Source organism: Emys orbicularis, chromosome 6 (assembly GCF_028017835.1).
Source record: "Emys orbicularis isolate rEmyOrb1 chromosome 6, rEmyOrb1.hap1, whole genome shotgun sequence".
Classification (NCBI taxonomy): domain Eukaryota; kingdom Metazoa; phylum Chordata; order Testudines; family Emydidae; genus Emys; species Emys orbicularis.
The window spans coordinates 84,714,277-84,782,801 of record NC_088688.1 but is presented as its reverse complement, the minus strand read 5'-3'; the positions used below and the strand labels follow the sequence as shown (position 1 = coordinate 84,782,801).

At 40.7% G+C, this 68,525-nt stretch overlaps 1 protein-coding gene across 1 annotated transcript; it reads right to left on the bottom strand.

The window, feature by feature from the left end:
• Positions 1-24,011: 24,011 nt before the first annotated feature.
• Positions 24,012-59,037, bottom strand: SEMA4D (semaphorin 4D). Its single transcript, XM_065406581.1, has 14 exons — positions 58,944-59,037; positions 51,075-51,220; positions 48,508-48,570; positions 46,685-46,783; positions 44,725-44,818; positions 43,529-43,642; positions 42,255-42,406; positions 39,762-39,937; positions 39,511-39,667; positions 37,709-37,931; positions 34,554-34,669; positions 26,793-26,965; positions 26,384-26,427; positions 24,012-24,934 (listed from the first exon to the last, which is right to left on the bottom strand). The coding sequence occupies exons 1-14, from the start codon at positions 59,035-59,037 to the stop codon at positions 24,012-24,014; spliced, it is 2,574 nt and encodes an 857-aa protein (XP_065262653.1).
• Positions 59,038-68,525: the final 9,488 nt, after the last annotated feature.

The following is a 68,525-nucleotide window of genomic DNA, read 5'->3' as shown; positions in this document are numbered from 1 at the left end:
AAGATTAACCTTTCTTACTTCACAGGCAGCCAAGCCTAGGCTGGCATCTCACAGTGAAAACTCAGGCCAAAAAACTAAATGTGAACTATCAAAAGTGCCCCTGCATGCTTTCACAAGCAGTGCTAACATGGGTGGACAGTATTTCAAGTATGGTCCTTCTCAACCTAAAAATCACATGGCCTCTCCCTGAGGTAGGGAGAGGGGGGATTTAAATCTGTTTTAGGCAAGTATATGGGACTTTGATCCTCGGGATCAGATGCTGAGATAAATCTATTCGTTGACAGCTGGAAACTGAACTTAAGTATGGACTTTACACCAGCCAGTAGAATAACTACCATGTTAAATAAAACCCAGAAGGGTTTTATTGTAGGTATATTAAATGTCCAAGCAAAAAAGCCAAGTGGCTGGAGTGCACTGTGCTTAGCATGTTACGAATCTTCCTTTTTTTGATGAATCCTAACATGAAATGCTTCCTTAGGGCAACCAACTTATTCCAGTTCCATGATGTCATAAAACATGACCTTTGAAACACATTCTGCTCCTCACTGCACTATCCAGATTGAAAGTGGATGTGGGGCGCTCTCTCACACAAGATGTAGTATTGTACTTTTAATTCAGAAGGTAGGCCTCACGCATGTCTGTGTGTAAATTCGAAATATTGCTCTTCAGTTAGGCGTCCAAGTCCAGTCCTTCTGAGCACCGCCAGTCTCAGGGCAGAATAGTCATGTCTACTGTACTGAGACTGCCTTAATCAAATTCTTCATATTAGGCATCCAGTCCTTTGCCCAAAGAAAGGAAATGGCATTGGCTAAGTCTTCACTGGGGCGGATGTCCATGTCCTGCTTCCCACCCTGGAGGCGCATGGCTATGAAAATCCCATTGTAATGGATCTGTGGACTCTAGATAAATTTCCAGGCTGTGCCAAAACTGAGTTACTTTCTTCAGGCAATAAGGTCCACAGAGCTGGCCCACCCTACAGCCAATTTCTATCTCAATTCTGAAGGATCCACTTAACATTCAAGGACTTAAATTTTACTTAATGAGGACACGCCCACCATACTTTGCTTGGAGAAATTGTTGTTTTTCCTCAAAGTATATTTAACAATCTGTGACTTAAAGTAGATTTGAAGTTATCCTGGTTATGGAAGTGCTTTTCAGGTATGGGGTATTCCCCTGCTGCCAGGTCTGGTCCCCAAGCTCCAGGCAGGCTGAAGTACCATTGTAAAAGATCTGTAGAGCTTGTTGCTCAAAGAAAGGAATTCTTCAGCTAAGTGTGGAAAAGTTTTATTTCGTATACATTCAGGGTTATGGAGAGAATACAATACTTTTTAAATGACCATTCCCAGCACAATCAAGTCAAAGCTTTTATATAAAAAGTGAGGCGTTTCTGTGCAATGCTAACAGTGGAAATTTTGAGGAAAAGAGAAGAACAATGAAACATCTCAAACTTTTTATTGATCCTTTGCAGAAAGATAAAACTTATTTTAAAACAAAACAGGACAAGTAGGTCCCCAAAATTTGACTGGCTACCTCAATGTTAAGTCTGCAAATGTTTACTAGGAATAATAAACAATCCTGGTATCACATTAGCCCTTTATCAATTGCTGAATATTTGTTTAGAGATGTTTAGCATAAATCAGACTTGATCTTCCACAGTACCAAATATTATTCATATTTTGTAGCTCATTGTGTGCTGTGCTTTACATTATGCTAACTATATTGAGTCCAGTAAATATTTATTTACTGTACCTTATAACTAGTCAAGTTGTTTGGTACAGGAAAACTTGTATAATTAACAGAAATTTAACTTTTCAAAACAACCTTAGTTTTCAATTTAAAGTCTCTCTAATTCATGAAAAGTATTAATGTCTATGATGAAATCACAGTAGTTTCTCTTTAAAATACTATTGTAGCTTTGCTGCCTACTTATGCAAACAAGGAAAGTGAATTTGCCCAGCCCAAAAAGGAATGTTCTTTAAAATGCCAGAATGGACTTTCAAGGTAAACCTTATTCTCCCCTGTTACTTTTCTGAAAAACATTTAAAATAAGTGATCCAAATCCTTGTTACATCCCCACTGCTTTAATACATTCACATGTTATAAGAGCATCACAATCAAAGTTACCTCATCTGCTTAAAACAGGATTTAGGGGTTTCATTACAATGTTTGCGCACCACAAGTCTCAGTAGGAACACACTCTGTTCCTCAATAACTAGCAGAAAAAGAACTAATATCAGGTTGTTCAAAGTGGGTAGGGGAGTTGTCTTGGTAGTAGATAAAATGTTCAGTGCAATGAGGAAATCCTGCTTTACCTACATTTTCAGAAGATTCTCCTGAACAGCAAGCCCCACTGCCAACTGCTGAATCCTTTTTCAAATATGCTGGTTAGAGTACTGGAAGCCTCATTTTGCAGACATTTCCCTAACTGTGTCTGTCCATTAGGGGGTGTCTTTCTTCTTGCAACTCTCCTAAATGAACAAGACAGTTTCATTTTACTTTAGAAAACTAAATTAATATTTTCATATTAAACAAGCTGGTTTTATTTAAAGCCAGCCCTCTGAGCTAGCAGTAGATCTATCAAGCTGAATTGCCATACCCTTAAGGGTATGTTATCTCTTAATGCCTGAACCTACTCTTTCCTCAACCTCAAGACCAGAAGTATTGGACCAGATTCTTGGTTGCATATAGCCACTTCATCAGACTAGTGGTGCAGAGGGGCAATAAAAGTCAGCTTAAGGGACATATATGCACAGTCTTTGGTGTCGGGGGTAAAAGGGATCAGTCAGGAAGCATCTCTGTGGCTCCAGCTTTCCTCAGGAGCCATAACAGCCCCTTGGGCATTACTTACAATAAGCCCCTGGTCTGTACACTTTAATTAGAGAAAGGAATAGATGTAAAAGTAGTGGAAAGCCACTTGAGATCCCCACCTTGGTCCTTAATCAAGGAAAGTTGGGCCTACTGGTAGTACCATCCATTTCATAAAGTCAAAGGGGAGGAAGAAAGAAAATGTGCTCACACTTCACTGATTTGTCTTGGTCCTAAGGTGGACTTTGAGTTGATGACAACATATCCAGGTATGATTCAAGTGGATGGAGACAGTTTGGTGTCATCTATAGGAGCCTGGGCTTAGTTTCCAGCATCAACCCCTAAGGTACTAGATCTTAAAACACCAGAGGAAGGCAATTTTTGTCTAGAAGTAACTGAATGACAAGCAGGCACTACTATACATGGACTACAAATGGAATCCTATCCTGTTCTGTCCAGTATAGTGGCAAGTCAAAAATAAGGATTTTCAGGCTCATCCCACTCGCTCACTAAAGTAGCATAGCACATGACAACATGCATGTCAAGAAACTTACCCAGGTCGTCTTCCAGTTTTGCATCATTGCATGATGTTCACTGACTGCACTTTTCCAGCTGTCGTATTCCTTTACCCATCCAGCCTGACCAGTACTATCTGAAAATTGTAAGTAATGAAACAAGCTATGTGAATAGGCTGTGATCAAATACATGAGCATCTGCCATTGCCTTCAGGGGCAGCTTTGAAAAACATTTAGTTAACATTAGTGGATAGATTCTGGAGAGAATGATGGTTGGGCAGCTGGTGCTCTCTCAATCCCCAGAATCAGTAGGCACCTGAACACAGGGCTAGATTTTCAAAAATGCTGAGACTACAACAGCTCCTATTGAAAATTGGGCTCCTTTATCTACAGATGGCTTTAGGAGCCTAATGGTAAGCACCTACTTTTGAAAACTAGGATCTGACTATGGAATCCCTTCTACAATAACAGCTGAAGTGGATACTAAATTTACTTAGAAATTAGAGAGGGTTTTTTAATAGTGACAGTCTTCAAGAGTGTATAGGGTCTTTATGGGTGAGCTAATTTTAAAGCTGTCCTCCCTGCATCAGGGCCAGGATGAGCAGTGCATACCCACTGCACCAGCCTACCTTTTTCTTCCACTGTGATAAGCACTTTTGATGTTTTATTTCCAGCTTTTGAGAGGACTGAACAATGGTATTCTGAGTTTTCTGCTACAGCATCTTTCACCCAGCTTAGAATGTGCACTCTGCCATCAGCCAATGCATGAGATTGCTCACTGACACACACTTCTACTTTCTGTCCATTCTTCTTCCAGACGAAACGTGCGTCACTGGGACCTGTGAAAATGTTAGTTTAATTACTGAAGAAACTACTTGTAAAAAATGAAAAGTGTCAAATGTAGATTAAAGTGTGATGAAACATTAACTTGAAACCCTGAAATTGTGATGACTAGACAGTGTCAGAATCTGGATTTTAGAATATAAATAGCTAAAAATAAGGACTGTTCTGAGGGTTCTGTTTGTTCCTATGCTTTTTGAGTGCAGTGTGGTCAGAAGATTGGGGACAATGAGCCAGAGTTGATAAGGTAAGAATAAAAGCTTAGCACTCAAACAGAAGAGATTCTCAGGGAATTAAGTGGGAAAGAAACGCCTGGATTCTGACATTCTCACAAGTCGAAGCCACCCCTGGAAGAAGTAACATGATTATAGACTGGACAGTGAGGGAACCTAGGTAATCCCAGGTGCAAGAGGTGCAGCATTAGTTTTCTTGAAATGAAGACCAATACCAAGTACAACTTAGTAGCAGAAAAAAGGCCAGGGACTCAGAGCAGTTGAAGATACTGTGTGTAATGAAGAAAACAAAATTAGAGGAGACATCACAAATGACAGCAGGGTCATTAAAGGAAGTGAAAGAACTTGACATCTTTTAGGGTAAGAGGAGTAGAGGGCAAATAGCTGTCTAGCCTTTTTGCCTAATCACCAATATTCATACCATCAGTGAGGAACAGAATGCAACCAAGCCAAAGATTGACAGTTTTCTTGGTTGCTGTTTGGGATAAAGTAAAATGGTGGCTATCAAAGAAAAACAAATGTAATTCTGCTTAGCGTGTACAGTTAGGAATTTAGCTGAGACAGCTATAGCCCCAATAAAGAGGGTTGTATGCCGCCTTCTTCTTTCCATATCTAACAACTTCAGAATAATGGTAATGGATTTTTTTTTTAAAAAAAAGCAAGTCCTGTTGTGCCCATGTGACCTATAATCAAACACCCTTAGAGAAGAATAGATGAGGGAATATAACAGTAGTGAGGCAGGTGGTCTTAGGCTTCTTTTTGTTGCCAAGGACAACAAAGGGAGGAGACACCATACTAGAGAGACTTACCTACAGTGCCAAGGGGTGGATTAACTGACCACTGGCATTACCTGTATAATGAGTTGATTTGGATTAGTGATTGTCACATAAGAGGGACACTGACCTAGGTTCAAACAGGCAGACCATATTAGGTAGGCTTTGCATAGAAAATGGGGAACTTTCACATTAGCGTTCTACCACCACACCCAATGCAGTAGGCACTGTACATGTACAAAAAAACCTTAGTTCCTACCTCAAAAAGCTTATCTTGGGTTTCAATAGACAAAGTGGAGTGGTCTGGAAGTGAAAGGAATAAGAAAAGCTTACTGTATACTAAAGTACCTTACACGAATGTAAAACAAGGAAGTGGTAGTAGTGAGGATGAATGATGGAGATTATGATCTACTTAAAACTTGGTAGGACAATTCTGTAAAAGCAAGATAAAAGGGAAGCGATAGGAGATGGGCACAATATATTTAATAGTACTTAGGCCATTGAGATACCAGCTGACAATCAAGAGTGGGGAGATGAAATTATTTAGGGAAAATATACAATGAACTGAAAATACCCAACCCTCAGCATCTGCCACAGCCCAGGTGTGCAGGAAAACAATGAAAATGAAAGTTTCCTGGACTACTTGCAGGACACTAGTATTTTAGCTTCCCCAGTATCTGTAGGGTAACTGTACACTCAATTTTTAAAAAAAATTTTTTTTTAAGTAGAGCTGACAAGGTCAAGATTTAAAAAAAACAAAGACCACATCAATCCTGCTTCTGTGACTAATAATTAAAAGGACTGTTGGGACTAATGCCCACAAGAAACTTGAATTCAGTATAGTAGTGAATGGGGCAAAGAGAGATTTTCTCACTGTTCTTTCTGCTGGTCCCAGATGTGTTGTCAAAGTCCAAGGATATTTTGATTTCAGAAAATCAAATTAAATTTTTAAGTCCAAGATCCTGATTCTTCAAAGCCTTACGTAGTTTCTTACTGATTTTTCTAGGCAAAAAAGAGAGTGATTTATTGGTCTAGGTGCCATGCATACCTCTGGCATTGTATTAATAGTAATGTTGCAAGAGATTGCATTCTTCTTGCAAATAAAGAGTAACAAGTTAATGTAGCTTTTACTACCCCTGGAAATGGAGAAGGGAAAACTGATCCACCGCAAATACAGAAGATCAGTTTAAAAAGAAAAGTTGATTCCAACTAAAAGATTACAAGGCATAAAATGGACTTTTGCAAATGTCAAGATAAAAAACTCTTGGAGAGGGAAAGTCCATTGATACAGTGGAAGGGGTAAATTTAGTAATGACTTAAACAGATGAGGAAATTAGTTGCTTTTCCAAAATGTATTAAAAAGAGACATTGAAATTTGACCAATTGAAAGTCTAGAAATACTTGTTAAGAAGAGCAAGCTAGAGAATACTGTGGAAGTTTAAACAGAGAACAGGCTATTAGGTAATTGGTTTACTAGTATAAAACATTTCATTTTATAACATGTCCTATAAGAATTCATGTGACCTTCTCTATTCTTATCTTCCCACACAGCTGGCATTGTATCATATATATTACTGATCAACTAAATTTAATCATTTGTTGCTTTTGGCAGTGACCTAACCCAGAAAGGGGAAAGCAAAATACTAAGCTAATAATTTGCCTGGTTCGCTATTCAAGCTTTTCAACAGTTGCAATATGCATTTTCTTTTAAATGAGCTAGTGTAAAACTGTTCGGTGTACTCAAGTATCACAACGGGTAAGAATGTAGTGTATGACAAGCCATCCTAGATAATACTAGCTAACTCTTCTCAAGACCTTGCAAATATACCAGTGTCTGGATAAGTATATATTTCCATGCAAAAGTAATTGTACTACAGAAGATCAAGATGACAGGCACTAGAAACAACATAAATGACATACACAAGATGACGAAGCAACTTATTCCCTCTCCCTCAAACTCCTAATTTGATTAAAAACACAGATCTTCACTCATCCTCTTTGGAAGAGATGGTCCAGTGATTAGGGCCCTAACTTGGGACTTGAGCTATCCAAGTTCAGTTTCCTGCTCTATCAGACTTCCTGTGTGACTCTGGACAAGTCACTCTCTCTGTGCCTCTGTTCCTGATCTGTAAAATGGCTAAAATACTTCCCCATCTCACAGGGGTGTTGTGAGGACAAATATGTTAAAGATTGGCAGGTGCCCAGACACCACATAAGCATTTAAGAGTGTAATTTTCAAACAACAAATGGATTTATAGTAGCTCAGTTACTAACTTTACCAAGTTTGATTTGAGCTACTTATTATCTTGACCTCCTAGAATGTCCCTTTTTCCTAGAGTAGTGGGTGGGCCATATCATGAAACAGCACGATCAATGCAAACAACCATTTCCTGCAAGCTTATTTTCAATTAATTAGAAATGCAAGTCAGTGTGATTTCATGCTATTTCCCATTTATATTGAAGTGCCTGCTCTGCTTTCATTACCAAAAACAATCTCTGTTCTTAAAAATCATAATGGTTTTGGAAAGGCTTCAGAAGCTTAAAAAAAAAAAAAAAAAAAAAAAGCTGTAGTTTCCCAAAAGAAACAAAGTTGGGTTTGGCAATCCCTTCAGAAACTTCCTTGTTCTGGTTATCTCACAAGGAGCGTGATCCTGGGTCAGCACTCTGGGGAGTCACTGAACAAGTGACTACCTTGCTGTCTTCCCACAAACATTCATCATATGCACAGTCAACAGTACTGGGATTTCCCACACACACTGCAAATTTTTTGCACGTCAAACTTTTACAACAAACCAGGATGCAAACAACATGTTTGTGTCCTTTTTGATCTACTTAGGAAAGAAATCTTTACTGGCCTTTCTGCACATTTCACGGTAGTTCAGTCCTGATTCTCTAATCTAATCACTTCTTCCAATGTAGTACTTAGTTTCATTTGCTCAGCTTCCCAGAAGCATGCAAAAGGTTAAAAAACAATTGCTATGAAACCCAGAAGTTTTGGAGATCAAGTACTATATTATGATTTGCATAAATCTTGATTCAAACACCTATTATGTGTAACTTAGCTTTAACCCTCCAGAATTTCCTCTGGGATACATTATTTCTATAAGTGATATTTAATGGATTCAATGAAACAAATGTCTGCTAAAGTTTCTTGCAGATATGTGCTGGTGAATCCAATACAAAGGACTATGCTTCTTTTTAAATTAGGTGATGATACAAGATGATAGAAGCATTGATACTGCTGAGAAATAGTTGGCAATCAGGTGCCAGAACTAGAAAATTTATAGTTTCCTTTGTATTTATGAATTGGATATAACACAGATTAAATACAAGAGAATTGCTCACTGAGTGACCATAGAATTTCATATCTTGGGGTCTTCAAACATATTTAAACAAATACTTACATTCAGTTGTTATCCTCTCTTTGTGAGTGCTTGAGAGATTAAAAAAAGTTATAAAATGAAAGAAAAGGATCAAATTAATTCATAATAATAGGAGTGCAATACCCATCAGAAGCCATTCTGCATGTGTAACCATCGATATAGTAAAACCAACCTTAGGAAATGGACTTTTCAGGGGTGTCCTCTCAAAGCCATTGTTTCAAGCAAAGTTACTAGTTACTGAAAGCCATCAACACTTGACAACTATTTGGAGATTTACTTGAAAGGAATAAAATTAATGGTCTGTCATATATTCACATAGAAAAAAAACCCACCCACCATTCTCCCAACAAGCACGCGTCTTGAGACTGAACTATTCTTTTCCTCTAGAAAGCTCCTCCTGGTCAGTATGGAGTCATTGTCTGGGTAGTGAAAGGAAGCTTGCATTACCTGTGTTATGCTTGTGTGCATATATACAAGGCTTCATTTTCCAGGGCTGCCACCCAAGTACATTTCATGCAAAGCCAACATTTTCAGACTTAACACCTTTGAAAATCAGAAATGTAAAGTGAACAGGAGTTGGGGGAACATCAATGGGAGCTGAAGATCCTCATTACCTCCAATTCAGGTCACTTTTTAGGTGCCTATTTAGGGATTTAGGTGCCTAACTTTAGTCACTGAAATTTGAAATGTTCTAAATTCCCTTAAAAAATTACAATCTTAAAAAGCAGAGTAAAAAACTCTCCAAAGTATGAAGAATACAGCTGCAGATGTTCTACTGACAACATGCAAGAATAGCCTTAGAATACTATGGGCTGTTCCAATTAGTAAATTGATAGTAGAATTTAAGGGTTCACTGTATATATACCGAATCCTGAAAGAGAGTGCAGTCTGCTTCCAAAAAACCTCTGAGATACTAATTTAAACAGAGCTCATCGGAATGAGTGGTTTCTTTGACACGAGAAGCAGCAGTAGGAGAAAGAAAGATTGCCTGAAGGAGAATATTGGAAAATCCTGGCTCCTGTGGTCAAATGGCTGCCATGCAAAAGAGGGGAAGAAAGTGAGTGTCCACCACTTAATGAGCCACTTAAAGATGCATAATGCAGAAGCCAAGAAATGCTGTCACACTGCCACTACACCGTTTAATATAATATTTTTCCGTAGTCATGCTATTCCTGGAGCTAAAATGATGAAGCTTAGATCAGGTCTCCCTGAAGGTCACTCTAAGATTATCAAGGATGGAAATTAAATAGGAAAGGAATGTGGCTAGTAATCATGTAAAAGCAAAGCAAAGAGTGAGCTGTTAGCAAGAATAAACAGCTTAGAGCTGTACCTAGCTAATCTCTAAAAGTCACCAGTGAATTGATATCCAATGAACTTTACTGATTAATCAGCACTGGCTGCAAGGGAATTCACCTCAGAATAGAAGGGCTTTTGTACTAGCCTAATGAAAATATACCCTGGCATCTCAGGTGTGTGCTAAAGCAGGATATCAAGGACCACTCTTTGTACTGATGGTTGGAATGATGAAAGAAAGGCACTATAGAGAGAGCCAATAGAAAAGGGTGTCATTAATGAATGGTGTACAGGTATGGACATTGCTGTCCTAAAACAGAATATACAGATAGAAGACATGTGGCTGGCAGCCATGGAGCTGGTTCAGAAAAGCCATACAGGAACAGTGATATTTCTTAATCTCAAAAATGAGAGACATCTGGAGTAACAGCTGGTGTCTGGTCTGCAGGTTTGGTTTGAACTGGACATATTGTAATGCAATAAAAAAATTAATGCATCAGGACCATTTAGGAATCCCTCATCCAAAACTAGGATTAGGTTTTAACAAACTGTATAATCTGGTTGCAGAAAAAATGATCAGGAGCCACAGGTCAAAAGTGAAAGGCAAGGTTAGTCCTTCCAAAGCAGTGAACAGAAGAAGAGAGCATGCTTCAGGTGGAGCAATTCCTGTTACATTAGAAAGGCAACTACCAATACTATACTTTGAACAGTAGGTGAATGAAAACTGGGTCGTAGGCTGAATGATTCTCTATTTGGAAACTGTGTAAGGGCTAGGTGGGAAGAAGAACTCTTGAGTCACAGGCTAGCTGATAATGAACTGGCAAAACTGAAGCAGACATAAGAACTGTGATTCAGCAACCCCTTGTGAACAAGTAGTAAGAAAACAGGGCAGTTGCAGACGGAGAGGAAGTTTCTTGACATTAACAGATTGCAACAAGTCCAGAGATATGACCTAAAGTGTGGTCTGCTGTTGTGCTTTCCGGATAATGACAAGGAAGATGTTTGTATGGAGGTAGAAGCTCCTTAGCTTTCTAGAAGAGAAAGTGGATTAGCTTGAATAGAAGCTAAAGTTACAAAGAGAAACATGGGAAAACAGATCTCTCCAACTCCTGGACAGAGGGTTCATTATGTATCATAAGTTACTGTTTGTTTCAATTAGCAACCAATTCATATCTAAAGAACACAACCTGCTGCTTGCACAAAACTGGACTGTTTGTTAAATTACTGCTAAATTTACCGAATAGCAACACTGAAAATGTGTTGATGTCAGCCTTATGGAAAAGATTAAACAGGTTGCACATGAAATGCTGCACGTGTAAGCTAAAAAAAAATAGGTCTCTTGTGGGGAAAAATATCCAGTCACCACTACACAATACACATATATGAATATAAGACCAAGCATCTAACCTGAAGACGGTAAAAAATGCAAAGAGAGCAAACCAGAGGACCGCTGACTTGTCTACAAGGCTGGAAAAGTCAGTCCACTTACGACCTATTGCTTCCAGTGTGCCAATAGTATGTGTTTAGGTATCAGCTAGGTGGGTCCAGGAAGGGTCTCACAAAAGGAAACCTACATAGTTGCCTGTAAAAGATAATACATGTTAGAAAGTGGAACACTAGGGATTAGTGGGATTACATCGTTTCCAGACTGTGGGTTTTCTAATTTAAACTACTCTAACAGTTTGGTAGCCTCTTGCATCTAGTAGCAGGGATAAGATGTTCATTTTTTAGTTTAGAGGTAAGGCAAAATAAAGTTCAGCTCCCCAGACAGTTTACGGAGAGCATCTACATAGTCACTGTCTGGGGGCAATTAGGGAAGAAAAGCATGTACCAAAAAACCCTCTAACTGTGGTGCTCTAAAGTGAAGAAGGGAATATGTCCCATAATTTTACCTTAATCTTTTGGAGGAGAGGGGACATGGTGTGAAGGCGGCTGGAGAAGGGCAGAAATTGAGTTGGATCCTTGCTGAGGGGGGAGGAGGTACATAAACCCTATATACAGCAGGTGAGTGATTTCAACAGGAACAGTAAAAGTTAATAGGATTTACTCAGGGTCCAGATAATGGAAATACCAGCAATCTGAGAGGCAAGAATTTTTCATTAAAAGAGCTGATCCTAGGTGGAGGCAGAAAATTAGGTCTTCATTCATATACATGATCCAACACTAAGCAAGGACACCTAATCACCCCTTCTAAGAGAGAGAACATGGAAGCTGGCAAAATATATTCTCTTTATAGTCCTCAAATGTTCTTAATATAATGCCTCATTGCTGCAACATGGGTCCAGACATATCACTGATCAGTAATGCATTTTACAATCTAGGACTGTGAAATCCAAATTCTTATGGGTGCCAAGGGCTTAGCAATAAATCTTGGCTTGCTAGTCTGGTCTAAGGCACTACAGAACCTATGAGATACATGTTAGGCATGGGGGAGGAGATCAAAGAATGGTTTAAGAACTTTATCTGTATTACAAAAGAAGAGAGAGGCTAAGATATGAAGTTTAGTAAAACCAATCTCCCAATATTCAGAACAAGCTATCTACAAAGAACCCCTCTCTCTTCTGAGAGTCTTAGAGTCCACTACAAGAATCTACAGACCATATTTGGGTCAAAAACATGCCACAAGATCACTCGAAGTGCAGACTTTACAAGCTAAAATCAGTATATCTGGATGCTTATGTCTTATTGTTTGTCACAGTCTAAGTTTACCACAGCTGATTTTGTAGACAACTTGTTCTTTTGTCTTGCATTGTATACCAGCTCAAAATATCACTTCCTCCCCCACTTGGAATCTCTCATGAGAGAGACTGAATCACTGATTTTAAATAACACGTGTGAGTGCACTAGGTTGGCAGTGGGAACACTGCTATTTTAATAACCAGATCAACTTATATAACTGAGACAAAGGCTATGGCTACACTACAGCTTAAGTAGACAAATTGTGTCACTCAGGTGAGAATTAGCCACCCTCCTGAGCAACATAACATGCCCACTTAAGCACTGGTGTGGACAGCGTTATGTTGGCAGGAGAGCTTCTCCTGCCAACATAGTTACCACCTCTCATGGGGGCTGGAGTAATTAAGCTAACAGGAGAGCTCTCTCCTGTCAGCTTAGAGTGGCTACACTAGAGACCTTACATCTTACTGATCATAAGTACTGCACTAATCATTATGTAATGCACTAAGCAGCAAAGTGCTAGGTTCATACAGGTATCCAATGGTAAGTTTTCCATCCAATTTAGAAGATACACATCATCGGCTGTATAGTTGAACCTCAGGAGATTATTCACTTCCTATAATAGGAACTCAACAGGGTACACTGCCAAAAGAGAGTAGAGATCTCCTTGTTAATGTAGTAGCACATAGATACCACTCTAAAATTAATTTTAAAAATGTACTTCAGATCTTTGAAGTGTGATCAATAGTGCAGTGATAAAATCCCACTGCAAAGAATCAGATTTCACATTGTCTTGATCTTAACTTCCTTGTTATTATTAGTTACAAAACCCCACCAGATTGATGTACCAACTTAAATCATCCAATCTCTTAACAGTGAATGTGCACAAAATTTATAAACAAAATTCACTGGTACTTTGACAAAAACTAAAATAAAAAGTATCACTACTGTTTGTAAGGTGCATTTGAAAACATTACATAAATGCTAAGAATTACTATTATAACTACAACACCAGTTCTAACTTGAGAAAAAAAAAACCTCTCTTGAATTTTTAAGGGGAAAATGTTTATCTGTATAGCATTTCCATTTTCACTATGCTGGTTAAGGTAGTTGTTTGGAACATAAGAATGGTATATTAGAACAATGTAATCTACCGCTATACCTAATGATTCAGTAGAAGGGAAAAATCTCATTGATCCTAGCCAATTGCACAATCTTATACTATGGGGGAAAACATTTCTCTCTGATCTCAGCTGCTGATTTATAATTAAGGCCCTACCAAATTCATGGCCATGAAAAATGCGTCACTGACCGTAAAACCTAGTCTCACCCCGTGAAATCTGGTCTTTTGTGTGCTTTTACCCTATACTATACAGATTTCATGGGAGAGACCCGTGTTTCTCAAATTGGGGGTTCTGACCCAAAAGGGAGCTGCGAGGGGGCTGAAAGGTTATTTTAGGGGGGTTGCAGTATTGCCAACCTTACTTCTATGCTGCCTTCAGAGCTGGGTGGCCGAGGAGCGGTGGCTGTTGGCCAGGTGCCCGGCTCTGAAGGCAGCGCCCCACCAGCAGCAGCACAGAAGTAAGGGTGGCAATACCACACCATGCCACCCTCACTTCTGTGCTGTTGCCTTCAGAGCTGGGCAGCCGGAGAGTGGCGGTTGCTGACCGAGGGGCCAGCTCTGCGGGCAGCAGCGCAGATGTAAGGGTGACAGTACCATACCATCCTTACTTCTGCGCTGCTGCTGGCAGCGGCTCTGCCTTCAGAGGTGGGCTCCTGGCCAGCAGACGCTGCTTTCCAGCTGCCCAGCTCTGAAGGCAGGGCCGCTGCCAGCAGCAATGCAGAAGTAAGGGTAGCAGTACTGCAACCCCACGTACAATAACCTTGTGACCACTCCACAGCTCCTTTTTGGGTCAGGACCCCTACAATTACAACACAGTGAAATGTCAGATTTAAATAGCTGAAATCATGAAATTTACGATTTTTAAAATCCTATGAGTGTGAAATTGACCAAAATGGACTGTGAATTTGGTAGGGCCCTATTTCTAATGTCCCGAAGAGATATGATATAACCATTGTAATTCTTACCCTGTTGATTCAGAGTTTATACAATTTAGGCCTAATGTGCTCCAGGCTAAATTTGTAAACAACCATCTAGGGGCTGGAGGATGGTACAGACTTTTAAGGAAAACATTCACTTAAAATGAACCAACAATGATAATTGTCCCTATTGCAGTTATTACTTTTAGGGTTCCAGGTTATACTGTATTCAGCTTTCTCTTCAAACGCATCAATGTACAGCAACTGTCAGTCTAACAAGGGAGCTGTTTTCTGTTTGTTCAGATCTTACCATTATCACCAAGAATTTAAAAACATTACATTAATTTCAAAGGTTTCCCTGAAGATGCTGTTAACTGACTAGATATATTCCCAGAAAGGGGGAGGGGAAAAGAGATGTGGAATAATATTGGCACTTAGAATTGTTTTGCATACAAGATAGGTGTGATCGGTCAAAGCAGGGTCACTGGTCTCTGAAATAGGAAGTGCTCAGTTAACAACATTATAATGACCCAATAACAACTGTAGGCTCTCAACGAATTTGAGACATAAACCAACAAAAGCAAAGACATTCTTAGTCTAGTTTAACGGGACTACATGCTTTTGATGCAAGTCTATCTTCAATATGAATTTAGTTGGTTTTGTAAGCTTGAGTGACCAGCTTTCAGGCCTTGTCTGTTAATATGTAATAGGGACAGTATTCTTCAGCCTTGCAGTTTACCTTTGATACTAAAAACAAAAAAGAAATAAGGGGACATAGATGTATATGTAAGGCATAAAGGTATCTCAGTAAACATCAAGCTCCATCAGATTACTATATCCACAGAGGCTGATATTAAATAGTCCTGGGCAGTCAGCTTCAGATTAGAAACAAAAGGTTTAGGGACAACCTAATACAAGAGAGAGGATATAAAACTGGTTAGCAAGTTCAAATTTAGCATCCCCACATGAAGATAAAGATAAACCAAGCATGGATTAATAATGACTGTGCAGATTAAAGTCAAGGGTACGGGCTTTAGCAAAGAAAGAGCACCAGATTATTTTATGCTCAAAATTAATTTACTGTCCATAAAAATGTTACAGTAAAACCACAGAGTTACAAACTGCTCTGGAATGGAGGTTGTTTGTAACTCTGAAATATTAGTAACTCTGAACAAAACGTTATAGTTGTACTTTTAAACGTTTACAACTGAACATTGACAACACAGCTTTGAAACTTTACTATGCAGAAGCAAAATGCTGCTTTTAACCATCTTAATTTAAATGAAACAAGCACAGAAACAGTTTCCTTACCTTGTCAAATCTGTTTTTTAAACTTTCGCTTTATATTTAATAGTTTACATTTAACACTGTGCTGTACTGTATTCGCGTTTTGTATTTGTCTCTGCTGCTGCCTGATTGCGTACTTCCAGTTCCAAATGAGCTGTGTGGTTGACCAGTCAGTTTGTAACTCGGGGGTTTGTAACTCTGGGGTTCTACTGTATAGATAAAACATTTTAGGAAGTATTCAAATATTTTTTCTAAGTTTTTGGATGACTCTAGAAGACATGGGACTTTTCACCTCTAAGTTAAAAGTTGATTTAGGAACAGCTTGTTCATGAGCCATCTGATGGCTGGTCAGTATTCTCAACCTCTAATCTATGAACCACTACTAGTGGCCTTTCAACTGGTCCACAGAAGTAATCATTAAAAACCATGTACTAATGGGAGGTAAACTCCAGGAATAGCTACTCTCAGAGAAGGAGAAACCTTGTTGAGGTTTATATTGTTTTATTCTTTTGAATTATCAATAAAGCCAAACCTCAGGCATTTGTCTGAACACTAGCTCAGGTCTGGCGTGTTGAGGACAGGATAGATATGCATTCTCTCCAGAGTTATGGAGAACACAATCTGAAGTATTCTCAAAATAACTGCGAGGCTTGTAGGGTAACGTCTACACAGACTGAGGCAATGAGCCTCCTGGCCCAGAGCAATGGACTTAGGCTAGTGGGACTCATGCTAGTGCTCTAAAAATAGCGGCCTAGACAGCTCTCTGAAGTTGCAGGTTGGGCTGGAACTGAGCCTTTGAAGCCCAGGGATAGGGGTGGGCTTCAGAACCCGAGCTACAGCCTGAGACACAACTTCAAAGCACTGTCTAGGCCAGGGGTCGGCAACCTTTCAGAAGTGGTGTGCCGAGTCTTCATTTATTCACTCTGATTTAAGGTTTCGTGTGCCAGTAATACATTTTAACGTTTTTAGAAGGTCTCTTTATAAGTCTATAATATATAAGTAAACTATTGTTGTATGTAAAGTAAATAAGGTTTTTAAAATGTTTAAGAAGCTTCATTTAAAATTAAATTAAAATGCAGAGCCCCCCGGACCGGTGGCCAGGACCCAGGCAGTGTGAGTGCCAGAAAATCAGCTTGCGTGCCGCCTTTGGCACGTGTGCCATAGGTTGCCTACCCCTAGTCTAGGCAACTGTTTTTAGAGTGCTAGCATGAGCCCAAGTCTGTCGACGTTGGCTGGGAGACTCGCTGCCGCGGCCTGCGTACACATACCCTAACAAAGAACAGAAGTTTAAAACAAGAAGCATAGAAATGTTTGCAATGATAATTCAGTGAAAGCAATATCTGTCCTGAGAAGCGAGAAAGAATAGCTTTCAGAAGTCATTTGTGATTTTAAAGAATGATGGGTCTTTTTTCCCAGTAATATTACAGTTGAGGTTTAATGGGGGGGGAAAACTATTTGTTTGGGCCATATTGATAAAGTGACCCTCACATAGGGATGTGCCCAATCAGGGCAAAGTAATTAAAGGGCTTATTACCTGATTAACGTATAAATCATGCCTTTAAAATCTGCTTCTGAATTTAGGGAGCATTTATTGTCATTCACATGGGGTTGTCACTCAGGCTGGAGAATTGGGAAAAAATAGGAATGGAACTTCAGAGAAAAACATCTATGGAAGGCAGTTAGAGTCCCCAAAACCATGAAAAGCAATACTAACTGAACCTGAAAGCCAACACCACAATTTTTTCCCCATTTACCTCTAGACCCACTTAAACCTTCATTGACTCGGACCTGTTTTTATTCTTTTAGTAAAATGGGAACAAACATAATATATAAGTGTAATCACCATTAACAAAAGCAGCTGCATAGCTGGCTATCTGTACCCTCTAGTAGCTCGACCCCATAGAGAAATTATTGAGTCTGCTACTGCCTGTGAGCTAATGAGCCTGGTCCTTTAGCTCAAGAAATACAGCCTCATGATTTTACATTCAGCGGTGGCCTGGGTCAGTCCTCAAAAACAACCAATTATTACAGAAGGAAAAATTACAGGAGAGTGTCCTTCCAATACCATTTCTTAACCTCATAAAAACTTCCGATCATGCCAGCCATCAAGCTCTTGGAGGCTCATGAAAAACGTTGGTTTCCCAGATATGATGTTCAAAATCAAGAAAGAACTCTCTTATGCAGGGGCGGGCAAACTTTTTGGCCTGAGGGCCGCATCGGGTTTTGGAAATTGCATGGAGGGCCAGTTAGGGGAGGGGGTCGTGGCCTGGCCCTCCCCCCCCATCCGTCCCCCCCGGGACTCCTGCCCCATCCACCCCCCCGCTCCCTGCCTGCCCCCGAAACCCCTGCCCGACTGCCCCCCACTGCCCCATCCAACCCCTCCTCTCATTCCTGACTGCCCCCGGGACCCCTGCCCCCATTCAACCCTCCTGTTCCCCGCCCTCTGACCACCCCGACCCCTATCCACACCTCTGCCCCCCAACCACCACCCTGAACTCCCCTGCCCTCTATCCAGCCCCCCTCCCCCCCCACCGCTCCCTGCCCCCTTACCGCGCTGCCTGGAGCACCGGTGGCTGGCAGTGCTACAGCCATGCCGCCCAGCTGGAGCCAGCCACGCCATCACCACCGCGCAGCACAGAGCCGGGCTCTGCAGCTGCGCTGCCCCAGGAGCTCACAGCCCCGCTGCCCAGAGCACTGCGCCGATGGCGCGGTGAGCTGAGGCTGCCAGGAGCTCAGTGGCGGGGCAGGAGGGTCCCGCGGGCCATCGTAGTTTGCCCACCTCTGCTCTTATGGCATGATTGTATGAGTCTGTTCAGAGAAAACATTAGCTGATGCTTCCTGCCATTACAAATAATGTTAAATGTGGAACACACTTAACTCCATTGTTATCTGGACTTTCTCCAGAAATGTTCAATGAAGCTGTGAAGTAAAGATTAAATTCCATTAAGGTAAATTATATCTACCTCAAACAGGTAGATGTTTTCCCATTAATAAACAACAAACGTCACCAGTGTACATACTGTTCCTGCTTGGTTTTTAAACATCTATTTTAGTCAGCTCATGCTCGAGGGATGGGATAGAATAATACATTTATCTTTATATTCACTCTCCCTTTGTGACTGTTCCTAATGATAAAGGATTAAAACGGGGGAAATTGGCAGATCACTGTTAGACCATCGACTACGTACTATATTTTAACAAATAAATACATATAACTTTTCCAAACTTAGGCCATAATCCTGCAATTGCAAGTGCAGATCTTAGCATCCATGTGAAGTCCTACTGACGACAATAGGACTCTGCAGTTGTGCAGGAGTGCATGCTGCAGATCCTGATGCAGCATCAGTGGCAGTTAAATTACAAATAACCCGTTCAATAGGTTGCTCCTCTCTGGGGCCGGTGTTTGCCTGGAGCAGCCTGCCGTGACACACACTGAATATTGTGGAAACGTTAATCATTTTGTGGCAGGGAGTGTGTAGGTGGGTGGGTGGTGGTAGGCTTGACCAGTGAAGGAGAAGGAACTATAATTGTCCCACCTATGAACTTACTTTACTATTTTTAAACAAAATTCTCTGTTGGTAATAGCCAAAACCCTTGTGTCCTGGACCTGAATTATTCACCAGAACACCCAGAGTCATGTGGCACTTGGCCCCCTCCAGCCAATTCCCCCTCACAGGAGTATAGATTCTTTTTGTTATTAAATTCAATTTACTTTTAGTATGCCCCAAACATTGTTTACAAAGTGCTGCAAATTTCTGCATCAACAGTGAGTAGCTGCATTATAGAGATTATTAGAGGAAGCTGGAGATTTGGCAGGTGGGTGCCCAACTGTTTGGTCTTCTAGGACCCAGGAAAACAGGAGGTTTTGTTCTTTTGTAACCAGCAGGCAGTTTAGGCTTTTGGTAATGGGAAGAAATGCATCCCTTTTCCTTTTGGAGACAGCAGAGGTGACTTTAATTTGGGGGTAGGGAGATAGGAATTATTTTCTCACCTCAGCAAAATTTGACAACTAGCTCTCCCCCCTGTACCCACACTGCTGCTAAAATGTTCAGCAGTGACTTTGTTAGCAATTTTTCCATTTAAGGTATATTATAGTAAGGCTTCAGTGTTAATAGGACCTTGAGATGAGTGGGAGAAGTTCATACCTTTTAGAACTATTGCTTCAAGCTGTTTGCAGACTTGGACAGACATCATTTACATTGAATTCACATTCAACAGTTTTCTTCCCAACTTTATTTTTAAAAAATTAAGCATAGATTCTGGAGTGCAGTTATGTGGTAGTTTATGTGGCTGCATTATACACGGGTCTCCTGCTTCTTAGAAACTATAGCATTTCTTTCTCCACCCGCCAGACAGGATACTGGGCTAGATGGACCTTTTGTCTGACCCACTATGGCCGTTCTTATGTTCATCCATGCCATGTTATTCTTCTCTGTGTAGCAAAACACCACATTTTATATTGCATGTAGTACTGCAGGCAATATGGCTCCTTTATGGTTACTTCTGTCTAAGTAAAGTATCACCAATACTCTCTGCAAGAATGCAAATAGCTCTTAATAGAAAGCTTGTTAGATAACTGGTGCTGCTCAGCAGTAAAAGCAGCGTAAACCGTTTTCAGAAGGTCCTGCAAAGTTGCGGCCACTGCTTTAGTTCGGTGATTTTGTAATTTTTCAGCAGTGGAACGTGGCCATTCTGCCAGCTGAAGATTCCTAATGTTTCAGAGGAAAGCGAAACAGCTCCAGCCTCCACAAAAAACCCAATAGTTCAATACTCTCTTTTGAACCCCACAGGTGGCTAAGTTGACACCCTGAATAAAAACACATTTCGTTTTCCTATATCATTGTTTTAGCATGCAGAATTTCAAAAGTAAAAATCTATGACATTATCCAGTTCTTTTCAACTATTTGCCTCTACCTTCTGTGAATTCCATAGACTGGCATTAAGAAACAATTCCTTTTGTTTTAAATTTACTGCCAATTTTTTTTTAAATTATAATTTATATTTGAGAGAGAGAGAGAGAGAGCACATGAAAACAAGTTAGAACAGACATTTCCAAATACCAATTGAAGAGACACTACATTGGTTAAAAAACAATTTCTAAAAATAAACAAGTTTCCTACCTACATTACTAACATCAACTTAGATTATTGAAACAAATAATATTTACACATTTTCTTTTTACTATTTATGCTGTTTGCTCTTTGCATTTCCTCATCTTGGAGAACAACAGTTATTTTTACTTTTGTTTATAATAATCTTAAACTTGCTACAACATTTGTATAGCAAACACTGAAAGAAATGTTTGTTAAACAGTTTCCACTAACACATTTTTTAACTTATGGAAAAATGGCCTTCAATTTTGTAAAGGTTTATTTTATAAAACCTAAAATTTTGATCAAATTTGATTTGAAAGTTGTCCATTAAGAAACATGAAACATATGCAGAGGCACAGCAACATGAAAAAAATGCCTTATTTCTAGGGTTAACAGTCTACCAAACACTTTCAAGTCTATTCTTCAAATCAGATAGTAAAAGTGTTTAAGAACATGTTTCATTTCATTTCACACTCCAAAACCCCAAAAGTAAAATCCTTTTAACTCAAAACAGGACAAATTCTGTACCAGATACCTGTTAAAAACAAACTATGAATTTCTGAAAAAATAATAGCTTTGGCCTCAGAGTTACAGCTTTCATCTGATAGATACTGTGAAATGAAAGATAGTAAAATAAGAAGAATTTTACCAGATTAAAAAAATATGAAAAGTAATTGGTCATGTCTAGGTAATGTTCAAATCAAATAAATGCAAGCCAGTAAAATTATATAATGAAAAAAAGATCATATAAACCATGAGACTGAAAATGTTTATTCATGTGAGTAAGTTTACATAGGTAAAGCCACGGTTCAGCAAACTACTTAAGCACATGAATAATTTAATTAAAGGCAAGGGACTATTACATGCTTAATGATAAGCGCATGCTTAAGTATCTTGCTGAGCTAAGGCTGAAGTATTTACAGTACAGAATTCAGGCCTAATCCTGAAAGATACTAAACACCCTCTGCAGCCACTGATTTCAGGACAGATCCTTAGACTTCTACATCCCGTTTATAAATCAGGACATGGGGACAGATACAAAATATGCAATGAAGAAAGTGTTGGTTTACAGACGGTCTTCTGACTTACCAGTGGCTTGACAGAAGAGGTGAAAGGTTCCATGGACACTAACATGCTGTGCCTGGTCACTTAGGAAAGGTGGTAACAACATGACCATTACAAGCTCTGTGCTAGACCAAACATCAGGCATGGTATTGGTGGGTGAAGGAGGTGAATCACTTCCCACACAGGACAAAAAGGAGGTACCAGTAGGAGGGAAAGGTATAGAAGATGAGGCTGTGTGACAGAAGAGGACAGAAAAAAGAGGGCACTAAGGAAAAAAGTTTTAAGAAATACATAACACATCGAAGAAATAATGCAAAAAGAACAAATGAGTTTTAGAAGGATGACAAATGAAAATCACTAGATTCCTAGAAATGAGCTCTATTCACTCTCTACCCCCTATGCATTTAAAGCTGAAGAGAAAACCTATGTGAAATTCATTACAGTAGTCTCATTAAAGAAAAGCAAAACTTAAGGCTTTACAATATTTAAAGTGGTTTCACTATGTACATTGGATGAAAGTCAAGGATATAATACAACTTATTTTAATATTTATTCTGTTGCTTTTCATATGTACATAATTAAAAATAGAAAAATAAAACCAAACTGAATCTTATAAAATATAAACTGTTTACACTAAGATGATCTAAATTATATTATGTTTGAATGAGAGGCCAACAAAAACAACAACAAAAAAGAAGCCTGGGCATACTGCTATTTACTATGACAATTCTATTTCTAACAACATTTACAGAAAGACACTATGGAAGAAACAATTCTTAAAGAACTGTACCGCACAAAAAACTTTTACAGACAAATAGTGCCGCTGTGAACCAGGTTTAGAATGCTTGTACTTTTTCACTTGCAGGCATGATTCATGTGACAATTCAGCTAACCAATTCTTTTGAGCAACTCCAGTTTCAGTCTCCAGTTGCATACGAGATTGGTAGAAGTTAACCAGAAATAGTGAAAAATTACAAAGACTTTGTTATTAAAGAGAAGTTCAGTTACTTTTGAGTATAAAAAAACTGCAATATTGTCTTGTCTAGCTATCAACTGCAGCAAGGTTACCCCATCTAATTATTACATCAAATTCTTCTAATAAATTCTGTATTGGTTCCACAGTGCAAAAACCTCTCTGAGTGCCATGGCTAAGTGACAGCTGCTTCCTGTGCCATTTCACTTAAAAAAATAATAATAATAATAATCCAGTTTTATATAGCAACAGAATGCGATGGTGTCCATCTTGTTGGGTTTTTTCTAAATCTTACCTATGCTCCTGCAATCCCAAAAAAACAACATCATCTACTCAATTGACTGTTGTACCTAAATTTCTAGAAAGCAAAAAGATAGCACTTAAAGCAAAGATTATCCCTGAGAATATTACACAAATCAAACCAGCTCTTTCCCAATGTACATTTAATTCTAAAAGGTACACAAACAGCAATTTTTTAAAATTAATTCTTAAACCAATCAAAGCTACCCAACTTGCCAACAGACTCAAAATGTTATACTAAGAATAAGAATCACTAGAAGCAAAGAAATGTCCCAATCCGGACAAAATGCTATAATTTACCAATCTGATAAACTAAACTTCATTTCCAATTTGGAATTAAAATGAAATTAGTTCTTTTTAAATGGCAGCTAAAATATGTGCAGACTGGAAGTATTTTATTTAGCTGATTGCATTAGAGAGTCATTTTTATTCTATGGAAGAAAAGGGATTAAATAAATCAGTAACTGCATTTGCAATGGTTAAAAGTACTCTGAAAAATCCCGGAACAAACATGGTGATCTGCAACTGGCCATTTTTTAAAAACCGTGAAATACGATTATCCGATACACCAGAACATTGTTTTCTATTCTAGCAAGATTTGAAATTGGCGCGCTGAATCTTTTAAGCGCACATAACCCTCTATGGCTAAGTTGTCACATCCAAAGTATCCGTGCTCAAATAATTAACTGTAAGAACCACAGTTATTTTCATGATTAATGTGGAGGAATTTCTCCTTCAGTCACCCTCTGCATCTGAGTCAGCATATTTTAGTTCACACTTAACATCAAAAGGTTTGTCCTTGACTTCTTTGTGAGCCTGCGAGGAGACATCATCATGTTGAACCTGGCCATTTCCACAATCTGGTTCAGTCTCATATCCAGTGTCATGAGCTGGCTTTGGCTGCTCTCCAGTTTGATTCTGGATACTGCCTTGCTCCACTAGAGTTTCTTTTGCACTTTGCTCACAATCAGAAAAATCTGATTTGGGTTTTTTCTTACCAAGTAACATAGCAGAGCGGAATTTTAAACACTGGCCTGGTAAATAGCCTTTGTAACAGTTGTAGGACAACAGACTTAGGAAGAGAACAAAAAAGAACAGAAAGAGAAATATTAAAAGGAAATTATCATTTGACTTTAAGAACATTGTCTTTTCAGGGACTCCATCAGGAACAGAATTGAAGATTTCAGGGTTGGAGGATGCGCTTGCTAGGATGGGGCCGATTGGCTTTGTTATTATCCTTCCTGTTGTTATTGGTATAATCTGGGTGGTCGAAGTTTGAGCAGTAGACCCTTCTGTTGGCACAGTTGACATTTTTGGTACATCGGTATTACCTTCTGTCTGTGCTGCTGGTTGGATTGGGCCCACTGTACTAGGCTGGATTTTTTTCAGTTCCAAAACATGTTTAGCCACCACTTGAGAAAATTTCTTATTCTTCACTTTTTCTTCTGACAAACACTGATAAATGCCACTATCTCCTTCTGATAAATTGAAGATGAGCAGTGCTTTCTCCAGAAGACGATACTTGGGGCTCTCAACTTTCAATACATCATCTTTGAATTTCCAAACTACCTGGGCCAGGTTGGATTTTTGAGAACATTTGAGTTCTGCTGTGCTCCCATGCTTGAATGTATGCTGCAGAGAATTCTCTCTTACTTTATCTGGAACATCAAAATAAATTTGCAAAGTATCAGCAATGATTTTTGATTGCATTAATCCCTATAGTTTCATGATTCTGTAGTCATAAAGGAAATATAAAGTTTACTCCATGAAGTCTACCTCTATTCCTCAGTTTGAAACAGGATTACATCACCACCAACTAGGTACTTTTTAGTTCGCGCCAGCAGGGTCTACACAGGACAGTTAGAGCGCAACACTTCAGAGTGCTCTCCAGGTCACACCCCCATAGTCCAGACTGTGGTGACGGGTAGACAAGCCCCTAGGCCATGAAGACATTCAAAATCTGAACAAACCACCAAACAACAGCTATGCCTGAGATACTGAAGATACTGAGGGATATAAAACCTCAGGCTTTAGGATTTACACTAACTTCTTAACAATTAAGAATTAGGATTAGGCCTTTACGGGGTAGATTATCCCACATCTGCCTATTAAGGAGTGTCTTGCACCTTCCTTTGAAGGACATGATGCTAGCCACTTTTAGAGACTGTCAGGATATTGGCCTAGATGGACCACAGGTCTAATCCCATATGGTAATTGTTATGTATAAGTAGTACATTTTTGAGTACATAAATATTGTAAGCATCTAAAAGAAATCTATACATATGATATTGATATTACTCAGAAATACCACTTTTCAGTTGTAACACTAACCCCCCCACACACCAAAACAAAACAAAAAACAATTAAAAAAACAACTAACATAAACACAAAACATACAGCATGATAAAACTAATTAATTAGCAAGCGGCATTCTTATAGTGGTCCATACAGTGCTTAATTTAATAATACACATGTTAACGTAAACCCTGTGAAAGCCTCATCTACTATAATGTAAGTCTCCTGGAATCCTATTTCTCCCCAAGGATTCCTTGATGTGGTGACAGCAGCAACACACATTAGAAAAAAAGAAAAGCTGTGATTATCTGAGCTTTCGATACACTGGAGCACCATTTCAGCTACTCTAGCTGTCTGCTCAGTGGTATTCAGAACCTCTCTCCCAATCAGAAATCAATTTATCTGAAGATCATTTCCTTTGCTCTAACCATAATAATCAGGTATTTCTTAACTGCCATTAGAATTCCCAAGTGACCTAATAAGTATCAAGAATGCAATTAAGGACTCTAATGTAATTCCTTATGGCAAACATCATTCTCATTCATAAGCAGCAGCTGCAGTGGCCCAGGTTCATTTTATTGTTTATTACACTGAATGTAACACTATGCAATGTATGTCTATCAATACAGACATTCTAAGATAATACATATACTGTACAGATGCTCAAATACAATATATAAAACTTAAGTTTAAACACATGAAATGGGAATGCACACTGAGAAATAAAAATACAAAACACTTGAATAAACATGACAATTTAAATGCACTGCATATTTATTTTTTAAATCACTTTTATAAAAAACAAAACTTACCAGGGCAGGAAGAAGCATCACCACCTATGTTCTGAATCCAATCCCTATACAAATGAATCAAGCATTAAAAGTTGTAATCATATATTCCTCACCACCACCCCATGATTAAAAGGAGCAGGATAATGATGATGCTTAAATTTTGCAGACAATCACAATATCTTGGTAGTCAGCTAATAGGAAAGTCAGTGTTTAAAGATATATTAATGGTCCATGTACACAGTGTAAGTAAATTGTTACAGCGTGCTTCTTGTTCATTAATGTCAACTGGACTTTTTAAAATAAAAACAATTATAAATGATAAATAAGGTAACAAATGTATAAATATTACATAATTTTGTCAGGGAATATTTACATGACAAATGTAGAATTTCTTATTGCTAATCACAGGAGAGACAACAGGTGCTATTACCTTTCAATTTCATCTTCTTTAAGAATATTAATACAGGAGGTTTCATGTGACTTCCAAGCACAGTAGGGATCTCTAGCTAGAACACAGTCAACACAAGTGCTGTACTTGTCACAGAATGCAACGGGAGACTGAACCACACCAGAATTGGAACCTGCATAGAGATACCTTTTGCCCTGTGGATGTAACAGAGAGAGACCGTCCACAATCACCCTTTGGAAATCATGTAACAAACATATTACATTCATTAATTAACCACATTCTTAGGACTTGCAGGCAGAGAACAAGAGGACAGCCAAGAAAATGATGGATAGACCATCTACGGGAGGACAGAGTGGATCTGGGGCAAGCATTGGACCAGCAAGCCTGGAAAATACTGATCCAGTGACCAAGCCCAGTTAGCTGAGAAAAGGGGGGGGAGGGGCAGAAGAAGAAAATTAGGACTTGATAGGGCATATTCTAAAATACAGATATATAATAGTAGAGGACTGGTGGGAGATGAGGGAAGGAGTACTTTGTTTTGAATAGTATTTTAAAAAGGCAAGGAAGTTGTCTCAGCGTAAGGGTGTAGATTAGATGATCCCTCAAGGTCCCTGGTAGCCCTACATTTCTATAATTCTATGATCTTGACAGTGTTCAATGACTGGAAAAATGAGGGGAAATTGTGAGAGTTATGAGCGCTTGTAATAGGAGTAAATATTCAACTTTAACCCTAAGAGTTATCCATAGATTTAGAGCTGGGCAAACAACAGATTTTTGGATTCACTGGCAATTCCAAAATAAAAAAATTTGTTTCAAGTCAAACACCACATTTTCTTTTGACAAAATTGAAATGTTTTATTTAAATTTCAACCATTTTAAAATGTTTTTGATTTTTTAAGAAAATTTTAAAACACTTTGAACCAAAAAAAATATCAAGAAGTTTTGTTTCAAAAAGGTCAAAACAAAATGTTTACATTTTTTCAGAATATTTGAAGGTTTTTTTTTTTTTTACCAAAACAATTTGGTAAAACAGACATGCATTAGCAGTATTGTTGAATCTGCATTTCTGAAAAAAGTTTCAGATGAAAAATTTCACTCAGGGCTGTGCATGCAAAGCCCATGCTGCTGAGGACTCCAAAAAATGGGAATGGAGGGTTGGTTGTGGGATCCACACTGATGATAACATTGCAAAGACTCACAGTTACTACAGGGTAAGGTAACTGTTGTCTCTTCTGAGTGTGTCACAGTGTGAATCCCACTGCAGGTGACTGGCAAGCAGTATCCTTCCTGGATGGTGGGAGTGAGGAGTTTCAGTTGCATTAGACAAATAACTGAAGTACCACTTTCCTGAACTTGGCATCAGACATGGTTGCTGTGTCACAGACATAATGTTTAACAAAGATCAGTGGGTTGCTCCACGTTGCTGCCCTGCAGTTCTCAGATACAAACACATTCCTAAAGCAGGTCAAAGATGCTACATATGGACTGGCGGAGCATGCCTTGATATTCGGAGGGAGAGACTCAGCAGGTATCTGACAGCAGGTAGAAATGCACTGTGATCCACTTAGAGAATGTCTGTGATGAGATGGCTTGGCCTTTTGATGGGCTGGATATGGCCACAAGGAGGCAGGGAGACCAGCCTAAAAGGCTGGTTAGGCTCTGTTAGGGTAATATAACAAGGCTCTTGAAATGTCCAACATATGTAGCTTCTTCTCTCCTGGGGCTGAATGAGGTTTCAGGAAAGACTGGCAGGTTAATTGACTACTTTAGGTGAAATTATGAGACCACATAGGGATGAAGTTAGGATGTGGTCTCAGAACTGTCCCTATGAAAAGAGGCATTCCTTCCTGTTCTGAAGAATGCCACAGTGCAGATCCTGATGGACAACACATCTGTAATGCACTACATAAATAAGCACACAGGCGCTTGTTCATCCCCTCTCTGCCAGCAGGCCAGCAGACTGTAGACTCGGTGTCATCACCATGAGGTAACCCCACTGGCTCTGCACCTTTCAGGAGTCAGTAACAGTCTGGCAGACTTCTTAAGCAGACGTATACTGACATGGGCACGAGTGGTCACTGCAGAATTCCATCACAGAACTGATATTTTACCATTGGAGGACTTCTACAATAGATCTGTTCATCACAGAGAATACCACTAAATGTTTTAATTTCTGCTCTAGAGGGGGCATGAGACTGACCACCTTATCAGACACCTTCCTGCTACAGTGGTCTCCAGGCCTCCTGTATGCCTTTCCCCCAATTCTCCTGATCTTGAGGGTAATATCTAAGGCTACTCCAGACAGGCTACGTTGATTGTGATAGCTCCCTACCAGCCTGACGGCTTGGATGTTGGCTGGCTGAGTACTACCCACAGGGACCATTCTCGACAGGTTTGAGAAATTCTTATGCTGCCCAGGAAGCCATCTGCTAGGAAGACTTACTCCTCCAAATGGAAATGGTTCTCCATATGGGCAGTCCAACATAATATAGACCTAATAGAGACCCCCACATCAAAGATCCTCAAGTACGTGCAGCATCCTCAAGTAAATGCTAGATTGGCATTTAGTTCTCTCAAAGTCCACCTTCCTGCCATATCGGCATGTCACCATTCTGATTCAGTCATATTTGGTCTCACATCTGATGGTATCAAGGTTCCTCAGAGGCCTCCTGATACTTACCCACCTGTCTCCTACGTGGAATCTCAACATCATCCTCCTGAAATCCGTGAAGCCTCTGTTTGATAGATCACCTTACCCTCAAGATTGCCTTTTTTTGGTGGTTATCCACTCAGCTTGAAAGGTTAGCAAGCTCCAAGCCCTTATAACTAGACCTCCTTACAATGGTCCTAGGCTCTAGGACGTTCATACGTACATTCAAATAGTTCTGAGACCATGTCCCCTGCATCTGCAGATGGTTCTGGTGGGTTCCCCAATCTATCCCCAAGGTGCCTGTGATGAGTGTCATAATCGAGAAGGGGGCAAAGAGGGGCACCCCCTTTTGTATATTTCCTGGGCCCAGCTACCAAGTGAGTAGGGCGAGGCTGTGATTCTCTTGATCATATGGTACTTAGACAGAGAGTACACTAATCTCAGCCATAGCTATAAGGGTCGCAGGTGAAGTCTGGCAATTGGCATCACTTACATACATGCCAATATGTGACCTTGTAGCCCCAGACATATCCAACATCACTGCTGGATTTGATTTTACATTATTTGCCATTGACTGGAGAGACTGCAACCTGTTCATTCTTTGGGAGATAGGGCGATTCTGGCCGGCCTGGAAATTGTCAATATGTTGAATATATACAGTTTTTCTTATATGACAGATGTCTCCTCTCTAGCAGCTCTACAATTCTCATAAATACTTGAAACAACTTTAAACCATCCAGCACTGACACCAGTACAGAGGACACTACCTTGTTGGGTGATAAAGAGAGATTTTTTGGTGGTTGAGTGAGGCCAGAGCAGCAACAACCTCCTGCGTCCAGTTCTAGGTAGCTCTCTCTCTCCAGGTCTGGCCAGGGATACTGCTGGGAAGAGCATCCTCTTCTTAGAAAGTGTAGTGGAGATTGGCTCCTAGAAGCACGAGGAGGGACACCAGTAAGCCCACTAGGACTATGGCAGCATGTTGTAAGGCTACTGCTAGCTTGTCTGATATTGGCCAATGCAAGGCCATTCCCGATTGGCCTGGTTGAGCCCAGCTGACTGGCCTTTTGGTGATGTTGCCCTTGGATCTCAGAAGAGAGGATTCTCTGCTTAAAGAAGGCAAGAAGACATGCCCCGGTGACAGGGAGAATAAGTAAATCTTTTCTAGAGACAATGCTAAGGTACATGGCACTCTCATTACAGGGTCTGCACTGGTACCGAAGATGGTCCTGCTTTCTTGCAGGGTCATGTCAGTTAGCTTTATTTCAGTTGTAGGGGTCGGTATGGAAGGTTGTGTCACTGGTACTGGGATTGGTGTCAGAGAAGTTTTTTTCTGTGTCGCAGGCTATTCCTAATCACCAGCCTTCAGCGCTGTGGGGGATTTTGTTGGGTCTCTCTCCCAGGGATTTAAGAGGTCCGTCTTTGTGCAAAGACAATAAGCTCCACCTGGATTTTCTGGCTCTGTGTTTGGAGAGACCCCCTTGGAGCTGGGCTTCAGTACCGGTGGTGTTGGTGCCAGTGCACTCTGCTTTGGTGCTGGTGATGTTGATGCCAATGCGGGTGCCAGTCTTTCCTTGATGTTGTCTTTTCTGAGCTGGTCTTAGGCACCACACGTCTACTAGATGAGGTGCTGGTAGACGCTGCCTTTCTCTTCGGCTCTGAAGACACAGTCATTGATTGTTCTAGTAGACAAAACTTCAGCTGCATGTCCCATGATTTACACGCCTTCACAGAGAATGAGAGGCATGCTAAGTATCTATGTAGCACATGGGACTCTCCTAGCTAGAAGAAGCATCTGCTGTGCTCGTCTTTTAATGGGATTAGTCTGTTGTGGGAAGGGCAGGCTCACATGCTGATAGTCCACCATATTGCGGTACCCTGTGCAGGAGAGGGGTGTTTATGGGGGTATGACCATACAAATTCAGTCCAGATAAGTCTAGGTCATTCACAGCAGTTCTAAAGAGTTTGGGCAAGAAGAGTTCTGAAGAAGTTTGGAAAATTTAGCTAGAGTGGGTTAGACAGTTGTCAGGTTTCATCTCACTGCTCCAGGCAATATCGGGGAACTGGGAGAAGGTTGCACTCACCCTGTCCCTTATGCTTTTGCATAGGAGCATGAGTAGACAGTGCCCATGCATGACCCTGACAGACACTGCTGTTCAAGAGACTCCAATCTCATGGGCATGAAGCGCATGCACGTCAAGCGTTGGATCCACGCTGACACTCAAAGAACCAAAAAGAAATTGGTGAGAACATTGTGGGGGGAAATGGAACAGGAGACATGAATATAAAGAAAGACAAAGGAAACATTTAATGTATATTCCCTCTGTGTGCGTAATGGTTACCGTTAAAAAACGTCAAGCATTGCTAACAGTTACTGCACATCAATGTTTGAGTTATTATTTTATTTCCCTTTACTTACTGATGGAAATAAATACAGTATCTGTTGGTTAATACCGGCAGACTGGCAACTGGTGTGTGTGTGTGTGTCCATTTTCCATTGTGTCCGGTAAAATTAAACACAGAACAACCCACTTTTGAATATTACAATAAAGTTATTTTATATTAATTTACAAGTTTTATTTTAATAAAATAGTTTAATACAATATTGTAGCATATATTGAATTAGAACATAAGAACAGCCATATTGGGTCAGACCAAAGGACCATGTGCCCAGTATCCTGTCTTCTGACAGTGGCCACTGCCAGATGCTTCAGGGGAAATGAACAGAACAGGACAATTTCGAGTCATCCATCCTCTGCTGTCCAGTCCCAGCTTCTGGCAGTTGGAGGTTCAGGGACACCTGGAGCATGAGGCTGCATTCCTGATCATCTTGGCTATTAGCCACTGATAGACCTATCCTTCATGAACTTATCTAATTTATTTTTTCAACCTAGTTATTTTTTGGCCTTCACAACATGCCACGGCAACAAGTTCCACAGGTTGACAATGCATTGTGTGAAGAAGTACTTCATTTTGTTTTAAACCTGCCGCCTATTAATTTCATCAGGTAACCTCTAGTTCTTGTGTTATGTGAAAGGGTAAATAACATTTCCTCCATACCATTCATGATTTTATAGACCTCTATCAATTCCCCCCCTTAGTCATTTCTTTTCTAAGCTGAAAAGTCCCAGTCTTTTTAATCTCTCCTCATATGAAAGCTGTTTCATACCCCTAATCATTTTTGTTGCCCTTCTCTGCACCTTTTCCAATTATTTTTTGAGATGGGGTAACCAGAACTGCACACAGTATTCAAGGTGTGGGCGTATCATGGATTTATATAGTGGCATTGTCATATATTCTGTTTTATTATCTATCCCTTTCCTAACATTTTCTAACATTGTTAGCTTTTTTGACTGCCACTGCACATTGAGTGGCTGTTTTCAGAGAACTATTTTAACAGCATTATTTAAATAATTAGCACCCCAACAAAAAGTCATAAAGGCAAAAGGGAAAAGGAAAGGAATTTAAATAAGTGATTAAAAAGATTTTTTTAAATGGTAGTTTCTCAATTATATGCCCCATATCATTAAACTAGCTCTTATCTCTCAAATAATTTGAGTGAAGAAAAGAATAATTTTCATTACATTTCTTTTGAGAGTGGAAACCTTATATTGCTTTTCAAATTCTACTTGTATAATATTTTCCTGTGATGCATCACAAATACATGGAGGATACTGGACAATTACCTAGGAATCTATGGACTTGGAATGCTTTATCACACTGCAGACCTATCCACTCAGGGCCGGCTCCAGGCACCAGCAGAGCAAGCACGTGCCTGTGGCGGCACATGCTAAGGGGCGGCATTCCGTCCATTCTTGGGGCGGCAGAGTCCGAGCAGCTTTTTTTTTTTTTTTTTTGCGCTTCGGCAGTTCGGGTGGCGGCAGTCCGAGCGTTTTTTGTTTGTTTGTTTGTTTTTTTGCTTGGGGCAGCAAAAATGGTAGAGCCGGCCCTGTATCCACTAAAACAAAAAGTGGGCTCTCTGCATTTACAAAGTTTCTCTTAATCTTCATGAAAAACAGGAAAGCTTTCCAGCGACAGGTGCTGGAAAAACACAGCGTGTAGGGCTCTATGAAAAAGAGGCAATACTGCTGACATGCAAAATGTATTTAAATATCAGACTCAGCACAACAAGGCATAGATTGCCTTTCAGATACAGTGGTAGCCTCCCCAGTCGCAAGCTTCAGGGTACTTACTGATCACCACAAACTGCTAAAGGTTAGGATAATGATCTTACATTTATAAAGAGCCTTTAATTTCCAATGAGCCCAAAATGTTTACAAATGCAAGCAATTCCATTGACATTTATGGGACTACTACTTCGGGTAAAGATTACATGCATAAGTAAGGATTTGCAGGGTCATGTCCCTAATTAGTGTACAAACAGAAAACCACCCATCAATTGCTTGACAGTACAGAGCAAACTACACTAGAGTTTAGGACATGCAGTGAAGAATCTCTTTTCCAGTTGGAACAGCAGGGGAATTTCAGTAGGCAGAATGCAATGATCCATGATGGAATGTGACCAGGACACTGGAATATGACACACCTATTCTTATGAAAAGTCCACTACAGAAAAATCTGGTAGAATTTAAACTAATAGAAATTAATCATAATAATCTATAAAATTTGCAGATGACATCCCTGCTATAGAACTCCATTTGTTGGTTTAAAAATTCCACAGAAAGGAAACCATTGCCTTAAATTCTACAGAATTTTTCCATAAGGGGTAATAACTTCTGCTTTACATCTAATCAGAAAACTGGTACCTCCAGAAGCAGCAGAGTAGTTCCTAATATCATGCTGGGGAACTGGTTCTAGTACAGACTCAGGGAGAAGAATGCCACCTACTGAAACACCAGTATCTTTTTCTTCACCGCCTATGCATTCACCCTTAGAAGCTTCCCATTCATGTACCAAACAACCCAGCCTGACTGTCCTTATCTGGTGATGTCAGACAGTATCACAGCACAAGATGTTATGGCCACAGGTCATATCCTATATTCTGAGTATTATTTCAGTGATAGTCAGATTTTCCAACAAGCCTTTTTCTCTTTCTTCACACTACTGGGGTTACCCTTTTTTTTTGTGGGATCTTCCACAAAATGTCCTCACACAGTCCTGTTTTTGATGCTTACCTTTTTTGATGAAAGCAACAGTGTCTGAACTGGCTCAAAATTTGGGAAAAGTTGTATTTCTTCAATAATATGCATTCCATTTTCATAGCTAATAGCTTTGTGCAGGGCTCCTTTATCTGAAATAGCCAAGCAATACACATTAGTAAGGACCTCAAAGAAGAACTGTGTGTAAAATATGTATGTTTGCTATAGCTTGCATCAATGATCTTCACTAGAAGACTTCATGAACGATAATACTTTGTCTTCCATCAGACAATCTTGAAGTGCACTGTAAACATTAACAAATTAGGCCCCATGACAGCCAAGTAACGTTGGTATTTCAGCCTCCATTTTACCAAGAGGAAAATGATGCACAAAGAGGTTAATGGCCAGGGTATACTCCAACTTAAGTAAGTAGCAGAACTTCTGTTGATTTTAACAGTAGAAGGATGAAATAGAACATTGGGAAATGTCCTTTTTTCCTGCCTGTGGAAATTCTTGACTTTTTGTCAAAAAGCCAAAACCTGAAAAATTGTGGGGGGTTTTTAATGAAAAAAAATCAAAAGTTTTTAGACAAGCAAACACTTCTCACAAAAAATTTTGTTTAGTCAAAAACTCAATCTTCCATAAAAAAATAAAAGTTTAAAATAGAAAATTTTCAACCAGACATAGGATTAAAGCCTAAATGGCTTGCTCAAGGTCACACTTAGTAACCCAGTCCATGTCTAAAATATTAGGAGCTGGACCTAGAACCCAGACCTTTTCATATCCAAGTCACATGCTTTAATTTTAGATTAAGTTTCTTCTAGCATATTCCTATGATTCAACCATTAGACTAGACTAAAAGAACTATGCCTAAGAAAATTTTCTCTTTAGCAGTTAACCATCATATCCAGTCTATAAAATCTATGGTACAATCTTGTTGGAAGCATTTAATTGAGAACATATTACATTTAAATAGCAATATTATTGCTATAAATTTGATTTTTTTTTTACTCTGATGCAGCCCTTAAAATGTTCCATTAATTATGTTTTCTCACTTAATTCTTGGAACATCAGTGTATTTTTAGTCTGAAACAAAATACTGCAAAACTTGTTAGTACCTAGCACAAAGTACAATTTGAGCAACTGAGCCAAACACAACTGCTGGACTTGGTAACTGAGTTTGTTCAGGACCATGTTATTGTGAATGTGAGAAAGGAAAAATGTCCATCTAGCACAATTGTAGAAGGAAGTGCAGAAAATCTGGATGGGAAATAAAGGGAGAGACTTGATAACACTGACTGAACTGAGTCCATGCCAAAATGTGTTCAGGCCAATTTGGCAACTAAGTGATGATGTGTTGTGCTAACAGCACAAAGGTTTTTCTCATTTTAAAATCCTATTTTGTCCCAGAAAGCCTTCTGTCTTGTCAAGTATGATCCACCTGTCCCAGTTTTTAAATCTTTGTAGTATCTGTTTGTGTATTTTTAAATTTCCATTCTTTACTGATTTTTAACCTTAAATCACTAATCTTTATTGCACATGTGAACTAGGCCACTCTCCGTGTGTGGTATATTCATTTCCTAACTGGATCTGCTTCACTAAAAGAAATTGCCTATTTTATTTTGAACTAGAGAAGGCAAGTTATTTGAAGACTATTCATGAAAGTTTGGTTAGGTCAGGCAGATAGGAAGAAGGGAAGGACCCCTCTGAAATGGACATAGACACAGATCAAACAGGGGAAGTTAAGCATTAAAGGAGACACATTTTTATCATGTCAATATGCATATAATGCCAAGAAAAACATAATTTTGTATTCTCCTGAATTTCAAATGTGGGGACACCTTGATTAAAGGAACTAAGATGTACTTAAACACAACAGTAAGAAATAAAAATATTTTGTAATTGTGAAACCTTTGCATCAAAGGTCAGAAGAGCTTTTTGTTGGTTTAAATTAAATATAGCATGAAAATATCCCAGGTGTCATTATCAGGCACAACAGATTCTAAGTTGTAGAGACCTACTAGTACAGCTGTATCTATGTGGTGTGGCATTTTAAAGTCACCCTTTTTCAGCATTACAAAAGAGTTCTGCAGGGAAATTAACTGTAGAGAGGAGGAAGAAGAGTCTCAGACAAGTCAAACATAAAACTATACAAAAAAGTGAACTCACTCCGTAGCTTTCTGGGAAACATTCAGATTTCTGTAAATTATGCAACTACCCTTTCAGTTTCATAGATTTGCCAATGATCTTTTTTAAAACAAGGAATGCCCATTTTTGTGACATATACTGAACTGTCAAAGCATGGCTGGGTTTTTTTTGTTGTTGTTTGAAGTGAGTCTCTCACTCTTTAAACTCACACTCTTAATTAAAAAAACAAAAAACAAACCAAAAAAAAAAAAAGATGGTCAACGTGAAGGAATGGCTAATCCTGGTCTTTTCTTTAGTTATTTTGATGTTAGATTTAAATATTTATTGGTCCCTGGCCAATCCTATCCTTTTTACAGGCATACGCCCTTCCTCACTTCTTCCCTACATGTGTGTCTTACATATGCAGATGGTACAGCACTTGGTTCCTAAAGACAAAACTGTCTGTTGTTTCACACAGCAGTTACTGGAGATGCCTGGGTAGAGGAGGACGAGGAATACATGTGAACTTCCCCTACCCCTGAAGTATTTGTCTCCCTGCAGAGGTTGATCCCCTTCCTACAGAGCTACCTGCTCCCCTCCTTTCCATCTGCCACCAGGAAAACTTAGGGCCTGTTTGCTTCCCTGAGCCTCTTTCAATTCAATCCCTTCTCACACTGCTTGTGGGGGCAGGGGCATACAGGTGCACTGTAGGCTGCTGCTGCTATCTGAAACAGCAGCTATTACCTTTAGGCAAACAACACTGCCACCGGGTACTGTTGTTGTCCTTTCCCCTCCTGCTGCTGATACAGGGAACTCTTCAGCAAGAAATGAAGCTTCAGAAAAGAAGGTGGTCAGTTTGGAGGACCCTAACACATCTACAGTTAAATTGTTTGTGGGATGTATTTTTTAAATGGACCAAGATTGGCCATTTACCCATCATGGCCCTTACTTTTTAAAAAAAGTGGACACTAGTTAGTATGAAAGTATTGTAAGTGTTCATTCTGTTTGCTGACAATATACTTCACCCTACTGTACTAACTTGAAATAGTGTAATGCAAACTCACCTGTACTAATAAACATAACATCATACACACTGCCATTGAGCGCTGTGACTCTGTCTACCACGATCTGTGTATACCTCACATCTCGTTTTATTAATCTGGGTCTGTCCCCTATCGGGGTCACCGAGTCATCCATTAGAGGGTGATCTTTAACAAACTGTAGTGTTTTGTCCGGTAAATTTAGGGAACTCATGTAGTTCGCTGCTCTTGCCTCCTTGTTTATACACTGTCAAAAGAAAAATTGCATCATTTGTTTTTACCATATTGTACACTGTTGACAGCAGCAACACCCGCTTTTTTCCAATCGCATTTTTAAAGTTATAAAACACTGTAGGAACATAGGTTCTGTTCTTTGTTATTTCTCTGTGCAGTACCGAGTACAATTGGGCCCGAATCCTCACCTTGAGTTCCCAGGCACAAAATAATAATAAATAATAAATAATAATACTTGTTGTTTCAAATGGATAGCTGTTTTTTAAAAGATCCTATTGACTTAGTATGACTGGGCCATCTGTAAAATGGGTCATGTATTTAGCGTACACCTTTCAAAAAGAATGTTTAAGATATCTTTGAAAGAAGCCTGATGGCTAAAACTGTGGAAGTGCACCTTTAAATAATAAAACTCAAACATAACTGAACACATAGGCGTCAACTTTCTCCAGCACTGGTGGGTGCCCGCGCCCCCGCCTCTTTCCCCGCCCCGACTCCACCCCATCCCCATCCCTGGCCCCGCCCCCATTCCAACCCCATCCCCAAAGTCCCCACCCTAACTCTGCCCCCTCCCTGCCCCTATTGGATCCCTTCTCCAAATTCCCACCCCAACCCCGCCTCTTCCCCCAGCGCACCGCGTTCCCCCTCCTCCCCCCTCCCTCCCTGCCCCACGAATCAGCTGTTTCGCAGCACAAGCGCTGGGAGGGAGGGGGGAGAAGCAGGACGCAGCGGCGTGCTCGCGGAGGAGGTGGAGGCAGAGGTGAGCTGGAGCAGGGGGGATGGGGCCACGGGGAGCTGCCGGTGGGTGCTGAGCACCCACCAATTTTTTTCCGTGGGTGCTCCAGCCCCGGAGCACCCACAGAGTCGGTGCCTATGACTGAACATAGCTCTCAGCACTTTTTTCAGGTGCACACTCATATTTTACAGCTTCCTGACTTGCACAAATACCAGTCTCAATTTGTAGAAGGATAAGTGAACAAATATAGTAGGCTTTGGAAACCAATCAAAATATATATTTAAACACACACACACACACACGTTGCACATTTCTAAGCTACAGTCAGTTTACCATGTCCCTAAAATTAACTAATATGAAAGCAGAAAACATATAAAAGCAGAAAAAGAACCGTAAGGACTCAATCCTATAAACACTAATTACTATGAGTAGTGCTTCCTAGTGAGCAGTCCCACTAAAGTCAGTGAGATGACTCAGAAGAAAGGATGCGCTACTTGTGTTCCGATTGATCTAGAATACCTTTTACACTACCATAATGTGCTGTGCCATCTATTTAATTATAAGACAATTCATTACCAAAAACTGAAAAAATGAATATGAAAACTGTGATATAAACCAAATCTCTGAGCTATAAATAGAAACCACTTCATTGCTAGCTACAAAACTTCAAGATCAATCAATTGGCAATATGGCAGTGATTAAAAGAAAAAAAAAAAAAGTTTTCTAAGGAAATGGTATCCGTATCAGGCCACATATATTAGCTAATGTCCTTCTCTAATATTTTCCCTGAATTTTTATAGGTTCGTTCTTAGGTGCAAGAGAAAAAGAACTGCTGTCATCTGAGTTTATCCAAACTTACAGCTCCAGGTCGAGGTTTAGGAATCTCTCCATTGTATCGGACCCACTTTGTATGAGACTGTTCTACTGTGGCACTCTGCATATACTTTCCTTTGGAGAAAACGTCTTCCACAGTAGACAAGTTGTATGCACACACTGCTGACAGCCCCATATTATTCCTAAAATTAAACAGTGGAAAATGTTACCATTTTACTGTGTGGTGGTAACCAGAGATTAAATTACATTTCTGGAAAAAGATTAAATTATACTCACAGTTGTGGGGTAAAAACTCCATAAATCACTGGTTCCTTCAAACTTGGAGACTTCAGAATAAAAACGTCATTGATAATGTTGAAAATTAAATTCTTATCAGGTGTGGTACAGATCAATCTGGCCTTGAGAAAGGAGGTCCATTTTTTCTGCAAAGTCCTTAATCCTCCTTGGTCCCTCTTTCAGAGGGATTGAGGGAAAGAGAAGGAAAATGTAAGGTATATGTTCTTTCTTAAATAAAGGTTCAACACATACAACACTTACTGGTTCTGGTATGTAGTATCTAAAACAGTGGCTCTCAAACTTTTTTACTGGTGACTCCTTTCACATAGCAAGTCTCTGCATGCGACCCTCCCTTATAAATTAAAAACACTTTTTTATATATAACACCATTATAAATGCTGGAGGCAAAGCAGGATTTGGGGTGGAGGTTGACGGCTCGCAAACCCCCATGAGCCTTGCAACCTCCTGAGGGGTCCCGACCCCCAGTTTGAGAACCCCTGATCTAAAATTTAAACTGAATAGTCATGAATAAAAGCAGAAAAGCAATTAAAAGATACAACAACAAACAAATTAAACAATGCTGAAGAGTTTTTTGGATACAATAGAAACAATGTAGAATGCTTTCTCTCAGCACACAAAGATAGTGTTGTAGGGCCAAATTCTACTCTCAATTAAGTTGTGCAGATCTATAGTAACTTTGCTGAAGTCAATGGAGTTACTTAGATATATGCTAATGAGTATAGATTTTCTGGAGGGAAGAAGAGACTTATGACAGCTTCAAAGAACTGTATTCCAATAATAGGTAGTAAATTGAGCTGAGCACAGAGCTTTAAAAAAAACTCTACATGGGACAACAATTTAAAGTAAATAAAGCTGCATTATAACTGCACTTACAAAAGAAAGAATAATATGTCTATTCTGTGATCATCTCAAAATGTTAGTAACTTAACATCTAGTCTGGCAAACACATAAGCATGTATTTAATTTTACTCATGTGAATAGTTCCATAGGAGTCAATGAGGATTAGGGCCCAATCCTGAAATTAGGATAAGTACCATGAGTAAGGATTTGCAGGCTCAAGGCCTTAAAAATAAGAGAGATCATTCAACTACTGAGAAAGTATGCCCAGAAATATAATGAAATTAGTAGTGTAGTGCCTATAAAAAGTTTCACAATATTCTGGATCTCAAACCTCAGCTGTGCTACTAATCTTTAAAAGCAGGTATCTCAGTCCCAAATCCTTGACAGAATTTCCTGCCCTTTATTTAAGGCTGCTATGCAGAATATTGTATAAAATATGCTAATGCCAAAAAGCAAGCAAGTATTTTTTCCCTCTTTTTAAGATCGTGTATGTGTATCGATGTGTAACCTACAAGTGGTTCCAAATACACCTCTACCCCGATATAACACGAATTCGGATATAACACGGTAAAGCAGTGCTCTGGGGAGGCAGGGCTGCGCACTCCGGCGGATCAAAGCAAGTTCGATATAACGCGGTTTCACCTATAACGCGGTAAGATTTTTTGGCTCCCGAGGACAGCGCTATATCGGGGTAGAGGTGTAGTTAACAGTTAAAAAGCTATTCCAAATTTTATGGTTCTCGCACTTTAAAGCATTGACTAACTGTCAGCAGGCAAAGATCATACTAACAAGACCAATGTAAATTTGCCTCAAGCTGCTGGAATAAAGAAGCCTCAAGGGAAACATTTGTTATTGGTGTTTAAATTAAATTAAATCAATGTAACAAAAGTTAAAACAATAAAATGTTTTGACCTTATAGAAACAAAATGTTTAGATAATTTCTCATTGCAATTTTGATTAAATCAATACATTCCAGCAAAACATTTTGTATTTGTATAATCAACATCTTCTGTTCCATCAGAAAATTTTCACACCAGCTCTAATGAGCAGAGAATCAACTCAGCCTGCCATATCCAGGTTTAAAACATTAAATGTGACAGAATCAGGTTGCTGGTGGTTGTTTTCTTCCAGGCTATGACACCTTTCCATGGAAGTACCACCTGTCACACCACAATGAAGAAACTAACCACTTCTATGTAAAAAAGCCTTTTTTGGCTTGTCTGTAACCATTTAAAAATAACTCATATAAGTCCAAGACAATCATCCTATGGGCTCAGTTCTGCTTCTACTGAAGTCAGTGTAGCCTTTAATGCAAAAAAAAAAAATTGCTTCTGTGTTGTATAAAAGGGAAGGAAAGGGTAATCATCATCATTACTTTTTCAGTTGGGACACATGCTGAAATCTTACTCACTTCAGTTGTAGAGAGCTTAAAAAGTATTTGTTCTCACAGGCACCAACAAAGCTGTCTGAGTAACTATATTTAGATACAGAAGACTGATATGAATATTTGATTTGCTAAGAATAGATCTGACTACTTTTAATATATGTGTAAAACACAATATGAAATATCTTTCATATCTTGCTGATGTTGTCTGGATATTGGTTAAAGCAAGTTATTAGATTGTGTCCCACCTTGCACACTCTACTTATTCTTGGAATCATCAGCTTTCCAACAAATTCATATTCCACAGACATCTCGGTGAAAAAGAAGTACACTTTGTCATCGTCTTCTTCAGTGCTGTTTTGATCTGCTCTTATCACATCAGCAAAAACAAAACTGGGCTCTACGGATACAAATAAAGAGAAGCATTCTACGTTAACTGCTACTTTTTCATTATTTAGTCATTTTCCACTAGAGTTCTCTAGGGCCATCCTTTCTCCCAAACCCCATGTTGTGGGCAACTGCACTCCGTTTAGGAGGCCTGGAAGTGGCTCCTCAATGAGCCCATCAATATAATTCCTACTTAGATAGGGCTGCTGGAGAAATATTTGCATTGAGACTCAAACTGATTGGAATGGAGTTATAGGTTTGCGATCCGAAGATTTCACATGCCCACACTCAACAGTTCGACAGGCATGATCTGAGGTTGCTTGCTTATCTGATCATCTGTCTAGTCACCCTCCCTGGCCAGCCTCCACCTCCTGTGCCAACAAGCCCTGGGGCCAGCTGGAAGAAATGCAAGGTAAGAAGGGGAAAGTGGTGTACTAAGGTTCATGCTCCTTTGAGGTTTGAGTTAACTAAATATGAACCTCAAAGCAAAGCTGCAGGGGTTGGTCAGCTTCCATTTCCTGAAAATCCTTTTATGAGTTGAACCCTATCTGTACAGCCCAATTGAAAATCCAACACACTCGCAAATCCAGCTGGCTTGGAGTACAGGTTCTTAAACTGAACTTGAAAACATGCTGACAGGAGGGTTCCTTATCACCTAATAGTCTGGCTAGTCATGACTAAGCAAGATGAAAGGTGAATGGAGACAGGATAGACTGTACTGCTTCTGGATCATGTCAAAAACTGAATGTCCTTCAGATGATTTCAGAGTCAATGCCACTGAGACTCTTGAAGTCTCAAACTAAGTGTTTCTCTCTCACACACTCAAACAATTAAAAAAGTAAACAAAACACCTTTTTTTTTCCTAAAAGCAAAATATAGCAAGAAACATCACCTCAGAGCCATCACAAAATTGCCTTTTTCCTTGGAATATATCCATGGACTTCAAGGTAACTATGCCCAGAGATCTGAACTTTCAGAAGGGAAAAAAATATCCATTTTGGCTTTTTTTTATGTATTAGGAAGAGGTTTTAGTGATAGTAAATAGGGAAATGTGGTAGACTTAAAAACTCAAAGTTTTCAAAGGAAAAAACCTTCAGTAAAAGAAATTGGTTTAGTTGCTTTCACATGTACTTACCATTAAGCCAAGGTATTGCATATTCTGTTCTCAATGGGCTCTGATGAGAGTTTCTAGAAATAATAGGCTCACTTCCCAAGAAGTTATAGGAAGTTCCTGAATAAAGCTCTCCATCTTTAATATAGAAAATAAAACACAATAAATACTTCAAGCCATACTACTTATAATTAAGTAACAAAAATGTATAGAAATATTTCAAGACAAGTTTTCAAGAGAATATATGGTAATTTAAATCTCTCTTGAAGGAAGATGGCAAGAATTTCCTCTATATTAAATTTGACATTTTTACTGCATATGTTTCCCCTCTGATCTTCTTTAAAGCTGATGTTTTTATATCTATTTTGTTAGTGTTCTAATACAACTTTGATGGCAGAAAATTACCGGGATTGCTCCTGTAGTAATTGTGAACACATCTGCTTACAGCTGATTTATACTGTATACATAAAAATATAAATGAACCTAAAATATGCCATTGAATTTTTGGAATTTAATAATTTCTTAGAAATTATTCAGAAAAAGTATAGGGTATTCCTCCCAAAGTGAATCAAACTGAATTAATAAGAAGAATTTAAGGAACATAATCCAGTAAGTGTGTTCCTTCTGTTTCCTGTTTCATAATAATTTAAACTTTTCTTTCATGGTCTTGCTATATAAACATACAACCACAAACTTCACTGGTTTCCCCAAATGAAGACTTAGTGTGGTTTAACCCTCTGATGATATGTTCATGATCACTGATTTCCCATTAACCTATTCTGTTTGGAGAAGAAGAAAGTATTCAGCCCACTTACTATTTACTTGTTAATTTACTGACACGCATGTTTTTAAATTACTTTTATTTATACACAGATTCTTCTGCAGTGCAATTTTCTTTCACTGACAGTTTCATCAGATACTATAGTGATGGTGAATGAATGACTATATCAATAGGTATCATCTGCTTGAACTGAAAATCCTAAACATTATTCCCAAAAATGAAAAAAAGTCTAAAAACTATCAATTGCTGCAAGTTTTATGTTAAAAAATCACTTTAATTATAGAATACAAATATTTTGATGCATGTCTAAATACGTTGCATATTAAAAAAAACAATATAACAAACCCTGGTATTATGTCCTAGTGAAAAGATTAGAGTGTGATGGAGGAGAAAGAATCAATGATTTTGTATTGATGATGCCATTAAAGTTTGAACTTACCAACCATAACTGATGTGTAGCTTTGGGCAGGGTCAAATGGACATCTACCTTTACCATCTTCATTTTTACCTCGGAGTTCAAATGACATTAAGTTCTATACAGAATTAATTTTTAAGTTAAACCAAAAGAGTTACATTCTTTACTTTCTAATTCAAACAATACATGTATGCAATCAAAGATAGCTGTATAAAAATATAAAAATAAAAGTTTTCTGTATCATTAATATTAAACATCAAAAGACACTTTAAGAGACCATGTAATGAATTAAAAAACAAACAAATAAATCTTTAAGTAATAGAGAGAGGAAATGACCCAATAGCTTGGGAGCACAAAGGGAGGCGGAGGAAAGGGTAGCGGGAGGGGAGAAAAGAGTTCCAGACAGATGAGGAGGCCCAACTGAAAATGACCCCAACTGAAAAGCTGCAGGGAGAGAAGACAGTTACTAGGTGAAGAACGGAAAAGTGGAGAGGGTGGGTCAGAGGAGGTGGTTACAAGGTCGGAGAATTAGTCTGAGAAATGACTATGCAGAGTTTTGAAAACCAGAGATCGACAGGAAGACAGCAAAGTTGTCAGACGATGGATGTGATATGACCCTATTTTTGGAAGTGTGGGAGTAGACTGTCTGCAACTTTGTGGACTCCCAGATACTGAGAGAGTAGGGGTTTAGGAAGACCATTAAAATGGGAAAGGAGCAAAAAAATGGGGGACTGCATGAATAAGGACTTCAAAAGAGGCAGAGTCAAAGGATGTACGAATTCTGGCAATGTTTTTGAAGTGCTGATATACAGACTCAAAGACAAGCCACGGTCTAACATAATTCCCAGATTTCTAGTATTGGGAACAATGTAAGATTCAAGTTAAGGGGAGCAATAGTGGAGTTAGAGACATGGAACAGAGAGGATATTTTATTTTAACCTAGAAGAAGGACTTCACTCTGAAGCATTCAGTGATATGAAGCTCAGGGAGAGTCAGAAATGGGTGCCATCCACACAGAGTGTCAATACCATTTAAAACTATGTATTTCAGCTATTGCAAATTTACATCAATAGAACATAATGAAAGCAAAGCCTTAAAGTAAATATGTTTCTGTTAATAACCAAGCTGAATCAATATTTTGTTAAAGACTTTGTACAGGAAGAGTGAAGTTAACCTCCAGACTCTGTGGTTATCATGAGACAGCATCACACCCGCTGGAAAACTATGACTGGCACTGGAATTCCAATTGCCTTAGGAAACATAGATTAACTCATCAGGTGTACTTTTACTTAGAGGTACACCTCTACCTCGATATAACGCTGTCCTTAGGAGCCAAAAAATCTTACCGCGTTATAGGTGAAACCATGTTATATTGAACTTGCTTTGATCCACCGGAGTGCGCAGCTCCCCCCCCCCCCCCCAAGAGCACTGCTTTACCACGTTATATCCGAATTCGTGTTATATCGGGTAGCGTTATATCGAGGTAGAGGTGTATATAAAATCATGAGTGGTGTGGAGAAAGTGAATAAGGAAAAGTTATTTACTTTTTCCCATAATACAAGAACTAGGGGCCACCAAATGAAATTAATCGGCAGCAGGTTTAAAACAAATAACCTGAGGAGGTTGTGAAGGCTAGGACTATAACAGGGTTCAAAAGAGAACTAGATAAATTAATGGAGGTTAAGTCCATTAATGGCTATTAGCCAGGATGGGTAAGAAATGGTGCCCCTAGCCTCTGCTTGTCAGAGGGTGGAGATGGATGGCAGGAGAGAGATCACTTGATCATTATCTGTTAGGTTCACTCCCTCTGGGACACCTGGCATTGGCCACTGTCGGCAGACAGGATACTGGGCTAGATGGACCTTTGGTCTGACCCAGAATGGCCATTCTTATGTTCTTTTCTCCAGTTCACCTCATTATTTAAATGAGCAGTTTTAACTGGTTTAAAAGTTACTATTAAGAGAGAATGCATAGTCACACTTACCAAATGATCACAGATTGGCTGAAATGCATTTGTGCCACACACATAGAGGACATCATCATTCAGCGGTTGTAAGACACGCACATAGTTAAGGCACTCTGTCTGTAGTATAGAAGGAAAAAATAAATCCATTCTGATCAGCCACAACTTCAACATTATAATAGGAACACAGCTGACAACAAGCTATGTTGTCAAGTCTTCCATTGCTACTCATCACGTTCTATCACAAGAAGCATTTCATATGTTTAAAAAAATACAGGGCTAGGTGATATGATCATTACTGAGACCAGAATCCTCTCTAGCTGACTCCCTAAGAGCTCTGTTCCTGCAGCACCCAGTGTTATATTATAGGTGTACAATTGTTTCTAATATGCCCATCATCTCCTAAGTGACCAATTTTGCTTCAGAATTAGTATGTTCATAGACAATAGCTAAAATTCAGATTCACTTGGATCTTAAAATTTTGTCTCAAATCTAGTTCAGCTAAAATAGCCTGTCATAATCTGGAAGTAAAGTCTTCAATCTGCCACACATAAATGTCATTTAGCTTCAGATTACCATTTCCTGGATTTTTGTATATACTACAACTCTGATGTGGGCAGCAATCATTATGACAGTTAGCAGCTCCTAGTATGGGAATTTGCCATGTCCACGGGGGTTTCCCACAACCTTGGATGGCACGCTGTAAGCTTAGTGGCTTTTATAGCTTCCTGCAGCCTTTTGGGATGCTGTTGCTGGCAGCCCTCGCTTTACTCAGAAAATAAAGAAACATCCAATTACAGTAATTAATTCCTTTAGCTTTGGAATGAAACTGGGAGTTTAGACAAAGCTTCAAATGTCAAGGGGAGAGTACAGATTCAAAATGCTGACAACCAATGAGAATGCTTGTTAACTCTGAACATCCATCTGTGTTTATTGACTGGATCAATAACCCCTATCTGTATTGTGAGCCTCATTTGGCAAGTTCCTGTTGGAATTATAACAGAAAGATACCACCGTTGTTCAAAACATACTGGGGGGCTAGAATAAATAAGAATGCACAACATAACAATGAATACACACAGAAAGCCCCAGAGATAGCAACAGAAATCCAGTGAAAAGAATAAAGGGTCAGACAACAGAAATCATACGAAATACCATTAGGTAAATTACATATAGCTAGCATAAAATACTCAGGAACCAAAGTAACCTATGTGAACTAGAGCAGTGTTTCCCTAATGGTTGATCATGACTCTCAGAGTAGTCACAAAAGGCAATCACGGGAGATCACAAGGTATTGAGAGTTTTATTACAGTTCTAAAGCAATTAAAATAAAATTTCCAGAATAACTTTGGGGCAGCCAAAACCTTCAAAATCTGTGAGGTCAAATGTAGTAGACAAGGTAGCAGTAGCAGTTCCACTCCTTTCATGTGAGCACAGGTGACTCTCTCGCAATACACTATCACATTCTCCAGCTCCCTGCACACCCTTTCTATTCAAGGGCAAGTGTTCGCTATCACCTCTCACAACACGCACACACGCACACAGAGTATAGACTTATCAGTGTTATCATTGATAGTTACTATAAAAGTAAAAGTAACAAATTTGAGCAGGTTATAAGGAACTGCCAGCCTGAAAAGGTTGAAAAAAAAAATGTACCAGACTAAGTAGTTAAAGTGCAAAATTAACTGCTGCAGTTTACAAAACCCACTGCAGTTAAGCATTTGTTTGAAAAAAAAATTTAATTATCCCTTCTAAATAGTTACATTCAAAACACTGCTGAAAATGTTTTCCAGAAAACAAAATTCATAATGCCTTGCTGAAAGCTAAACGACAAACAAATTCACCTGTTTGGATTTGCCCTTGTCCGCACATTTAGTTTTTTTGTCTTCAGTGACCTTCCAATACAACTGGGGAAAAACAAGAGAAACAAAAACAAGTTCAGTGCACTTCACATTCACCTGAAAGCTATTATTAAGCGCAATGCATAATACAGAGAGCAAATGATGTTTAAAAGTCTGTCTGCTGCAAATAAGTCACTTTGCGAGTAGCTGTCAGGGACCCCTAAGTGTTTGTCTTTATCCTCTGGGGAGGTGGCATTTCTGAATGCATGTGCAGTAATGGAGGTCTCACTTCTCAGAGTTCTATCAAAAGATATACCATGACATTTCTTCTCAAATTATTAATGAAGTTCCCTGTGTGGTGTTTACTACGGAAATAAGATTATGGTAGTTTTAGAGACCTCTACATTAAAAAAGCTGAGGGAAGAATACAATTATTTTTGGGAAAATGTCAATAATTTTTGGACCGTTATGCAGATAAAAGGGCTTCAGTGGCTGTATGTGTCGCCATGGATACTGGACTGTGTCTACTATATCTATCTCCTTGTGTTTTTCACTGAATATCAATGTGGTTCTGCAGTAGTTTTGCTTCTTAATACGTTTCAGATAGTTTAAATTAAAATGAACAACTGTTAAAGAGGGATCAGTTTTACATGCAGCTGAAGATCAATATCATCACGGGTCATCAATATCATCACGGGTTATGAGTATTTCCTTACACAACTTTGTGAATTAACTTAAGAATCAGAAGGAATTTTCTCAAGACCATTCTAGGTGAGAAACTGTGCTCTCTCTCTTAAGGTACGTCATGCTCTTTTCTGCAGACCCTTAAGTACAGATACTACACACAACTCTAGCATGGACATGAACAGCAATGTAGACGGTGAGGCATTGCTTAGGTGAGTAAAAGACATGCCTGAACCCCATAGGTATGTACTCAGATATATACCCTCCATGGCTCTCTACTCGTTCAAGCAGTGCCTTACCCTGTATAGTTTTAGCAGTAGAGTGTCCCACTGCCTCTCCTGCAGCACAGAAAGGCTCCAGCAGAGGGAAGTCAGTGGGGAAAGGCTCTGTCAGCTCTCAGCTGCTAAGTCTTTCCCCGCTGCTTCCCCCATGCCACAGCCTTTCTTTGACATGTGTAGCTACACACTGCAGCATGGACGTAGTGTGCTTTTCACTGCGTCTTTCAGCGACACCTACCATAAACACTACTATAAGAGGTGTGCAGCGTAGATGTAACCTTAGAGACACATTGCAAAATTTACAGCCTAGGAGGAGACTGTTGGCTTTAAGCCACCTTTGCACCATCCCAATCCTTGGCTGTTATGGGGTGTGGAGCGGTCCCACTTCAGGGTAATTCAGACAATGCTAGGGGTCTATGGCAGCCTGTCCTATGGCCTAAAGTGCTGCCTGGAATCTCTGCAGCGCTGTTTGTTGTAGTCCTGCTCCTGACGAGCCCTTTCTGCCTCCAGCATGCCCCCTACACTGGAAGGCAGCCTTGCAACCGTCTCCCACAGTAACTGCACTACATACGAGACGTTTCGGACCCCTGTAAGCCACTCCAGCCCTTAATGCATCATAAAGGGACCATAGCAGGGATGAGGATCTCATCATCTGGCTATTTAAAATCAAGATGGCCAACCTAAACTAAAGCTTCACAAAGTTTTAAACACACGGAGGGGCAGCGAAACATTTATTTTCCCCCTGATTCTGCTCCACATTAGGAATGCAATCACGCAAGGAGCTCTGCACTGTACACACCCAGTCATAGCTTCATAACTGAATGATTTATCAAGGTGGCAGCAAGACTACAGGAGCCTCTAACTCCACCTTCAAATTTATTTTACTTGACAGTAGCCAAGGTACTGTAATAGGTACATTGTACACCTCATTCATGGTTGCTGAAGATGGCTTGTTGTTTTTCTTTTTAATATTCAAAATTAGAGCTCAAAATTTCAGAATTTAGGAGGCAAAGCACAAGTTTTCTAAAAAAAGGTCACCAAAATGGCATTTATACAAGAATCTGTTTAACATTTCTTACTGCTAGGTAACATGAAAAAAATACATCGGCGTTTAGAATTAGAAAAAGCACAGTAACCAGTCCTTCCAGGGTGAATTTTCAGAGTAATGTGCATGGATGGAGCAAACTGTCAAACTTCCACTAATGCTCATGGGAATCACAAGGTGAAATCACCTATTTGCCAAACTGAAAATTAATCCTTTAAAGAATAAAAAATACATTTTCAGTTTTAAAAGAAAATCCAGTGTAATTAAAGCAGTTCTAGACATAAAATACCTCAGTGAATCTTTACTAGAATGTTTTAAAAATCAGTATTTCCTTCTCACCTTTCATGTTTTTCAATGACACTACAAAATTACATGTCATTTTTTCTTCCTGAATAATATATATGCACAACATAAACACAAATATATTTACTATAGTCTACACACTATAGCTACATGAAATATCCTACTATCTATAACTTTAGAAAAACAAATATACCCCAAAAAATTCTGGGATGCAATTTTTTTTTTAAAAGGTGGATAGGAAATTAAAAATGCATACCTACCTCATGATGTTTTTCAGCAATATTCACTGAATTTAATGCAAAGATCACTTCTCTAGCTCCTACATATAAAACGTCTTTGTCGTCACTTAGTAATAAAGTTGAATAGTTAAACACTTCTGGCTCCTGAAAATGGACCAGTTGTACTTCTGTTAAAGTAAAACAAACAGTGCTGTGTAAAGAATGAAAACCATTTGAGGACTTTTTTTTTCTGATCTATCTAACCGATCCTGCAGTACTTTGACAACATCTTAAAAGCAGCAAAACTGAACACAGAACCCTAATATTATAAAAATCTTGGGGTCATCAAAAAGCTTAGTTAAATCGTGGGTTCAGTTAGGGCTAGTCTACACTACCCGCCCGGATTGGCGGGTAGAAATCGATCTCTCGGGGATCGATTTATCGTGTCTCATCTAGACGGATAAATCGATCCCCGAATCGACGCGCTTACTCCCACCTCGTCAGGAGGAGTAAGCGCCGTCGACGGGGGAGCCGCGGCGGTCGATTTGCCGTCGTCCTCACAGCGGGGTAAGTCGAATAGGATACGCCGAATTCAGCAACGCTATTCACGTAGCTGAATTTGCGTATCTTAAATCGACCCTTCCTCCCCCCCCAGTGTAGACCTAGCCTTAGTCAGGAGTTTGGGGTTGCAGCACTGACATACAATAGCTTTTTCCTGGATTTAAATTTAAATTAATATCTGGGATTTGTGCTGCTGACCTCAGTTTAATTTACATCTGGGATTTAAAACTACTGCACATTTGTTGTATCTTTATTTCATATTGTGTACACATACACATGCACACAACAGTATACAAAAAATTACATTAAAACTCTTAAACTTTAACCCCCTACTTCATTCTTAACTAACCCTGTGCAAGACTGAACAAAGTGTTAGACTGCCCAACCAAGATGCACCTTGATAGGGGTAGGTAGCAAACTACATTTACCCCCGTCCACCAAACTTGTATCCACAAGACATCTTGTGCCACCATCAGCACAGAGAATTGTATCATGCTCTTGCAGGGAACTGCTTTAGTCTCAGCACTATGTGCTGCAAGTGAAATGGATTAGGCTGTAGTTCTCTAATCCTAAAGTAAGATGAGTACAAAAGAGCAGTTCAAAATGGCCAACCTTTGCAACAAAACACTTGATAAGGGAGTGAGGGGAAGCAGAAGACACAGGCCACTCCTTTTGCCTTTGGCTTTCTAGCTGTCCTCTTGAGGCCTGCAGGTTCCTAATCAGTCACAAACACCTCAGAAGGGAAATGAGGGCTGACAGGAATTAGACAAAATATTGGGCAAACTTGTCAGAAAGGCCTGGTTGAGCTGCCAGCTGCTTGGGAGGCAGGAAAAACTGGGAGAAACTTCAGAGACAGGGCATTCCCCTCCTGCCAATGACTGACAGGTCTGGCCCACACCAAAGCTGCAAGCAGCTGAAGTACCATTGTAATGAATTTGTGGACTAGAGCTAATTAGGAATTTTACAAGAAGTCGTTTTTGCATCAAAACCAAAACTGTGAAACTGGATCAGATTAGATGAATTTTCCAACTCGAAAAAGCATAGAGAAAACAGTTTTCATATTGTTAAAACATTTTATTTTGACATTTTCTCAATGAAAATATTCTAATTTTCTGGTTCAAAACGACTTTTGGTTTCAAAATATAAGTTAATTAGACCAGGGGACTTGAGGGACGGGACAACAGTTTTTCGTTTGTGAGTATTTTCAAGATTTTTACTTTTTGTCCCAATGCAAGATGGAAAACAAAAATTTAAATTCTCAAAAATATTCATGAGATGGGAAAACCGTTTCCTCTGCGGACCTTAGCACAAAGAAGAAATTTTCTCTGCGTGTAGAACTAATGACCAGACAAGCTCATGTTTAATTCCTATGAATTAAATTTCCTTTCCCTATATCAATTCTTTCCCTCATTCTGTCTACCCTTTTGTTCCTTTTTCTGCTCTACCCTTTATACCTGTGGTGGGCAACCTGGGCCCGTCAGGGTAGTCTGATTGCGGGCCGCGAAACATTTTGCTGACGTTTACTGTCTGCAGGCACGGCCCCTCGCAGCTCCCAGTGGCCACAGGTTGCCCACCACTGCTTTATATCATACCCCATCTTTATTATCAGCTCCTTTCTGCTTCCTGCTATCACCCGTTCTTCCTCACTTTCACTCTGGTTGCATGTGTATTTGAGAGACAGAGAAAGTCAACATATTCCCTACTCGTAGTGGAGCAGTTGTATGGAGATATGTTCTTACATATATTCTGCCCACTTTGGCAGAGGAGGGGTTAAAGCAGGCTGAAGGGAGCCTGTGCAGAACCCGGTAGGGTGACCAGATGTCCCGATTTTATAGGGACAGTCCCGATATTCACGGCTCTTTCTTATATAGGCGTCTATTATCCCCCACCCCCTGTCCTGATTTTTCACACTTGCTATCTGGTCACCCTAGAACCCTGACAATTAGAGAAGGGCAGAAAGTCAGCCAATCAGGCCAGGCTGGGCCCTATATAAAGGCTGCAAAGTAGAGGTGACAGCAGTCTCTTCCTGACAAGCAAGGGAGAAGGACTGGCTCCCTGTAGACAGAGCACCTAGGCTAGAGCAGTGCTGGGCAGGCTCAGGGAAGCAGAGAGAGCGCTCCGGGCCTGTTACCTGCCAGGCGGCGGTCCCTGACAAAAAGGGCCAAGAAGGTGAAAGAGCCAAGGGGAAGTGGCCCAGGGTACACAGGGAGAAGAGGGGATTGAAGGAGGGCAATGGGAGCTGCCGCTAGAGGGTCTCTGGGTCGGGACCCAGAGTAGTGGGCAGTCCTGGGTCCTCCCCTCCCCCCTTACACCGCACCTTACCATGGAGGAGCAGGGCGGATGGACTGTGCCTTGTCCCTGAGGCAAGGGACTAGACTTTGGGGCGGCAGGTGGCCACGAAGGAAGGTGCAAACGGAGGACTGCTGATATCCCCAGAAGGGGGGAGAATAGAGCAGGGGCACAGCTGGAGGATGCTGCAAGTCAGGGTGTAACGCAGGTCCCAGACAGCACAGCCAAGCAGGCAGAGGGCGCTCCACGGCTAGGACATAGCTAATTCCCAGAGCAACCAGCAGGAGATGCTGCGGTGCTGAGTTCCCGACACGTTACACTATTACATAAATCTTTGCCAAGAGAACAAATAGAAAATCCCTCACCTTATTAAAAGAGACTGCAGGCAACATGTTAATGTATAGCTGGTGTGTGAATTTAAATTGGGAGTTCAATTGGAAATATGAATAGTTTGGCTGGGGCCCTATGATTTTGGTGCATGTTTGTATTTAAAACATACCCTAATTTAGCAATGTAGCAGAAAATTCCAGATTAATACTAGGTACAGGCCTGTACATATTTTTGTATAAAATTTATTTTCTCTATTGTCTTTAAAGAGTCTTCCATAATGCAGGAAACTGCATCTGATATTTCAAATATTTTTCCAAAGGATGTCCCAGGGCCCCCTTCACAATATGCTAAAATTTCCCCTTCTTAGTGAAATATGAATGTAAGTACACATCTCCATACAACATGCCCAAGACTGACATGTAAAATTAAAAGTTGTATGTGCCTAATGGAGAACAAGACATTGTGGTGCTGGATAGGGAACAGAGGAGCGGTTGTGTTCAGGGGCAGGGGTATAGGTCAGTGCTAAATCAAACCAAGGGAAACTACTGCTGCTAACTGTAGTCACCGCTATATGGGAGCTCCAAGATATCCAAACTTTGCATACACCATTTTTTCTCCAAGGTAATAAATCTTATATACCAGTGTTTCCTGGCTCTTTATACCAATAAACATGGGAAATATTTTCAGGGCCTTGTGCCAGTATTTTATTGTGGTCCTAATGTCCATTTATATTTTCCTACAATAAACTCATTTGTACTTGACATCTGTGCTTAAGGCTCTTTCTTCACACTGGCCATAAGCTTGCTTCACTACACACTGCAGGCCTCTCATATCAGTTGCGGAGTCAGGAGGAGTCAAGGACTCAATGGTATCCTTCACGCAGGATTCCCTCCTCACACAATAAAAACAACCTTTATGGTATCTAGAAAGAAACATCACAGACATTACATACAGTAGCTCAACATATTTTATTGCCTTATAATCCGTGTTCCAAAAATTATTCAAGTCCTGGGCTATACAGAGCATGTAGAATTCCATGGGTTTATTTTTTCACCCCATATTTGTTCCATTTCTGCTAATGGAAATCAGAATGGTTATGAGTATTAGATGTGATAGTGGCTATGGGGAAAAAACTGCTCAGTGAAGAAGTTGGATTGTGTTCCAATTCCATGTCATCACGTGGCAGATGGGGAAAGGATCAAATATTTATTTACTCTTTATTTGGTAGTTTATACTGAGATGTGGACTTATACCTAAGCTCACAAACCAGATGAGTTATAAGAACTTACATTTCTATCAGGCCTTAAGAATGGACTTAAGAATTTTAGCTTCAAGTAGCAAAAGGGGCTGCATATCTAGGCACCTGCAAAGTTCCCCTTCCCCACCATCCCTACAAAGTTCTCCCCTTAATAGTAATTTAACTTTCTGCATTTCTTTTTCATCAACAGTAACATAAGAGAGATATGAAGGGAGGAACAGGGCTTCAATTAACAATGAACTGATCTCAGTGGCTTTAGGACCAGGGCCGGCTCCAGCATTTCTGCCGCCCCAAGCAAAAAAAAAAAAAGCCGCAATCGTGATCGGTGGCGGCAATTGGGGAAAAAAAAAAAAAAAAAAAGCCGCGATCAGTGGCGGCAGTTCAGCGGCAGGTCCTTCGCTCCTAGAGGTAGTGAGGGACCTGCCGCCCCCGAATTGCCACAGGTGCCGCCCCTCTCCCTTGGCCACCCCAAGCACCTGCTTGTTAAGCTGGTGCCTGGAGCCGGCCCTGTTTGGGACTGATTAGGACCAATTGAAACTGTAAATGAAATGGCTACACAAAGTACACAATACTATACATTGACACGCTCCAACAGTTGCTAAAAGATTTTGAATGGTAAGATGACTGCACTGACAAGATACTTCTACTCACAAAATATCATGTCTGCTATTGTATTATTTCAAATTCTACTGCAATCAATGGGACTTTGTCTTGTATTCACACTACACTTAAACCTGTACTATGTAATGTAAGTGTAAGTTTAAAAAAAAAAAAAAAAAGTAGGACAATGGTTATTGTGCAAGGACAACAGCTGTGTTCCAGAGTTTTAAAAAGGCATGAACTGCTTAGTAAGGAACTGATTTCACAATTCTATCCACCCACCAAAATAGTACTACTAGGTCTTCTCTGAGAGATTTTGCCGCACATCTCTCTGACAGGATGTGATTTAGATCTAAACAGAGTTATTGGACATGATTGCTAATTAGCAGGAATGTAAATAATTCTGTTTTAAAACTTTTGTTCAGGATTTTATTTTATGCTAAGTAGCCAACGAAACCTTGGGATTCTGACTACCTCTCAGTTGTGGACAATTTCTCCTTATTATTTGTCCATCATAAGACATGTTAGTCTCTTTTCTCTGTCAATCCTGCAAAAGGATTCAGCATGGCTGGAGAAATGTACAGTATGTAGGAATCCCTAAGAGACCTACAGTGACTCCACTAGCCAAAAAAGTGCCAAGATCCTCCTAAACTCAGTTTTTCCTATGTAGCAACACAAACAGCTTAGTGGCTATGACCAAGGCTAAGATTTTTTTACAGATATTTTTAGTAAGAGTCACGGACAGGTCACGGGCAATAAAGAAAAAATCATGGAAGCCCATGACCTGACCCTGACTTTTATTAAAAATACCTCTGACAAAATGGGGAGCCCACACTGCCTGAAGTTGTTGGGCAGCTGCGGGGGCCGCTCCGAGCTCTGGGGGCACCCGCCACCTGTAGGGGTTCATAGCTCCAGGGTCCTGTGTTCCCTGTAAGCTGCGCACTTGGGCGGTGTGCAGGAGAGATTTAAGTAATGCACACAGCCAGCAGCATGTGTTCAGGTGCCCCTCCCCCCACGTTGCGCAGTCCTGCAGTTGTTCCCGGGACCCTGCTGGCTGTGCAGGGAGGGAAAGGGGGTGGGGAGTGTACTGATGTCAGGGTGTCCCCCTCCCACTGCCCCTGTACCCCATCTCCACAGAGCAGGGAAGAGGGGGCAGCCTGGCTCAGGAGGACTCGGAGCTGCTGCGGTCTGAATGGTGAGTGAGTGCACTGTTTCTGAGATTTCCCCAGCAGCCAGCTCACACAGTCTCTCTGTCTCACACACACACGCGCGCGCGCTCTCTCGCTCTCTCTCTCCCCACGTACCCCACCTCCGCAGAGCTGGGGAGGGGAGACAACAGGGCTCTGGACAGATCAGGAGAGCGTTCAGTGAGTGTCTTAAAGAGATAGCGTACGGCTTTCCCCAACAGCCAGCACACACAGAGACTGTGTGTGTGTGTGTGTGTGTGTGTGTGTGTGTGTCTCTCTCTCTCACACACACACACACACACACACACACACACACACACACACACACACACAGTCTTTGTGTGTCTCTCATTCACCTCCCAACACATACTTGTATTATTTTTGTTGTTACTTCTTGGTACTTCCTGCAATGCACATATATTCTCTGAAATTTTATTCTTTCAAAGTGTTATTTTACTGTTTGACTCGTCTATGTATTTCATAATTTTTATTTCTCTTACACTTAAATTTAATTATTTTAGTAATGAGTTCTAAAATGCCTAACCTGTCCTGGCTGGAGTAATTATCCCTATGGTAACTTTTTAAAAATATGTATTATATCTAGGTTTTTTGTTTCTACTGGTGGCACACATAGGCACATACCTTGGTGCACATAACAAAATTTATTCCGCACATGGATGGAAAAAATTAGAGGGAAAACTGCCAGGGTCCCCTGGCTCAGAGCTCCGGGGTACTCCCACAACCCGCGGTGGCCAGAAGCTTTGAAGGACCCCCAGCACCCTCAGAGTCCTGGAACTCTGGGGGCCCCTGGCACCCGCAGCCACGGGGAGCTGCGGGCTCCTCCTGCAAACGCAGGTCCCGGACGACAGGACTGAATTCACAGAGGTTGCTGGAAGTCATGGATTCTGTGACTTCCGCGACCTTCTTGAAAAAAGTTGTAGCCTTAGCTATGACACTTGACAGACAAGAATTTACTCTTTCTCGAAAGGAGGCAGGCACTTTTCCCTAACTCAGTAAATCACATTAGAGAGCAATGACAATATATTGAACAAAAAATCCATACTAGTAATATATTATAGATTCTTTTTCAGCAAACAAAATCTGATTTTACCCTAACTTTGACTTTCCAGAACTTTCTATTGCTGTAATGATGCTTGATAAAAGAAATACATGAAGGTGTCACCTTATGTACCATATGAAGACACATCATAGGAATTTTTCAATTTGTTTCATATCAAGAAGCAAAACAAGCAGCTTTGGCATATTTTTCACAGCATAGAAACAGTCAATTAAACGAACATTTTTATATTGTTATTTTTCCTTGTAGTGAAGGTCTGGTCCATGCTTTACAAAAGTGACTAGTGACTCTGGGTTCCTATTTAGGGTGCTGAAAATGGAACAAATTCAAGGGGCCTGGTGTTCAGACATTAGCTCTTTCTGAAAATCAGGCCCCAGAATCACTCGTTACTTTTGAAAATTTTAGCCTTGATCATTCATTCAAGTTTCATAATAGCAACAGCTAAGCAAAGTCTCTGTTAAATTGGGGTTTGAGGAGTTAAGAAAGAGACTGGCAGGGCCCATATCACCTCAATTGTTTTCTGTTACAAAGTGTTTAAAGAAATTACATAGGACTCCCACACACTATGGAGATTCTGTACATTTCACTACTTAAGTCACTGTTCTTACCTCTATGTTCCCAAGTGATTCTTGGTACTGGACCAAATGCTGCTGCTGCTCCAATCAATAAACCCAAAGCTGCATACAAACCAGAGAGAGCCATGATAGGAGTCCTTGCTCTATGGAAGTTGGAGGATAACTGCAACCTAATGTTCCTTTTGCAGAAGAAATCTCCAGTTCCAAATAGTATGTTACAGGGTAGACATTGCCGAACTAACGTTGCAATAAACAGGTTGGAAAGATGTTCCCAAGCCTATGCATCCAATAGATTACTTCTCCAAGGTAATACACATTTGCCAGGTCGCAGAATACAGAGATTGTTCACACTTTCCACAGTGTTTCTCAGCAACTATTCTGCCTCTTGAGAACATTCTTCTGTTTTGTCTTAGTAGTAAATGAAACTGCATAGGGGAAAGAGGGTGGGGGAAAAAAAGAGAAGGAAGTGGGTTGAGTTTTCAAAAAGATCAATGGTTTACATAGGGTTACCATATTTAAAAAATAAAAAAAGAGGACACTCCACGGCCCCTGGCCCTGCCCCTTTCCCACCCCCACCCCTTCCCCACCCCAACTCCGCCCATTCCCCGCCCCAACTCCCCCTCCTCCCTTCCAGCCACGCGAAAAGGGCTGCCCGAGCGCTACCGGATTCACGGTTTGCCGAGCAGCCTCCAGACCCTGCGCCCCGGCCGGCGCTTACCCAGCGCAGCTGGAGCCCGGGAGGGGAAGCGCCCAGCCGGGGGCGCAGGGTCTGGAGGCTGCCCGGCAAACCGTGAAGCCGGTAGCGCTCAGGCTTCGGGCAGCCCCCATGCCTCCGGACCCTGTGCCCCCGGCTGGGCACTTCCCCTCCCGGGCTCCGGCTGCTGTGCTCCTCCCCTGACTCTTCGGCTCTGTTTAAGAGCCGAGCTGCCCGAGTGCTACCGGCTTCGGGCAGCCCCCATGCCTCTGGACCCTGCGCCCCCGGAGCCCGGGAGGGGAAGGGCCCAGCCGGAGGCTCAGGGTCCGGAGGTATGGGGGCTGCCCAAAGCCGGTAGCACTTGGGCAGCTCGGCTCTTAAACAGAGCCGAAGAGTCAGGGGAGGAGCACAGCAGCCACGGGAGGGGAAGTGCCCGGCCGGCGGTATTTTTCCTGGACATGTTCGGCTTTTTGGCAATTCCCCCCGGACGGGGGTTTGATTACCAAAAAGCCAGACATGTCCGGGAAAAACCGGACGTATGGTAACCCTAAGCAACTTCCCTTCTGGTTGCCACAAATTCCTGTGATGCTCTCCTTTTTAAGCTTGCATCCTCCAGAGGAGCAGGCTCTGTAGGTCTCCCTATTTAGTACTGGAAGAGTCCAGAAGAGTCTTCTCCTGATTGGGATGGAGGCGTGCCCCATCACAGTAAGGTTATCAAAACCTGGCCCATAGTAAAATTCTGCTTATTACCAGTTCCTATCTGTCCATGGTCAAGTCCAACACATACACACTATTTTAGGGATGTGCTGTAAATGTGAAATCCTTGGTAAAAAACACTCCGTGGTGCCCAAAGACTTCATTTCCTGTAGAAGTAGTTTTGGAAAGTTACCCATTCTACAGCACAAAGAAGGGACTGACAAGGCACTATGTCTGACAGGTTCAGCACCATTTTGCTAAGACAATTAAGGATACAACAGTAAGCTATGGAAGCATTTGAACCAAACCAAAATCAAAGACTCCAAGCCCTTTTTTTTTTTTTTTTTTTGTTCCTTGTGAGATTGAGGGAGGCCCTAGGGAAAAGCTGTCAAGTTTGACTTTGCACCAGTGGCAGATGAATCTGAATGCATGCAGTCAGATTAAATCACATTTAGATTAAGCAGAATTTTAAAGACTGCTAGAGTTTTCATTTTGAAGGGCTGTTAGTTTCTTTGATATTAAGGATATATTTTTGAGCTAAGCAACATTTTTAGGGTATTATTAATATTTAGAATCTAACAAACATGACAGCATGCCCTTAAGAAACCATCTTTCTAGCACAATAGTACTTAATACACCACACATTTTAAAGGTGATTTGCAAAGGTTTTTCTGGTTTTGTTTTTAAATCCCCCTTCAAACATTAGTTAGATTCCAGAAAAGGAACAAAGCGAAATGTAGTTAGCATTTACCACCACCACCAAAAAAATCCTAAGAAAATCCTAGCTACAAATCTTCTCATTTCCCTGACACAGCAAATTACATTGCAACCAGAACAAAGATTTGAAAAAAATCCTTTCCATTTTAAATCTGTATATTCATTCCCTGTGTTTATGGTACAGTGGTTGTGATGTCATTCAGTCTGGCAAACAAACCAGTAAGTCTGGAGTTCAGACTTCACAGGATATCAGAGAGATAACTTTGTTAAAATACAGCACTAGCTGTGTTTCTAATAAGTTATATACTCCCGCTCTGCCTCCCATCCTTGGAATCTTACAAACAAATGTTTAATTTCTAGCAAAAGTAAAGATTACTACCCTACAGTAACTGCAGCTTTTCAAGATGATTTCCCATATGTATATTCGACGCGTGGTGTGTGTACACTCTATGTACTAGAGACTGATTCTTTTGGTCAGCAGTAGCTGTTGTAGTAGCTGTGCCTGAGCCCTGAGCGTCCTCATGCCTCCAACTGAGCACATAAAGGGCAGGGCCACTTCACCCATCTCTAAGTTCCTTTACCCCACAAAGTCTGGATGTTATCAGACTCTGTAATAGGAGGGATGGGGGGCAGGTCATACACACACACATATGGAGCACACATCTTGAAGAATTACAGTTACGGTAAGGAAAGTAACCATTTCTTCTTCTTCTTCTTCTTCCAGAGTTTGCCTATGTAATATCCATTCCACTCCTGGTGATTCCTAAGCAGTGATCTAGTCACAGGAGGTGGATACTAGGTGCTGCAATAGAAGTCTTTTAAGGCATTGCTTAACTTAGTAAGAACCAGTTTAGTATTTTTATTTCATGTAATTTAGTAGAAGTGTAAAAAACAGAGCAAATATTTTTGTAAAATGGCAAAACATTTTAGTTTCTTTTGGCTCCCATTCCAGTTGAATGTTAATTTCTTCTTCTATTTTTATCACTTAGCTTACGGAAGGTCCCCAGTCCACGTTAATCAGTTTTCCTCTCACCTTCTTTCTTGCTCTTTTTTTATAATTATATAGCACTAATATCAGAGGAGCATAGAGGCAATCATTCTCTTCCATTTATTTAATAGGCAGCTGAAAATGCAATGACCTATTAACCCTTCTATAACATGAAAGAGAGGTCTCCAGAGTGATACTGCTAGTGTCCTGTAAGTTTATGAGTCCCAAAATAGAATTATTTTAATCCTATGGCCCCATGATGGAAAAGTATCGGTGCTTACTAGTTGCCATGGTTACTGTCTTGGGCTATCTCACCTTTCTTAAATGATGAAAAATGACAAGGAAAGTCTGGAACAAACAAACTACATTATCTTCTCAAACTGAGGAGGAATAAAAACTGTCTGCCTGGCTCATTAAGTGATAATTTTTCTATGTTGACTGAAAAGCCTTCTGGCTGCCCAGCAGAAATAAGACATTTTATACTCCCTGTGTTGATCTGCAAATGAACCAATTTATACCAAAAACAAATAAATAAATCTGACTTACAGGACAGTCTGTTTAGGGCCAACTTGTGACACAATTAAAAATATATATAGGTAGTTTGTTACAAAATATGCTGTACTGAGGGACACAATCCTGCAAGGTGGTGTGTATGCTCATCCCCCATTAGTTTCAGTGGAAGCTGGAGGGTAACAGAACCTGGCCAAATCCACCACAGCAAAAATTACTGTATATATTTATATACAATATACACAGAAAATGCCTACGATTTACAATTTTTTCAGAGTTGAAAATTGTTTGTAGGGGCTGGTTCATTCACACTTGCTGGGAACTTATCCCGAGAGTGCAAGGTTTCAGTATGAGACTGCTCTGATGTAATTCAAGTGAGAGAAAGAAAACAACACAGAATATACAAAACCAGTGGCCTGATTTTCAAAACTGCTGAGCTACTGCAATTTTCATTGACTTCAATGGGACTGATGAGTGCTCAGCACTTCTGAAAGTTAAGTAATTGTGAAGAGATTTAATCCTAAAAATGAGCCATAATTTGCCTAAAAGCAAGTAAATATCAGAAAGAATACATAAAGCAACCTTGAAACCTTAAGTATACTATCAACTTTAAATATTTAGGCTATGTTCTTCAGGGCAAGGAATGTTTCTATGTTCTGTAATACAGCTATAACTTTTCAAAGGTAGATGTATTTAAAATAATAATACATAATGTTAAAATATATACTCTGCTGCCAAGAATTTTTCAGTCATCATTTGGCTGCAATTAATCACAATACAAAGGGCACACTGCCTGTATGATCTCTCCATAATGCTCTATATCAAAAGTTGACTGAAATACCACCTTTATACAAGGAAAAAAACCAATTAACAGAGCACATGGCAGTTTTCCAGGGCACAGCTGGAATTCCAGAGCTGTGAATGTCCATGTGTTCATCAATAATGTTAGTGCACAGACAGAGAAATAAGAGATGTCAATTTCTGATGCAGCAAAGAAACAATGGTAAAATAAACGACATACTCCAGAGAGCGTATGAAATAAAGCCTCCATGGTTTGAAAATGTTATTACATAAACAATGGAGAGTAAAACAGTAAAATCTAAAATACAAAAATGGGGAGCTAGATGGCTTAAAATACTGTTATAGAGACAAAGACACATTCACCTCTATGTCACCAGCTTGAACTTGCCACAGGTTAGTAGTGACTGAATGTTAGTATGCTTGGTGGACTGTATGGCACAATTTAGTCACTCAGGCCATTTTCTGCTGGAGACATGTCCCTACCAAAAAACTAGCACCGCAACGGGCACTACTGTTGGCAGACTTAACAGAGAGACCAACGATGAAAGGGGCCTGAAAGACAAACTGCCTTCTTATCGCTCAAGGTGGTCAGGATGGAGGCCCACAGGCAGACCAGTGTGAGGAAACTCATTTTAGTGAATGAAGAGGATTTCAGCTTCCAGGGCTGCCAGTCCAGCACCCCTTCCCAACACTAAATTCACTATATATAGAATATACAAAAAACTACATTAAAAGATATGTAGGTTCCAAAGTCAAACACTTGAAAGCTAGGAAATGCTCAAATTATAATTGGCTGTGCAACTTTAATGTGAGTCCAACTATGGAGGAAACAGCATGTGATCATGCACAACGGGGGTTTCTGGCATTTCCTAACTTTTGAGCGCCTTGCAACCTTAGTGCTCTTTTAATGTAGTTTCTCTATCTATTTTATATATCCCCTACATTAAAAATAAATAAATAAATATTTTCATCATATGAAACCATAATGACCCCCCCCGCATGGGTCATCAGCAGAGCTGGGATCTTTTGATCCACAGCAGTCTTATTCTTCTTGGTAGTCCATCGATCCGATGATGACAAATCTGTGCAGATCATCTATTGTTGGTCTCATGGTGTGCCCTCTGATGACTGTACAAGCCAATTCTAGAGGTGCACATTTTGCTGCAGATGGTGCATGGGAAGTTCGCGGTCAGTGGATTGTGCGCTGCTGATGCTCTGTGACGTCGTTCGCGTGCCTCTTGTAGACGCCAGCAGCGGTCTTCCTCAAAAGTGATGCAGGTATTTCTGACTGTTGCACGCCACTGTGTTCTGTCGCTGGCGGCGTCCTCAAGGTCCCTAGGTTTGATACTGCTGTACTGCAGATTGGCTTTGATGGTGTCCTTGTAACGTTTCCGTGGACGACCTATATGCCGGATGCTCTGGGAGAGCTCACCATACAGAAGCTGATGGGGGATTCTGTTGGCATCCATGCGGCTAACATGACCGGTCCAACGTAGCTGTGACTTCATGATCATCATTTCGATGCTTGTCATCTGGGCTCTCTCGAGGACCTCGAGTTTGGGCACTTTGTCTTGCCAGCGGATCTTCATGATGTTGCGGAGGCAGCGCATGTGAAATGCTTCGAGCTGCTTGATGTGACGCCTATATAGTGTCCATGTTTCGCACCCGTACAAAAGAGATGAAAGAACAACAGCTCTGTACACAAACAGTTTTGTTGACATCCAGATGTTGTGGTGATTTAAAACTTTGACACGCAGACAGCCAAGTGCCTGGCTTGCTTTGGATATCGTGCGTTGATCTCATTATCCAGTGATCCATCACTGGATATGACACTACCCAGGTATTTAAAGTTCTCCACTACTTTCAGCTGAGTGCCGTCAATGGAGATACTCGGGACAGAAGCATTTGATCCAGGTGCAGGTTGATGGAGAACTTCTGTCTTTCCGAGGCTGATAGTTAGTCCGAAAAGTTGCGAGGCCTCAGCAAACTTGTTGACAATGTGCTGGAGATCATTTCCAGTGTGAGCCATGAGGGCACAGTCGTCAGCAAAGAGTGCCTCAAGAAGGAGTTTCTGCACTGTCTTAGTCTTTGCATTCAGGCGACGGAGGTCAAAAAGTGAACCATCATGCCGGTATTTCAAGTATATACCTCGGTCCAGATCTTTCACTGCATGGTTAAGGGCACATGCAAAGAACAGGTTAAATAGGACAGGAGCGAGAACACATCCTTGTTTCATGCCGTTGGTGATGTTAAAGGGGGCTGATGTGGCTCCATCAGACAATACTTCGCCTGTCATGCTGTCATGAAAAAGGCGTATAATCTGGGCAAATTTTCTTGGGCAGCCAAGTCATGTTAGAATGGTCCAAAGGGCTCCCTGTTGACGGTATCAAACGCCTTTGTCAGATCTATGAAGACAGCATACAGGTGCATGTTCTGTTCAATGCACTTCTCTTGTATTTGTCTGACAGCAAACACCATGTCGACTGTGCTCCGGCCAGGTCGAAAACCACATTGACTTTCAGGTAGATTTGCCTCGGAAATACTGGCTATTAGGTGGTTCAAGATGATGCGGGCAATGATCTTCCCTCCAACAGAGAGGAGGGATATGCCTCTATAGTTTCCACATTCTGCTTTGCTGCCTTTGTTCTTGAAAAGAGAGACAATAGTAGCATCGCGGAGGTCCTGTGGTATGTTTTCATCCTCCCAGATGTTGATGATCACGCTGTGGAACGCTGCTAGTGCTGCTGGACCTGCTGCTTTGTATATCTCTGCTGGTATCCCATCTTTTCCAGGAGCTTTCCCTGGACTCATCTGGCTAACAGCTTTCTTAATCTCATCTATAGTGGGCAGAAAGTCAAGATCTGTCAGAGCAGGTTGTTGTGGAATTTCATTGAGGACAATATTATTCACAGTTGATGGTCTATTGAGAAGGTTGCTAAAGTGTTCTCGCCATCTTTCGTTGATACCTTCTTTATCTTTAATCAGCGTTGTGTTGTCTAATGAGAGCAATGGGGTAGTCCTTGGTTTAGAAGGTCCATAGACAGTCTTAATAGCACTGAAGAACAACTTTAAGTTGTGGGTCTCAGCATAGTGCTCAATTTCTTTGGCTTTGCTCTCCCACCAGTTGTCTTGTATCTGACGGAGGTCTTTCTGTGTTTTGCTCTGAAGGTACTTGAAATGGTCCCGCTTAGAGACTGAGGAGGGGTCATTCTGCCATTCGACAAAGGCTTTTCTCTTTACTTCTAGTGCTGAGCATATTTCTTCTTGGTTCTCATCAAACCAATCCTGATATTTTCTTTTCTTTGGTCCAAGAGATGTTATTGCTGTGTCAGTCACTATCTGCTTGAACTGGTCCCACTTTTCGGTTACAGTACCGATCAGTTGTCCATGGGATGTCAGCTTGTCATCAAGGCTCTTCTGGAATTTGTTGAAACATTGAGCAGTCTTATACCATTTGAGCTAATGGAGCAGCCAGTGACTGTAGAAGGCTGTGTGGTTATAGACACTTCTGCCTCTATCCCTACCAGCCTCTCCCTATCTCTTTCTGCTCCTATCCCTGCTCCCTGGCTAATGCTGCTTTCCCTTTCCTTTTGCTTCTACCTGTTCCTCCCCCCTTTCCTATTCTCCCTCCCAGCCCCTTGCTCAGTTCCTGCCATGTTCCCTGGTGTTCCTATCTGCCCTCCTCTATAGCTCCTGCCCTTCTCCACATCTACTACCCCATCCCCTTCTTCCCCCCTTCTTCCCCCCCTATCCCCCTGCAACTCCTCCCTCTCTCCCTTCCCACTCCTCATCCCTCTACATTCAGTCAGAATGTTCTTAATTTTCTTGCATACTGCCTGGGCATCAGGAGAGGGGGCACTGAGAGCACAGGAGAAACACTTTTCCTCCTTTCGGCTCCTGTGCCTGGTGACACAGCTGTCCTGGCAGCTGGGAGAAGCGGTTGCAGGGAAAGTCTTGCTCAGCCCTGGCTCAGTCCCCTGGTCTGCAGTATATGCAGTAGCTCCATGGCAGTGGTGCAAGTAGGGCGGTCTGGTCCGGTCTGCCGTACCAGTAAGCTGTTTGCGGCCAGTATGGTGTACCGGAAAGACACAGGAAGAGCAGAACATGGGTCTGCCGCACGGCCCCATGCCGGCAGCTCCTCCAGCGTGGCTGTACCACTCTCAGCCCTTCCACGCAGCTGCATGCATGCGTATCCTGCCCAGGATCTGTACAGCAGCCCTGACGGAGGACAGGGCTGGGGGCGGTACACCGCACTGGAGGAGCTGCTGGCGTGGGGCTGCCCGGCGATCAGACGTTCTGCTCCTTTCGCCATTGCAGTTCCTGGGAGAGCCCTGAATCGCAGGGCTCTCCCAGGAACTGCAGCGGCGAAAGAAGCAGAACCCCACACCAGCAGCTTCTCTGGTGCGGGTGTACTGCCCCCAGCCCTGTCCTCCAGCAGCGATGCTGTACAGACCCCAGACAGGACTCAGGAGACGCAGCTGCATGGAAGGGCTGGGGGCGGTACAGCCATGCCGGAGGAGCTGTCGGCGTGGGGCTCGGTTGCCAGCATGTCTGAAAAAAATATTCTCTGTTGTCAGAGGGAGCTGGTTTGAAGCTTTTCTGCTAGCAATTCCCAAAGCAGGTGCGACTCTGTGAGCCGGTTTTGTTCCAGAGAGCAAGCCCTCCTCTTCTCTTAGCAGCCCACAGAGCAGCTGCCATGTCCACCCATTGGGAGCGCTCTTCTCCCCCCCCCCGCCCCCCAGGGAACGTGGGATGGATCATGGGGAGGGGAGGAGGAGAGCAGCGCAGGGGGGGCAGGCTGGGGACAGGGTCACGTGAGGAGTCACATGGGGAGGTCATGTGCCTCCCCACCCTGCTTTAGCTGATGCAGCGTACCAGTAAGAAATGAATTCTACTTGCACCACTGCTCTATGGGAACTGTGCATCTCCAGTCTGACCACTATGAGCTGTGAGAGAGTGGAGCATACTCAGGGTAGACAGCTCTTCAGAGCATTTAGCTACCAAACTCTAACAAGACTCTATTGAACATGTCCAAACTGTGATTTTTTCAGAAGCTTAAAACTTGTCCAAATTTGGGTGGATTTTCATATGGATGACAATATCCTTGACACAAAGGCATGGGGGCAGCAGAACTTTTCAAAGAAACCACTGTAAGAAATTTTATTTTATTGTTTTTTACCATGGGAAAAACAATGTATTTTTTCCCTCC

What these genes read in the sequence shown, in the direction of transcription:
- SEMA4D (XM_065406581.1), bottom strand. Translation starts at nt 59,037, where the DNA reads ATGGCTCTCTCTGGTTTGTATGCAGCTTTGGGTTTATTGATTGGAGCA. An exon ending in AGCCAATCTGTGATCATTTG is followed by an intron (nt 44,819 to 46,684) that starts GTAAGTGTGACT and finishes AATTCTGTATAG; the next exon opens with AACTTAATGTCATTTGAACT. An exon ending in TGATGCTTCTTCCTGCCCTG is followed by an intron (nt 24,935 to 26,383) that starts GTAAGTTTTGTT and finishes TTGATGTTCCAG; the next exon opens with ATAAAGTAAGAGAGAATTCT.